The sequence below is a fragment of the Bacillus rossius genome, chromosome 7 (assembly GCF_032445375.1).
Source record: "Bacillus rossius redtenbacheri isolate Brsri chromosome 7, Brsri_v3, whole genome shotgun sequence".
Lineage (NCBI taxonomy): Eukaryota > Metazoa > Arthropoda > Insecta > Phasmatodea > Bacillidae > Bacillus > Bacillus rossius.
Window position 1 is genome coordinate 54,020,568 of NC_086335.1, and position 60,169 is coordinate 54,080,736.

Genomic DNA, 60,169 nt, shown 5'->3' on the forward strand with positions numbered 1-60,169 from the left:
TTGTATGGAAAAGATACCTACACAAAGCGCTTGGCATCTACTAGCAGGACCAAAACATCATGCGAGTTTATACGAGAAGTTTTTTTTATCCCAAATTTGATGGCCTAAAATATGGGTGCGACAATTATGCGATAAAAGAGGGAACATATAAAGTTCCCATCCAACACAAAAAATAAATTCATAATACAGAGCGTCCACAAATACCTGGTGAAGCCATTTTGGAACTTTTTCAGGACCTTTCAGTTAAATTTTCTTTGCAACTTTTAAAGTGAAACTTCTTTGCGTTTTCGTGAAACATTGTTGTGAAACTATTTCTGACACTTAAAAGACGGAGAATAGGTTGCGGACGGTGCAGAGAACCATCAGGCCTCGTTCCCTTGAGCGGGCTCCACGTGGCGGTGTGCGGCTCAGGTTGAACCCTGCCATGCTGCAGGGATATGCTTTCTTCTATACATAATGACATAATGAGTGTTCTTGTGTCGTTTGAGTTTAACTGTTGTTTATAAAATTAAATACACTTCTTACCACAACTCTTATGATCTGATATAACTTTTATACAATGTGCAGCGTTGACGTTAGAAAGATCATTTTTTTTTTTATTAATGTTTTGTTTACCAACTAGAACAATACTGTAAAACAAGGTGAATAGGATCAGAAGGGTGAATAGGTTAAATATTTTAAATATTTTTAATATTTTTAACCTTATACATATCTTGAAACATAACATAGCAGAAAAAAATTATAAATTTTTCTAATTATGCTAATGCTAGTTCCAATACATAGTTGTTATAATTATTTTCTGTTATATTATGTTTCAAAATATAATATTATAAACTTAAGATTCTATTCACATTGTTTTACGGTACCTATTGAATTTACCTTCTTACCCTCTAGCTTGTTTGTTTTCTTGTGTGTTGATAATTCTTTGTTAGGGCTAAGAAAAGTGATCTTAAGTTTTTTCATAGTTTGAAAAGGCTTTTTTAAGGGGGGAATTTTTCATACCTTATTTACAAATACCAGAACTAGTTGTCTTAACAAAAAAAAAATTTTTAGGAACATATTTATACATTTTTTTAATGTATCTTTGAAAATACACATTTTCAAAACAATTAATTCTGTAACAAAATGGTTAAACAAGGATACATCAGTTCTGTAGATACGCTATGTATTTGATCTAGGAAGACTTAAAACAACTTAAGCAGCAAACAGTATCATTCTACAAAGACTATTATTGTTTTTAAAAAAAGTCTAGAAAAAAATTATTTTGGAATCCTTCGTTTTTAATTAACACAGAAAATAGTTAATATTATGAATGTATTATAAGTATACTAGTATGTACATGCATGTAGTACTGTACACTACATTACAAAACCAATGATTTTTTTCTAAATAATGAAACATGCTAATATTTAAAAGAAACTACAAAGAATATCAAGAGAAAAAGTATAAAAATAGCTTCCAATTTTATAATTCACCTTAATCACAATGGCCATCAGTCCATGACTAATTACATGATCACAAAATATAATGTGAAGATTGGTGTAGCGAGTAGGCTATTGTGTAGCATATTTCCATTTCACAATCGCTCCTGATAATGCGAGTTCTTTCAAAGCCACAGTAACTACATAGTATGCTGCTAGCAGCCATTTGACTGGACTGGTTTATTCTCACAAGCATCCACCAAACCTGAAACAAAAAGTTAAAGGTACACATAACACTTTATGCTCGGCGGTTATGCACAGAGGTTTGTGATAGGGCATCCAATATGAAAGTGGTCTCTGGTACAATTAAGTATGACTTGGAGCTCATAAACTAAGTCATGCCAGAAGTTAACTAAGCCACTGGCACATACCACAGGAACATGACTTCTCAGAAATTATGTCTACAAAAGACCAGGTTGGGAAACATTGGTTCACACCACTTGCACTTACAAAAACCGCTCTAGAAGAGCTCTCTCAAAAACCTAGTAAATTTTCTATGATTGTTAACAACTAGAACAACTACCTAGTTCACCGTTTTACCTACACGCTTGTTTACTTTCTTGTGTGTTGATAATTTTTGGTTTAGGGCTACGAAAAGTGATGTTACGTGAGTTCACTGCTTGAAAAGATTTCGTAATGGGAGAATTTTTCACACATTAATTACTAGTTGTCTTGACGTTAGGAAAAAAATCAAGAAAGACGTCGTTTCTGCAATGCATTACAAAACTCTCATTTCTATATTTGTCCCTCATACTTGTGTTTATCAGGTTCCACTGTAATTACAATTTTTCTTCTTTCACACATCAGTAGTAAATAACATATTTGGAACCAATTTACCAGTTTTTGTTCTAGGCTAGACTTTAATAATTCTTTGTTTATTTCACTCCAATATAAAATATTAAATTTTAATTACAAATTTATAAATAACAAAATTCAAAATAGTTCAAAATTCAATTTTTTATCCCAAATAAAAATGGGACATTGATCCCATATATTGCTATCAACATCGCTGTAACATCTAACGATTAATCATCACATCACCGCAACAAGACTGCTCCAAGACGCACGTGAGCACAAACCTTGGAGGATGTTCTTCAGCGCAGCAGCGACCGGGGAGTCGGGGTGATCTGCCACCATGCTCTTCCCCTCGTCGCAACTTCGAGCCAGGCGAGGGTCGAGGGGGCACTGCCCCAGGAACGGCACCCCGAGATCCTCGCACATCTTCCGCGCTCCGCCCGTATTAGCCGGGAAGATGGCAGACTGCGTCTGGAAGAAACGGCACGCAGGTACACATCATTACTTACGTACCTTGGGCAAAACTACAAGAAAACCGGCTTATGATGTTCTCACGCAAGTAATGTTTACGAACCTCATAAGTAAACAACTACACTTTCTATCATGGAAATATTATTTTATTTCATAAGTTAACATGTTCAGAGAACTTTAACTAACTATGTAAACACTGCCACTAAGTATATTGCAAGTAGCAAATTAACTTGAAAGACAATTTCATGATTTGTAAAATCAGACATATCTCAACCTTTGAAATGTATTCTCTGTAAAAAAAAAATTAGCATTCAATAAAAAAAAGTGTACAAGACACTAATGGATGTCCATACTGATCCCTGAACATGAAGAGGATCTTTAAATGGAATAATTTATTTGAAAGTGCCATGTTTGTTCCATTTGCGCTTCTATGATGACACCAAGCAACAGAGTGTGGCTAGGCCTTGTGGCAGTGAAGACATCAATCCCACATCACCCACACTATTCTGAAGCCTCTTAACACTACCAGAGATTAAATAAAATTTCAAACTTCTATTAATTTTAAAACACATAATCACAAATATGTAACATATTTTAGCTATCAAGTAACTTGCCGAAAATACAGATGGAAGCAGCAGCAGCATTGACCACAGCACTGTTAGTGAGCTTACATAGAACTAAAACTAGTCTAAAATTTCACTTCCAAAGCACGTGGCGGCCACACACCCATGAATTTTTTTTTTCCTTCGGGCTGTCCAAACAAATCGCTAATATAATCAATCCCCCTGACAATTCCCTAACTTTCCACAATGAAAATTACTAATTTCCATGACTATTTTTTTTTTTAACTTTCCTACTTGGCAAAATTTCTGAAAGAGATAACGACAATCCACCCTCCAACATTGCGGTAGCTGGCCATCTCCCGATATGGTCCGAGTGTACACAAGTAGAAAGATTCTGAGGAGAAAAATGTCATCAGTTGATGAAATGTAAGCATACGCTAAATACTGGCATAATTATTAACACATAGTTAAGTCTCCTCTCAAATCATAAAAAAATATGCTTGTACGAGAGAAACAATCAAGCCCCAATGGATAACTTACTCTGCTAAAAAAATCTTTCGGCCATTTTGCCACAGGAGTATAAAAAACAGCATGTAGAACGTGATGTTTTACATTAGGCGTACGTGAACTAACTGAAGACCTGGCCGGCAGATCAGTCATCTCCCATACGCATCAGTTCCACCTGACAGTCCCGATGATCTGCCGGGCCGGTAGCCCCTTCCACGTTAAGTTCTGATCGGAAGGGCCGAACTTGCCGCTCCGACGGCCTCTCGGCCGACAAGAGATGTTGAGCGCAAGTCAAAAGAAGCGTGCGTTACCTTGCACTTGGGGCAGACGAAGGAGCTCATGTTCTCGACCACGCCCAGGACGCGGACGCCGACCTTGCGGCAGAAGTCGATCTCTTTGCGGACGTCCAGGAGCGCCACCTCCTGGGGCGTGGTGACGACGACCGCGCCCGTCAGCCCCGCCCCCTGCAGGTACTGGGCCGCCGACAGGTGTTCGTCGGATGTGCCGGGGGGCGTGTCCACGAGCAGGTAGTCCAGGTCGCCCCAGTCCACGTCGCTCAGGAACTGCCGGATCATTCCTGCCCAAACGTGTCCAAACTCAGCTCCTGTCTGCGCTGGACTGCCACTTTCTCTTGGAAACAAACCGAAAATAGGATAATTTTTAACATTTTAAAAATTTGTTTTAAAAAAATCAACAAAATTTCCAGTAAATGCAATAAAACGTAGTAACTTCTAGGTGATGTTACAACTGGGTTTGTTTGAAAAATTAAAATTAATACTACTTCTTAAGAAAATTCAAATTTTCTCTAAACATTTATTTATTTAGTGTAAATTTTTCTCCTGCAAAACATTTTCTTAAAATGGACTTTTTTTTTAGTGCATTAATAGATTAGATTTCAAATAGCTCAGATGGTTGCTGCTAACCTCCCGTCTCTCGGGTCCATGGTCCACTCGAGTGTCCCGTTGAGCCAAGGTTGAGATGGTGCTGGACATTCGTCACTGATGATCAGGAGGAGGTATTTCTCAGAGTATTTGTGTCTACACCTATGTCTTTATTCCACCACTCCTCTAGTACCCTTCCTCCCCTCCCTTCATCTCCAACCAACAAACCTCACCCATTCTTCTGACTGGCAAAAAGTGACGCATGTCTTCCACTCTGACAATGGCTACCTCTCCTATAGAGACAAGATATTGGTTTTATATTAATTTTTAATAAATTAAAATGTTAAAACATGTTATAGTGTATTTGTTTATAATTTTATATGTTCTGTTTACAGATGGTGTGTTATCAAAAAATATTACAGTAAAATGTTTCTTAAGACTTATTTTAAAAAAAAAAAATACAAAGGTAATGTAGTTCTGATAGACTTGCACAGCATTTTTGCAATAAAATTAATATAATAGTATGTCTAGAACCAATTTTCTCAAAACAAAAAAAAAATCATTCAAAATATACAAGTGTGTCTGAAAATGTTCCAACATGAGAATGTAAAACAAAAGAGATAGTACACAATCACATAAGAGCAAAAATTATGTCCGATCCACTTGGTACATGCATTTTGGTGAAAAAGTAAATTCTAAAAATAACATTCACTAAATTTATAACATTCCATTTTTGTTACTTGAGTTCAGACTTGTCTAAACATTTGCTTAATTTCACAAATAACTTGTGTTTAAGTGCTATGTAGAGTTTAAACTTGCATTTCAGTCTTATTTTGTTTTATTGCAATTCACCACAAAATATAGTTCCTACCAATAAAACTTAATGAAAAGGAAAATTAATTGCTTATATCTTGAATCATTAAGTGAGTTAACTCAATTTAAAAAAAAAATCACAAAACTCTATCACCTACTAGTGAATACCTAAATTTCATGTTCAAACACAGAGGATCTAATCACTCAGAACCAAACATTTTCCTGCCAATCAAAAAACTTATTATATACTTGCATAACACAATTCTTTCCTTGCTTCACTTGCTCAAACTCGAAAATTAAATTCTGCATTTTTTTATTTTCTCCCACGAGACAGTAAGATGATGTAACTCTAAGGGTATGGACGTGAAAACGTACATTCGCTCATTACAGTGATAGTCAGTCAGACTTTGTTGTGTGACAAAATACCATCAGATTTGAATCACTAATAACTTCGAAACTAATAATGTGCATGCAATGGTTGAGCCCAGGACAGATAGATCATGTCTGTACATGTTTGTCGCACAGTGTTTGTTTTGCCTGTGACATCATCATACCAGTGTAGGCACATCCAATGATTTTAACAAATTAGCTTTGTGTAAATTTGTAAATTTATAAATTGGTGTAGCATGGAAACACATTTAGCTCATTGATTCGGGTGTCATTGTTAAGAACTTGCGGGGCACTTCTAGGACCCAAAGTGAGACGATAAAAATATTCACCAGAATATAAGTGAAAATCAGTATTAAAATTAAAATTATACAATAATTAAAGATGTCTCATGTGACTCGTAAATATGCTTGGAATAATAGAAAACGCAAGTCAGAAGAAAGCTCACATCATAAGGAATCCAAAAACCTTAAAAAGTCCAGTGCTGAGTGAATTTTTCACGAAAAATCTATGGCACAGACCCAAACTTTGCCTTCCTCTTTTTTCCTTTAGTTATACATCTTGTTAACAAGATCATTATATACATATGCATACATCACAATACAAAAAAAAATATGGAAAGGAATCGGCAATGACCCGTGGTAAGGAAGCATCCTAGCATTTACTTGGAAAGGTTTCAAGAATCATGAAAAACAAAACCAAGAGACCAACTGTTGATTAAAGAAAAGGTAGATCTAAATTCATCTAAAATGCATGCCAACAGCATTGTCTCTTGATTCACCAGAATAATTATGATGCAAATAACAATGATTTTTTTCAAAACATACTATTTATTTGTTTACAATATACATTTTTTAATCGGATGCAGTTCATAGTTTAGAATTTAAAAAAAAAACTTAAAGACAGAATAAATACAAAAATATAACCTAATGAAATGGGTCACATGCAGATTCGGTTACATGTTTTGACAGTTTTTATCACAAATGAGACATCGATGGTGGAACCAAAAATAATTTGTTTCTGTACACCCTCTCGCATGATAACTCTGTGGGACAGATCGGTGAAACGAAGATGGGCGATAAAATGGGAGTTCCCAAAAAAAAAGATCCCTGTCACACTACAAAAATTATAATCCTGTTCACAGTCCTAATGATTATCTACATAGCTGAACACAGTTATAAACATATAAACTACATTTATTTTAAAAATTTATACATTCTTTGAATGATTCTTGCAATGGGAAGATTGATTTTAATCATTAATTTTGATATACGCCATCAATTGCTTGCACTGTGTGTCACAGAGAAAACCAGAAGAATGGAAAAATAAAGACGAATACACACACACAGAAAACAAGCCAATATCAGCCTGTCACGTGGTAAATGTAGAGACAGCATAGAGAATTCTGTACAGGAATCATTCTGAACAACATCACAGCACAAACACAGTGGGCCGACAATGACGAACGAGACTGTCTCGTTTTTTCTGCTTGTTTTGTGATTTTGTGTAGTCATCTTACTTTGTCCGTTCTTCTGGTTTTATCTATGTCATACAGTGCGAGCTAGCAATGCCGTATGTCCAAAATAATGATTTAAATTTAAAAAAAATTATGGGCTTAGTTTAAGATTATTTTAAAATTTAATTTGTGACATTAATAAATCAACATTCAAAAATCACCATTTTTCTTCGGGCCCCTCCAAATTATGGCATCGTCAGGACTCCCGAGAAGAAAACCAACTGACATCACCGACAGATTGTCTTCCACGTACTAAAAGGAGAACACACAAGCTCAGCAAAGACACCCTAATGCATTACACTTGCCTACCAAATACAAAGATAGTGCAGTGTATAAGCAGCAGAACCTTCAATGAAACAACATATTTACCTGAATATAATGCTATGATTTTTGCCAAAACGGTGGAGACTAAAAGTGGGGGTCACATTACAATAGCACACTTGTATCTTACCATTGGGAATGGCTTTAGCTGAAAAACTGCAGGTTCTGCCTCTTAAATGTGTCACTTAAGCCACTTTAGACCGCTGTTAATTACCACCTGCTGAACCTTCACTTAGTTGAAAAACTACACACTCTGCCCGTAAACTGCATTACTTATGCCATTTGGAAGTAAATTAAAAAATCAGGCTTCCGAAGGCAAGCAACTGCGGTATGCTCAGCTCGCACACTGAATATGCAATGGAATTTTTTTCTTTCAAACGTAACTTTGTAGTTGCAATATTTGCACATTTGTGTAACGGTATCAGATGAAATGTTATTTACACAGCCTGTATTAAAACCGCAAGAAGGCAGTTAAAAAAAAAATAGTTTGGTCACTGTAGCATAAAAGATGTCGCTCGGGAAGCAAACATATAAACAGTGGTAAAAAATGTGGGGGATAGAAGAGAGTGGCCGCCTTCAGAGCAGTAAGAAAAGAGAGGAGAGGAAAGAATGATCCTGTGACAGCTCCATTAACACACTACCCGTCCCCCCCTTGCTCTATGCATTTTTCGCTTTTCAAGGAAATTCTGAAATTCCAAAGTGTTACCCTGTGTCATTCGTCACACCCAAGACGACAACATTTCAAAGGCAGTAAGGGGGGGGGGGGGGGGGGGGGGGGGGAGAGTCAAAAAGGCATTAAGTAATGCAATTTACGTGCAAAGTGCGTAGTTTTGAAACCAAGCTGTTCCAGCCCTCGGCCTGGCATGTGACGATACGGCGATGGTTCTTGGTGTTGGGGCGAAGAGGTACAAAACACCAGCACAGTGGGTTGTGTGGAAATTTGTCAATAAAATTAATACGGTTAGAGATACAAAAAATTTAGCGTAAAACTTTTTTTTTTGTTCCAAAATAAATTTCAAGCAAATTTATTCTATGCATATTTTCCTCTACAATGCACCGTTTTCATGATATGTTTGATAGAAAAAACATGAAAACGTAACATTCATTCATTTGTGTAGAAATTCATGAAATAGACAGAAAAAATTATGAATTCACGTTTTAACTGCCAAACATCACAATATGAGTTATTTTTCGAGTTAATCACGATAGCGATTTTTTCAGGTCCCTACCTTTTAATACATACAAATTTACCCTTTTAATAAGTTTTCCTTGCTAATAAGTCAACATTTTTAAGTACCTTGAGAATTTTCTTCTTGCTGATTACCTTTTGAATAATAAACTAATAAGGCTGCCAGTCACTGCCATAACAAACTATGTTCACCATAATAATGGAAGAAATAAAAAGTGAAGGAAATTTTAATAATGCTGACTAAACGTTAACAACAAATTTTAATTCAAATATTGCAGTACCTTAGATTAAAATTAACATTATAACAAATAAAATTATCCTCAGTTTGTTGTTATGCTAACAAATTTCTTCCTTGATTAGATAGAATATACTATGTACAGTTTAAGTTTGACTGTCCTTCGAGGGTTGCACTGAAAAGTGCAAGATATAACTTACCACCGGTGACCATCCAGATCCACTTTGATGAACCTAAAAAATACCAAAAGCACAAGAAATTGTTAAACTTCACTACCTATCAATAAGCAATAATGTTAAAAAAAAAATGTAAATAACATGACATACACTAAGTAGCAACACAACCATTTCAGCCTTGCATAAAGGACCTAAACATTACAATTGTAATGTTTAGAAACTACCTATTATACTGACTGATATTATTATTTACTGTTGCCAAAACAGTACTTTATACAAACTGTGGAATAAGCATCAATACTTATCACATTAATTAATAAAAAAAAACTGAAACACTCTGGAAAAAAAACCATACAGTGGTGTTTCCCAACCTACAGGACACGACCAGACATTAAAACATAATTAAGCTGCAAAAAAAACGTAATATTTTCTTGTTTCTTTCAAACACTGGGCAACCAGTTGTTTTTGATACCAAGCAAATTAGTATTTTAATAAATCATGTTTCTTCATTAAACTATTTTATCATCTGTGTTTTTTTATATATTTACTTTATTTAGTAGGCCTTAAAAATTTTATTGATGTGCCATATTAGGATATCAAGGTTGGTAATCACTGCTCTGAAGCACCCTTATTGTCTGCAACCCTACCTCACCAGGATTTATATCTGAAAAATTCTCAAGTAGCTATCTCAGCAGTGGGGGGCTAGTAATAAGTACTGAGCCAAACTGGGTCTGATCTTTAAAATTACTGTGTGATTTACTAACATTTAATTCCTGTGAAAATTAACATGCACCAAACTACTGCAAATTAAGCATTGTGCTAAACTGGTATTATGTGTGTCTGCTACAAAACAAAACAAAAAAAGACATCTTCATTCGTACACCAATAAGTTATACCAAAAACTTACGAAATAAAGTAAATGACTAATTCTTAAGTTTGCGTACCTGTTCACCAAGGACGCCCATAACTCTTGGTATAGAAGGACCACATATGTCAATGTCCAAGACTGCTACCTGTAAAGAATCATTCACAATTAAGTCTGAGCACAGATTATTACATAAATCAGTTTTGTTGCTCTCATGATATACCGAATGAAATTTTTCACTTGCCAGAAAAAATATAAAATATGATATTTAATTATTACACTTTGACATATACAAAAACCATATTTAAGACCATAAAAAATTGCTTAGAACAGAAATGAAATTTATAAGCAATATTAATCAGACTCTTGTTCCAAATTCAGTTCAGCTCTTCTTTCACTTAAGTTATGTTATAATACTTTATAAATTTTTGAGGCTCCAGTTGATGTGAATTTAGTTTTCAATTGTTAGCCTAAACTGTTTTCCTATTAAAATAAGTTAAAGATTCTGCTCCTAAGATGTAACTGTAAATCAGGAGCAACTGAGATATAACCAAACGTGTGATATCTGATACTCAAAAAGTCAATCAACAGAAAAAGGTTAAAAGTAACATGTTAAGACTTGGAACAGTGAATAAATATATCAAAAAATACATTTAACTTCTAATGATGCACTCACAAAGTTCTTACCATCTCTAAATAATATAAAACAAAGTCGCTATCCACGTATTAAAGATAATAGAGAAATATTGATGTTTTGTAATCATCACGTCGTAAAAAGACGCTTTTAGGGTGCTTACATGGCTTATGCTGACATACATGACTACTAAAACAAATGAATGTATTACAGAATTGTAGGTCTTAAAAAGGAATAGAGTGGAGCATTGTGTCCTTTTAACATAGACAGCTGTATATAGCAATTTTGTGTGTAACTTCTAAACAAAATCTGTTTATTTTGTCTCATGAGAAAAACATTTTCAACATTCTTTACAAAGAAATTCTTTAGTTATGGGCAGTACGTGTTAGAAGGTGTATAATTTTTAACAATACCGGACACTTACGAGAACTTGATACTTATAAGTAATTACTAATTAAATCTAAATTATGGCACATTAGTAGTTCGCATACGTGCGAAGTTTGGGCGGGTCACTAGTTGTAAAATAATAAGAGAATCTTAGAAATTATAGCTAAGCGAACCACATACACAAATAACTACACATAAAATAGCATACAAATTACAAAAACCTTACACCTAAAAAAGCTTTATAAACACAAATTTGTATTTTTTGTAAGGGAAAACTGCATTATCTGAAGTTGATGTGATGGCATCGGAGCTATTTGACTCACATAATCGAAAAAGTGTGCACAGGTAAAGACAAATGGCCAAACAAATACATACATATACATAACCAAAAGTTCCAATATTTTTCCCTCACAAACCAAAAAATAAATATTTTATAGCCCACTGCATCCACTAGTATTTAAATTTTGTGAATTTAACTATAAAAATGGACGAGGGAGAAAATAACTAGAGCAACCAGGGCAGCCCACAGGGGATACATGGCATGAACTGAGCCATTGAAAAAAATCTTTGGGGAGAGGGCAGAGGGAATTTAAAACACTTGGAAGGGCAAAGAAAAAGAAATAAACATAAAAAAAAAAATTATTAGGTAACATTAATTGCATTCTAAGTACAATTTTTCACTTCATATTTTATTGTTATATTTGCCTTAAATTGATAAACTAATTTTCAAAAATTTTTTGAATTAGGACCCCCGGATCAATTGGTTGGCCACTATCAAATTCAAAGTCCAAGGTAATTTTTTTTTTCTTTAGCCGGAAGGGGGGGGGGGGGAGTTGCAACATCATCATTGGGGGAGAGGTTAAGCATACCTGAAAACAACCTTAAATAACCCACATGGTGTGTACTTTCCACCACAATAATCACTAAACAATCTGTCCCCAGTTTAAACACGGAACATTAACTAATTTCTAGGAGTAAAAAAAAAAAAAAATAAGGCAGAGATCACAAACTAGAGGATTTTGTAAGGCTGTCCGTTGGCAACTGTCAATGAGATCACTGTAGTTGAAGTCATTTTTTAAAATGATTGAGTTTTTGAACCCTGATGATTTCACAGGTATACATTTTTATTGAAGCCAATACCTGTCAATTTCAAACAATTCCCCTAACTGCATATTTATTATTCCTCAATGGAGGTCAAATTTTTATCACTAGATGGGAGTAATTTTTAATGAATAATAAAAAAATCTAATTCACCAAGTTATGTCTATTCACATCAAATAAGGATAAACTAAAAGCTGAAACACTTATGTATTAAATAAATTTTTCATTGTAATGTATCATTTTGTGAATTGTAATGAGTAAATTACACCTGAAACCCACAAATGGAGGTGCTTTATAATGAGTTCCACTGTCATTTCAGCCTAAATAATTAAGACGACTTCTTTTCTCTTAAAATATTTTTTTTTTTTAATTTTCCCTTCACATTGTGAACTTCTACTGCGTGTTTCCAAAAGTTTTCGAATCTAACACAGGCCCGCACTTCTGGTCACCGGCACGGGTCGGCACGGATCGGCACGGCCATCGGAGGAGCAACAGGTGACGGCGCACGCGAGACGGTAATCCCGCGTGACACGGGGGTGAAACTAGGCCTCTGTGCCAGGAGTAGACCGCTTCCACCCCCTCCCACAACCCCCTTATTGATCGCAGTCACGCACGTCTCGCCCGCGGGGCCTGAGTTCCGGCACTTCTGCTCAGCCCGCAGTCGCTCCGGACGCACTGGGGGACTCCTCGTCCGGTCGCCAGAGTTCTGGGGAGAAGCCTCACTGCTGCCAACAACGGCTAGCTGGGTGAGTTGGCTCCACTGTGCGTGGCCTCCACTCTAGCTAGTCACCTGTCAGCTTCACTTTGCTGCACGGTTCACAGTCAGACATCACTCACTCACAACAATGTTTTTTTTTAGTTTTTTTTTTTTTTTTAGCAGTTTTAATCAAACATGATACAGACCACAGCCAAAAATTTTGAACAGCTGATGTTTGTTTCAAAGTGCAGTAAAATTCTTTTGAGAAGTTTCTCAACGTACTTCAAAATTTATACTTCTCAACGGGGAAAACTTACTATGCATAAGAAAAAAAATTTTAGGTGGGATTTATTTTAAGAGGGTTTTACTATGCATCTGAAGTCAATATGTGTAAAATATATTCCTGCTAAGCGGTATTCAAAAAATACTTTTCTTTGAATTTTCATAACTTTCAAAAAAATGCTATGATCAGATATCTTTTTTTGTGACAAAGACCCCTGCTTATGTACAAAGCACAGCTTCAAATGTCTCCAAGTCATAAACAATGAATAAATAAATTTTCTCAGTTTTTTTTTAACTCACTGACTTCAAATTTTCAGCATGTTTCACATCTATGCATACAATGTACCAGAAATATCAAAAATCATGTCAATTTGAGTACAGCACCAGTACATATTCGTAGCTAGTTTGGTTTCATGTTTTTTTTTAAATCTAAAATAGTATTCATATTTCAAGAGCACATCAGAATAAAAATTTTTAATAATTACACTAAAGCAACCACTGAAAACTAATGTAGGTCAAAGCACTGCCTAAAATTGACTTATTATGTCCCAACCAGAAATTTTATACTTATAGAAAATACAGAAACATTTTTTTATGTGTATTTCAGTGATTGAAATGGAATAGTAAAATTTTTTTTTTTCAAAACATTATTGTTTGAACAGATGCAGTAGAACCCCTTACGGAAATCCACCCACTTTAGACCATAAATGTTATGTTACTGCTAACACAGCTTATATGTATGTACATTGTTTATTTTCCTCTTTGTACACATTCCTGCATTTATAACTTTTTCTCCTAATCCTGTATTAAATGTAATTCAGGAATTTCACTCTTTATCTAGGAACAAATAAATAAATAAAAAAGTGGTATACCATATAATTAATTATTATTTGAATATTACATCACATAAAAAGTAATTATTAATTCTGCATGTATAATAAATGTTTCAAAGTGTCCAAGAGAGTTCAATATATCAACTGCAGCACCTGCAAATGATTAAAAAGCCACACTGGTAATTGAAATAAATTCTCAAATCCAGTTGACTCACAAACTTTGTATCATGATGTACGTATAGCTGGGAAAAAAAAAAATCTCTGTGACCAGACACAAAGAGAAAAGCGATGCCCAAAGACAAGAAGTGTGTCAACAGAGCAAGTGAGTTGCATTCCACACGTTTTCATCAGTCAACTGTCAGCTGTCTGCCGCTACCCAAACAAGTTTGCTGGCGGAGGAAGGACAAGATGGGGGGAGGGGGGGGGGAGGGACCATGGAAACAAGGAGAGTGCACAGATCAATACATTCGGAGGCAGTTACCACCAGATACTGCAGGGCAACGAACCTTCAGGCACGTGGCTGGCACCAGCCCAAAAATAACAGTGGATCAATAACAGTTGACAAGGGTGGGGAACGTCTCCGACAGTGCCACTTGGAGACAGCAATGCCCAAACATGCATACTTGCAAGTAAAACATAACATAATACATCACAAAACACTGCCCCATAAAAAAAAATCCTTTTCAGAACAGCCGACAGGGGTAGGTAGATTTCGAAGTACCTATTTCTCCTGGAAATGTTTTGGAAACTTCGATAAACTCCTGGAACATTTTAAGAACTTACGTCATCTATATTATGTTCAAAGTTCTAAAATGATTGATTACATATTTTCTCATATTCAATGCAGCGAAAATATTTTGAATGTTTTTAACTCAATGATTTCTGCATTAAATAACTTAGACCAAATTTCACATTATGCCTACTAAGGTAGATACAGTATACATATATTTTTTTCCCCTTCAAATATTATTTTTCATCACTTGTTCTAATATGTGGTTGTATAAAAATTTTCTTTGAACCAAGGTTAAGCTAATACTAAGATGTTTTTACATAAATTCAAACAATATTGTTACTAAAGAAATTTTTAATTTTTTTTTTATTTAACCCCCTGCTTATAGTTCATTTCATCAAAAATTGTTTCAGTGAAAGTTCTAATATAATATTTAGGATTTTTACAATAAAATGTTAGTAAATGATTTGTTAGTAATTACTTTTTTGTCTTTCAAGCCTTGTTATTTCCACCTCTTGCAGTAATGGTAATGTTTTGTTTGTCAAAAGTATAATAGACAATATTTAAAAAGTTAAACAAAAATAAGAATGTATTCGAAAGTGTACATGGTAGGGAAGTTTTATTTATTTTCTTATTTAAACCCCAGGTTAATTCAGCCCCTTGCAGTTATAGTCTGTACTATCAAAAATATTTTCAGCAGAGTTTTAGATAAAAATTATAAGATTTACAAACAATTGAATGGATTTGATGGTATGCCTACTGAAGGAGTTATTTTCGTTTTGTATTTTAAACCCTCTTCAAACACCCTTGGTTTTATCAAAAATTGTTTCAGAAAAAAGTTTTAATAATATTTATAAGATTTACAAACAATTTGAACGTATTTGATAGTGTGCCTACTAAGAGAGTTACGTACAAATTTGTTCAGTTCCATCCCTCTATTTTTTCAACCCCTCGCAGCAAAGATTCAGCTTATCAAAAATTGTTTCAAATAAAAGTTGTAGATAAAAGTTACAAGATTAATAACCAATTTGGAATGATTCGATGGTGTGCCTACAAAGGGAGTTATGAATGTTTGTCCTCAAACCCTTGTTTTTTCCACCCCTTGCAGTTATGGTTGGTTGTATTAAAAATGTATTTACACAAAAGTTTTTGGTATTACTCCTACGAGTTATAATAAGTTAAATCGGATGTGATATTCGTCACATTATGAGAGTTATGGTGATTTTTTTTTCTTGAAAAAACCTTCCCCATTTCCACCTCTTTGGTCGAATGTTGTTCATTAACGACTCAACCTAGATTTTCCACTTCTTTCTATATTTTTGTATCTCTTTGGAAGTGATGTGAAAAATTACAGCAGTTGTGTCTACAAAAATGTGATTTATATATATATAAATTTTTTGAGTTAATTGCTTTGATATGTATGGATCATGACACAAAAAACTACATAAAAATTTTCTGCACGTCGCACCAAGGTATAGTCGCCGCACGATAAGTTCATACTTTTAGGAAGCCCTGCTTCAAGCTGGGATCTATTTTCAAGGTGACTATGTATCCTTCCGCCAAATATCAACAATAACATTGCCATGTGGAAAACCATGTGACTACCACATGGCAATGTTTTGGTTGGGTAACTGTCAAATAGGGATGTAATTAATGGATAATAAAATTACACTGCAATTTTTATAATTGGTTAAATGTCAGTAGAAAATGTCATAACACCATGTTTAATAATTCAAATATTAAATATAAAAAAATCTAAGCAAATTTTTATAGTTTAGAGTTTAAACCCAGCGTGGTGCTGTGTCTTCACATAATATCTATAAAAATTGATGTTAAGTTTTACAAAAGAAATTTTGCTGCTTCGAGATTACTATATCACAAAGTGCTATGGTTGAAAGCATGAAAATTATGTCAGTATCATTTATGAAGAATTTAACTTTAAGAAATTATTCAGTATGAGGTAGCTATGTAAACTGTTAGTTTCCTAAAGCCGTGAGTGCCAGGCACATCACTGCCATTACATCGAGAGGTCATTTGTGAATAGAAAATAACAGGTTAGGGTAAATATGTAGTTGGGCGGTATTTGCGAAAAAAAATGTTAAAAATCCGAAAATACCTTTATTGTATGCTCTTCAACTTCCTCTTTTCATTAAAAGCGGCGGAGGTAAGAAATTCCAAATACTTTAGAAGATATCGAATTTTTAAATTTCATCACAATACCAGTGCATTAATGTGGCGATTATAATTGTTTCTTGTTTACGTACGAGTATCTACTTTTTTTTATTGGATAATGATGTCACGTGATTGTTCGTGATAGGCCAGAATTCAAACGAACCAATACGTGATTATTTAGTTCATTTATTGTTTAAAACGTTGTTTAATTACCGCCTCCAACTTAGGTGAGTTTTTAACGTTTCTAATTTTAAAGTCTTATTTGTTATTTTGATATTGTTGCGCAAGTAATAAGTAACAAAAAAAAAATACGTGAGTTATTACTGTGCATCCTTTGTTACGAGTTGTTATGTAAGGTCAGTTACATTATAAATAATTTAAAACTAAAGAATAATTAAAATTAATTCACATTATTTTTAATGTCGGCTTAGTTTGAAAGTATTAATAATGTAACTGACCTGACCTAATCAACCATTTTATTAATTACGCATTGACGATTCGCGTATTCACGAACACACAGCAAAATAACAAAAATGGCGTCGCTCGAATGGTTCCACAGGTCTTGTATTGCAAAATTAAAAAATTCTATATCTCCTAAAGTATTTGGAATTTCTTATCTCCGCCGCTTTTAATGAAAAGAGGACGTTGAAGAGCATAAAATAAAAGTATTTTCGGATTTTTAACATTTTTTTTCGCAAATACCGCCCAACTACATATTTACCCAAGTTAGTAACACTTTTCTGGCACTACGAACCGAGTCAAGTATCGGTTAAAGGTTATGGTTAACCAACATGTGTTTTGTAATTAGAGGCATTATTTTCTATCAAGCAGAATAAATTTTAAATTCAAATTCTAAGTTATACATTAAACATTTCTGTAAGTGTGTATTTTTATGTGTATGTGGTTTGTCTCATATAAAAACTATATCACTTAAGTATGTACAATGCAGAAAAGAAATTGTTGCCATAAAAAACTTAACTTAAGAATCTGTAATAAAATAAATATATTAAATAAATCGAAACTGAGCAATAAATTATCACTACCATCAATATTATGTTATATCCTGTAATGAAACTAATGTTTAAGAATCACATATAAACACAGCAGAGAAATTACATATCACTAAACACGTTATCCAGAACACCTGTAATTAAAAAGCATACATTAGCACATTTACCCTGAGCATATATTCAAATGCTGTATTTTTTTATGGTTACAGGTGTTAACAAAAAGTCATGACAACAACCTACGTAGAGTTGAATTTCTACTTAAGTTTTTTAAAATGCATTCTAATTATTGACAATTATGTTTCCTAACCTAATCAAAATTTACCAAACCTAATTTCATGTAAACAAACCTCATTTGGGTTGGGTTAGGTTACATTATGTTGGTTGAGGATAGGTTATGTTAGGTTAGTATCTGTGTACATGCCCTTACATTTAATATGTTTTGCTTGTGGGACATTACTTAATATATAAACGAAAATATAAGAACGTGTCTGTTTGTAATATGCCCGACATTCGAAACAAGAAAGCTGCGAGGAAGGTACTTTTACACTATTTTACAAACACACCCCAACCTAACGGAACGTTTTCACGCACATACTTTCATAACGTGTTAATTAGTCACTCACTTTTTCACGGTCGTGACGCCCAGATCTAGAAGAAATGCTGTCATTTCTGCGACATCACCCTGTTCCAGTTGACCTGTATTTATTAACATCGTAACTCTTCGTGCCACGTCGATAATATCGTGCTGTCTCCTTCTTTACATTCATTTTAATAACCTAACAAACCGTAATAACTAACACAAAGTTACACTGTAAAAGCAATAGTTCACTACAAGCAACAATTAAGACAACCCTTTAAAATTAGAAAATTAATTAGTACACAAATACACTGGATGTTTTCGGAAAATCAGAAGTCGTTTTGAGCAAACAAAAAAAAGCGTTCAACATGGCTCGGGCCGACACACAGTTACGTAGGTGATTCATCCGCAACAGCTTGCAACGTCATCTGTAAACAAAATAACTTAACTTTCGTATATATTAAACAATATTACTCCAGGATCTGGAAGTAAACATATGTGAAACATTTTCAGCAATATTTATCGTTATTTCAGCTGTTCAAAATTACATACTAAGGAACTATTTCTTCAAGTGTGTAGCCAACATACCGATAAATATCGTTGCCACGCGTGTTTAAAAACTTACATATAAAATTAACAAATACAAATTATTTCAGTATTCATAGACACGTACGGAAACGTAATAGCTTGATAAATTATGTCGTCCTATTATGTTTATTTATTTGTCAAACAAATTGCACAATAGTAAACCAAATATTCTTAGTTCCATTTTTCAACAGTTCTTCCCAAAAGTACGAACTTACCGTGCGGCGACTATAACCGCTACAATAGGTTGTATTTCTTTGAAATCTACCGAAAAACAGCACTATGTAAATTCAGGGTGTCTGCAAATACCTGGGCAACTAATGTCGGATCAACAGAATTTTTTTTTTTTTTTTTTCCACATTTTTGTGTCATATTTTCAATACAAATTATTATTAGGGTCACTACTCACTAGTACTAAATATTAATGGTATTCGAACCACTAAAAAAAAACTTCTGCAAAGAACATTTTAAGACAAAGAAGGCTAAGGTAGAGTAATTTTCCACATACCCTATTTTGAATGTTTTTAACTCAATGAATTCTGCATTAAATAACTTAGAACAAATTTCATATTATGCCTACTAAGGTAGATACAGTAAACATTTTTTTTTTTTTCCTTCAAACATTATTTTTCATCCCTTGCTCTAATATGTGGTTGTATAAAAATTTTCTTTGAACCAAGGTTAAGATGTTTTTACATAAATTCCTTGCAAACCGCCGGGGACGAGTAAAGAAAAAATAAAACCAAAAAAGAGAACAAGAGAGCCTGTGCGGCGATGAAGCAGGTCGGGAAACCTTACATTCCTGTTGGGGTCCTCGGCGGCCAGGCCGCGCGCCAGGAGAGAAGTGAAGGTGCTCTTCCCCACGCCGCCCTTCCCGGAGAGCACCAGCACTTTGTGCTTCACAGGGGTGAGGCGAGCCTTCACCAGCGCAATGCCTGTACCCCCCAAAAAAAAAATAATTATATATTACTTGCTTTGTAAAGATGAACCAGGATTTTGTGCATTCATTCGTGTGTGCATGTGCATGTGTGTGTGTACATACATATATACAGGGGTGCAACAACTAAAATTCCAAAGGGGGGGGGGGGGGGGGGGGGGGGCAATATACCTTTTTATAAAGAATCATCGATCCCCCTATTGAAGCGGGGGGTCCTGGGGTCCTCCCCCGGGGAAATTTGTATTTCAAGGTGGAAAATGGTGCTATTTAAGCAGTTTTATTATCTAAAAATTGATTACACAGCACTTTCTTTGCCCCCGTTTGCCCCCACTTCAAGGTTTCAGAAGGAAGGGGGGGGGGGGGGGGGGCAAAATACCCTAGTCCCCCCCCCCCCTTGTTGTTGCACCCCTGCATAGGCTATATATATATATATATATATATATATATATATAATATATATATATATATTATATATATATATAAACACATATATATGTGTATTTTACACCTATTATATTTGCATACATAATTTTATCTGTAGGTTTAAATAAATTTTTTTTCAAGTGCATTTATATAAGTGAGGTTATGTTCCCATATGTATAATTTATTTGCATTATAAATTACTACATTATTTATTATTAAAAAATCAAAATTAATTTTTAAGAAAAAAACATTCTGCTGATTCATTGATTTTCATTACTAATCAAAATTCATCTCAATTATTTTACTACATTAAATACATGTGTTTATGTTAATATTCAATACTAAGTATTTACTTAAAAAAAATTTTATTTGATTGAATTCATACTTTACCAACCATATTTATAACATCACTGCAGTCCTTTTATTTTAATTCTATTAATTTTTGCATGCAAAATTAAAGTTAGTTTTATTTTTATTCATGCCAAGTAAGTATAACTTCTAATGTGCGTGCATAAGTAAACGCACCAAATTTTTTTACGACCCTGCTGGGAGTCAGAACCGGGACCTCTGTATCACTATTGAGAAGTCCTGACTTACGGGGCTGGATGGGCAATTTTTAATTTTTCTGAGATTAATTATTATATTAGTGTAACTATGTGATAGCTTGGTACTCAATTGATAAAACAGGCCTTCACAAAATGTCCAGTTTTTTCTTCAGGTGAATAAATTATTTTTTTCAAGTTATTTAATAAATACTTATTACTGCTTTTACTTAAGAGGAATTTGTCCCCACCATCTAGATTTTATCCTATTTTGACATGATTTTTTTTTGTTACCTATTTATCCAAATTACTGGCCAGACATACCTACCTGTTTTACAATGTTAGATGCCTGGCACTAAACGTGGGAAAAACTGATTATTTTAAGTTATATTCATCTGCCATGGATGTTAACATCAAAAAAAATCCAAAGACATTTAACATGGTTCTTTAAGGGGGATTAGTGCTCGCCATCTTGCAATTTCACGTGTTTTGATCTCTCCCTTGCAATAAAGCTGCTGTACTAAATTTTATGTTTTGACATGGCATAGGTCTTAGTTTTGGCTACTCGTTGACTTGTGAACTGGTATAATTATTATGATAGCTATAGTCGCCCGTTGTTGAAATAAAACGTTACTTAGTAGAAATAATATGATATTTCCTTACAGCTCTTATAGACAAGATCCTGTTCATAAATTTATATTTGCAACAAGGTATATAAGGTCAGGGATATATGATTTATGCCTTTTTCGACATGTCAAAAATTGGGATAAATAGATCAAAATTGACTTATAATAAAAACATGTAAAAATCTAAGATGACAGGGCAGGGGCGTAGCCCGGGGGGGGGGGGGGGGGGGTTAGGGGTTCAACCCCCCCCCCCCCCCCCAGCCCCAAATCTTTAATTAAGGTAAGTGCCCCGGTACTCGTCACTGCTCCAATGGTCGTCACTAGCAACTTCAAATGTAAATAATAGTGAAGTAGCTCAATATATCGCCAACTTAAATATTGACAAAAATTTGGTCGACGTTCTAGCTGAAATTACCACAATAGTTTTCGGAACAAACACTATTTTCAATCAAAAAAAGTCAGTGCATCAAAAGTTCGTAGAGCAGTGAAGATAAATAGGGGAATTCCTATACTAAAACACTAAGGACGTTAGTGCACATTTTTACTTCTAATTCTGTAATTTTTCATGTTTATTCGTGATGTTTTGTGCTGAATGTGTTAGTTAAATGTTCTTGAAGAGGTGAAAGTGTTTATTTAAAAAAATTCGTTTTCTTTGTATGATTTAGTTAGGGTGACGAAAACTGGATCAATAAAAACCTTGTATTGCTAGTGTTCGTCATACCTGACGAGCACTGGTACATTTAATATTTTATTTAAAGTTGTGCTAAGTTACACCCTAAAGTTCTTAAATAATATTGGTTCTTTGTTGTTAATAGACAAAGTACGTTATTACGATCAGATCCAGTAGTCGTCACCTATGACGACTTCCGATGCATGTGTATGACGACTTCTGGGTCGGAAATTACTTTACTTTATTGATTGCAAAAATTGTGTAGGCATTGTTGTTTACATTAATTTAGGTGTCATTCGATATATATTTTGACATTAATAAGTAAACTAAACATTGTAATGTGTCTCGTTCTTTAATTACAGGGCAAAATGCCAAAACGGAAAATACTGTTGTATGAAGAGTCAGCCATGGAAGCTGCTCTTAAAGATGTAGCGAATGGTATGAGTATAAAATGAGCAGCGGAAAAAAATAGTGTGCCAAGGAACACATTGTCCGATAAACACAAAGGCAAATCGCCCTTGGGTAGGAAGATGGGCGGGCCCTGATTCATTTTTATATTTTACTTGTGATACCGCATAACATGCTATGTTATGTTGCAGCAACGAATTGAGTCGTATTGCGTACGCGTACAGTATGACGTCGCGTAAATAATAATAAATAGAATATAAACAATTAACAATATTTGATAATTAAACAGTTTTTGTTAACCAAGAAACAATTAAATCTCATTAGAGCGGCTTTATTATATCTCTTTTAAGATAAGAACAAAAAAAAACGTGAAAATACGCGATAGTGAAAAACAAAAACATACATATTTCTAATTTGTAAAAAAATACTTTGTTACGTTGTTTCTGTTCCAATCTCAAACTTTGTCTACACACATAATACCTTTAATAAACAGTAAAAAAACTTAGACGAGGAATTTCCAAATTATACTTTATTAATAAACAAACATCGTTCTTTGTATCGTAAATTCATTGAATATGCGCGCGCATGCGTAAAATATACGAGAAATGCGAGTAATAAAATGCAGCCGTGTGTAACGTTTCGTTACTCGTTACTAGACGGCACACCCGTAACTCAGTAACGAATACATTCGGTTTGCTACAGCTCTATGTGCTGTCCCTCTTTGTTCCGTGAGTGCTGTAAGTAAATTCAAAATTTAATGAGGATTATTCATTATATTACTGAACGATCTTTATGAAATGCCATTTTGATGTTTAAAATATAGTACCAAATAAAATTTGAAGCCCAAATAGTACAATACTATCATTCTGGATCCATGAATTAAAACTAATGCAGCCGAAATCGCACATGACGACTACTGGCACAAACATGTGACGAACACTGGCAAACACGAAAATTTGCATGACGACTACTGGCTCGAAATCACACTTTTTTCAAAATTATAAATCTACAAAAATAATTTGTGTTTATCGAAGAGTGTTGGATAGCATTGTAGAGTAAATTTTGAGGTTAAAAACAAACATGTAGGGGCAGTAATACACCTACAAGGTTATGTACACAATTTTTTTTTTATAAAACTCTTCTTCGCATGACGACTACTGGTACATCTACCTTAATTTCTTATTCATCACTCAAACAAATTTCATATTAAAATTAATAAAATTTAACCCATTACAATATTTAAATTTAAGAACCGAAAACTGCTAAAATAGCACTATTTTACACCTTAAAATCCAAATTTCCCAGGGGGGGGGGGGGGCATGCTTCTTAACACCCCCCATACACAAATCCTGGCTACGCCACTGTGACAGGGACTAAAAGCCATACAACAAAAAATAATTATGCACTGCAAGCGGTGGCTGTTATTTAAAAAAAAAACCCTGAGGACCAGTGCGCCAGCAGCTGTGACCCCACCTGGGTCGGGAGCCCTCGCTGCACCGGACGAGCATATCTGCTGGTTCGGGCAGCCCTGGCACGCAGACACCTTGCCGGCATCCTCGCTCTCCGTCCCGGGGCAATCTGCCGGCACAACCGCGGAGCGCAGGCGCTCGTATCAGGGCAGATGCCCAAGATGGACGCGTTCGACACAACACGGCACGCAGCCAGGGGGGGGTGGGTCCGACCATTTATGAAGATGAGTAAAGGGCTAAAATATAGGTATATAGTTAACACAGTTTGTAAAGGAACATTTTTATCAGCCCACTTCATAAATGACTCGAGGAGACAGGGTAAGTTAGCTTCGAAGCTCAGCTTCAAATCTAAAAATGTACCGTAATTATTGTACCTGACATTACAAAGTTTCAGCCTGGTGCACGTTAGGTACGATAATTATAGTACGGTTTTATATTCAAAGCTAACTTACCCTAAGTGAAAAACATTACAGAATAAAATAACGGTTTCAAGAGGTAAACAAAAAATAAGGAACATTTATTTGCATTACTTTTGCTTTACACAATAATAATAAACATTATTGAACAACCACAAATTTTACAAGTTAACTCAATATTGAAAACTTAGCTGCGTACACATTTACAAAACATGAAATAATAAACAAAAACAATCAAAAAGAGTTTTTTTTTTTTGATGCTCTGTGTTTATTGAAGACTTTAGGAGGCGTCCAATTATTATGCAAGGCGATTTAGGCTATTTTTCAACCTCCTCCCCCTTTGGTGAGATGTCGGGAGATTTGGCTAGACCCAATAAACCCCCCCCCCCCCTTCCCAAACAAACGTGAGATTTTTCAAAATGTGTATTTGTAGTGTAAATATGTTAATCTGTGCTTGATTGCATTGGATTTATTTAAAATAAAAAACATAATTTGCTTGATTATTTTTATTTAAGACTAGTATTAAAGACACACATAGTCTAGAATCACAGTGAGAAAATCAAACAATAAAATACTTAAATATGAACTACAAAAATTTTTAAAAGAATATTCTTTCTAATTCAGTCCACGGGGACGTGTGTGTGGTCTCAAGAGTAGCTTTGTGGCGTTCGCATAACCGCAATATAATATTATGGTGTAGGATTTAGGAATACTTTAGTGGAGGAACATGTTTTACTTAATTTAACACAGTGTTTCCTCGCAATGTTACACTGTTTCTTGTAGAAAAAAAAAATTACGTGATATTTTCCGACACCTCCTCGATTGGGTGATATTCGACTCGTAACCTCCCCCCCCCCCCCCTCTTACGGGCCTCACGTAATTAATGGACGCGACGCCCCTTCAGAAATCAGTACAGTCGGACAGTGATTCGAACATCGGACAACGCAATTGTAGACAAGGCTGTTTTCCATGCGACAATGTGACGTCATTCACATTAGGATAAGGACACGGACAACCCACAGGGTCAGACTATTGTTAGACGGGCCCTTTTCCACGCACATCTCGGGCTTGCGTGGGCCTACGATCTAGGTTATGTCATGCTAAGAAAGACACATCGCTAATTATAATCACATGTTCATACTTTAGGGCGAAATAAGACTTGCAAATGCTATTTTTTTTTCATTTAGGCATTTACAATCTTCTGTCAAAACCAAAACCAGAACAAAACTCTTATCTCTGGTTAAAACTACTCACGCTCAGGAACGTCAGAAGACGCATCCGCCATGTTTATTTACAATTATAAACAACTGCACATCGAATCATCATGGCTACCGCGTGATCGTAGTGAAAAGGCGCGAGTGTTTAAATATAAAGTAACAATTAAAAACCAATGCAGATATATTCACTGACGTGCAACGCTGTTTCCCTCTTGACATTTGAGACCTCCGTGTAGCATCGCCACCCAATGCATTTGTCTGTAATAGGATAAAGGGACACGGACTAAAGTATATTTTTTTAAGGGTTTAACTGTATATTTGTAAGTTCATAAGGGTATTTTCAAGTTTATAAATGCGTTTGTATTATGAAGGGCAGTAGTATTATATAAAGAGAGCGTACTGCCAAGGTAGGTGCTGGCATCATTCACTCTGCATAGATATTAATTTTTCATCTCTATGATTTAGTCAAATTTGTAATGTGGATTGTGTAAAACCTTTATATTTTTAACATTATGTCTAATAATTAATATTCCACCTATCTTCTGTGATTAAATAATATTTAGAGTTAAAATTTCCTGCATAATTTTTTTTATCCCATACTTCCTATTTTCTTTTTTTTTTCTTTTTTTTGTTGTGTGAAGCAGACAATTTATAACAGAAGGTTGGTATAAACAAGTTAATTGCTTTGTTGTCCTTTTATGGCAATACTATCACAATTTTTACCTAATAACTATCTTTCAGGCTTTTCTATAGAAAACAAATATAATTTATTCAGTAAAATTTAATTCTTTTAACCTAGAACAATGTCTGCGAAAGTCATGTACTCAGTAAGTAAAGAAGAATAGGTACATTAGTAACATAGAATTATATAAGGCATGACCCACTGTTGGATATTTTGTGCATTAAAGTTGGTGCAGAAATTATAAGAGAAGAGTGTGAAGTCAAATATAATACTCTTAGAATAGCAAATGCATTGATGTTTATTGCCATTTTTTTTTTCCTTTGTGATGGTTTAGCAACTACAGCCATGGAGCACGGTGGGTGCTCCTCCGTTGATGGAGCAGGTGTCTGGCCCACCGGTTCCCAGCCGCGTTGGCAACTGCTACCAGACACCCAAGGCACACCCTTGGAGACCCACCATGGGCTACGAAAATGTGGAACTGATCCCGTTGTGAGTTTTCTGTTAGATAAAAGCTTTTAAAATTCTACGTGTACAAAAAAAAAAACTTTTTTTAATTTCTCTTAGTAATTGTAGATACAAATATTAGATGCTTATTTTTTTTTAAAGATTTATATATTATTTTATATATCAATTAACTTAGACATATTTGCAGGTGCTTATTTACTAATTGGCCAACTGGGCATTTGCCCAGAGCAACAGTTTTTAAGTGGCAGTAGAGTTTGAGGTGCAAAAAAAAAATAACACATAAAATTTCAGGGACAGGAAAAATAAGTTTTTTAGCATACAGTAATGATTTGATTTTCAAAAATACATGTCAAATCCTACAATTTAAAGCACAACTGAAATACGTGTAATATACTCCGCACTTGCCATAAGAAAAACTGAAGAGGAAGGGACAGGGACGTCGGAACAGGGGGGGGCAGCAGGGGCGAGTCTCCCCGTGCTGTTATGCATGGGGGGGCGAGAGTAGCATTTCGCCCCCCTCCTTTTCCCACAATAAATGTTTGGTCCTAGTAGTATTTTTCTCAACCAGTAGTTACAAACGTTGCATTGGTGATCACATTGATTAGAAAATCATATTTATTGACATTAAATTCCAAGACCGAATCTAAGGGGTAGATCACATTGGTTAGGTTATTTGTCACCCACTACCCACAATTTTTTAATCCATATTTAATACATACTACATCATCAAATTCTTGGAATGGTATATTTAATATTTTGGTTCGGAAACTCATTAAATAGCACAATTTTGCATCTAAAATTCCAAATTTTTCCGGGACCCCTCGCTCTAGGACTGAGGTAAGTGTGATACATCTTTTCGCCCCCCCCCCCTCCCCCCCCCCCCCAAATCATGAAAACGTTCCGACGTCCCTGGGAAGGGAAGATGCCTTATCTGCTCAGGGCACTAGCTGCCTGAAATTGGGGTCTGCATGTTTGGTACGCATCAGACCTTTTTCCAAGTTTTATAAAAATCAAAACGTGAAAAACAGTTCCAACAATGAAATTGATACAGCAAGTCACATTAATTTGCACAGGCAGCACAATGGTACAATGGTATCCCTTTCCTGTATGACTTCTAAACATAATCTGTGTGTGTCGTCTCTGGAAAAAAAAAACTCTCAACATTGTTTACAAAGAAATTCTTTACTTATGAGCAGTACGTGTTAGTATGTACATAATTTTTTTAAAACACCGGATACTTACCAGAACTTGACTCTTTCAAGTACCTACCTATTAAATCTAGATGATGCCGTATTAGTACTACATTGCATCCGTGCGAAGCCGGGGCGGGTAGAAAATAAAATTGAATTTAGATACCTAAGAAATTTTTGAAAAAATTGGATATTAACTTTTTTTGTTATTTTAAAAGTAGATATTTGAACAGAAACTATTTTTTTATATTGTTGTATAATTGAACAATTTATTAGCATGTAATTTATTCCTAAACACGTGATTTTTTTTTTTTAATCTTATGTTGACCCAGTAAGGCAGGCTCACGAGTTCCTCTTCAAGATGCCGCAGGGGACAGCCCCCTTCACGGCCCCGACGGTCAGTGGCGGAAGCAGAGGGTTGGAATGGGGGAAAATTGGTGTAAAACACTTTGTCCAACGTACACAGCTGCAGGGGCGCCTGTGTCCTGTACCGCTCCTGAGTCGTCCCGGGGGGTTCCCGCAGGCCGAGCCAGCCGGCGACCAACGCCCTGGTCGACCCGTGCTACACGCCGGCCGGCATGGCCACGGAGCCGCTGCGCTTCCCCAACCTGGTGACGGGCTTCGAGCGCAACCCGGGGCACGCCGCCCGCGCCGCCCTCTACACGCGCTACACGCCGTACGAGTGGATGCAGAGCAACATCAGCCACTTCAATGAGGCGGACACCAACAGGAACTACGCTGAGAGGCTGCGCGGGGACGCAGTGCGCGTCATGAGGTGAGCACCGTTGATCAACGGCACACGAAGGAAGGAGAAGAGATATATATATATATATATATATATATATATATATATATATATATATATATATATATATATATATATTCCCCCCCCCCCCCCTTTTCCACCCCGGTTGCAAAATCCCAAACAATCTGTCATTCCCATCAACAAAATGAAAGAATTTTAAAGCACACAGCAGACAAAGAAGTTCTATCCCCCAACCCCCTCTCACGAAATGAAATTCTTAATACGCTCCTGCCGTTTATGTTGCCTTCCTTCAGAGTCAAAGAACTATACACACAGTAAAGGCTCTTAAATCTTGCATACACAGTTCAATAACACATTTAAAACAAGTAGTAAGCATATTTATGGTAAGGAAAAATAATACAAATGAGCGTTACTGTTGAAAAAAAAAAATGGCTCTGAAATCAAGTTTCAGCTCAGCAGTTAATTTTAACAGATGCCGAAAACCAACTGAAAAAATCTGAACGCAAGCTGATTGTTCGGTGCCAGATCACAGAATTTACCACGCCCAACAATGTTGAATTGAGGGCCCCACCTACCTGGGCACACATACGTTGTGCATAACTACAGAAGAATCCGCACGGGAAGTGCTGTACCATCCACCATACTCCCCAGACTTAAGCTAGCTTGTGACTTTGACTTGATTCCTAAGATGAAGGAACCACTTCTTGGCATTCGCTTCAGAACTGTTCCAGAGATTCTTTACGCAGTAGACCGCTCTATTCGAACTATCAACACAACAAGCGCTGCTAAAGGTATCCTACAACTTCCACGTAGCTGGCAGCAGGTTGCACACAATGCTGGTGACTACATTGAAGGACGGTAAAACTTGGTAACATGTACCTCTTTTGTATCAGTTGTAAATAAATAATTGCCACTATTATATTTCCAACCCACAAATTTATTTACGTTTTACTTCTTTTTACAGTTTTGTTTATAGCGACAGATAAGAAGGTAATCACTCAAGGCAAATACTGGGGTGGTTCTGTATCAAAAGTTGTAGCAATTCCTTTGCCATATTCCCTTAATATAATAGTAGTGCACCTAAATCTGTAATGACCTGGCTGTCAACAAGATATGAACTATAATAATTGATGCCACACGCTTGTGACTGCGCACAGAGAGACGGACGAGAAGACGGCCACAGCCCAGCGGGAGTCAGGCCGCCGCCTCGGCGAGCGCATCACCGACCTCATGTTCTGGAGGAACGAGCTGGCCACGGAGCTGGAGCGGCTGGTGGCGGAGACCAACCTGCAGCAGGACAAGCGGCGCGACCTCGAGAAGGCCATCCAGGACATAGAGGCCCCGCTCAACATCGTGCAGGAGTGCCTGTACCACCGCGAGAACCGGCTCGGCAAGTTGCGCCCGCTCCCGACTGGCTGAGGGTCCCAGCCCATCATCAGCTCCGTGTGTCGTTAGAGACGGAGACGGTGAAGGCTGGTGAGATTAGAATGCTTTGAATGGCTGTGGGGGGGGGAACGGGAGTACCCTGAGAAAATCCCTCTGGCACACCTGCAACGCTTCCTACTTGCAGGAAATCAGTGTTCCGATTCCACCAGAAATCTAACCTGGGTTGAACTGCATCGTTCGACTTACCTCGAATGCACTAAATATTGCTCGAGTCACGCGAACTTTGTCGAATGGGGTGTTTTCCTATGCTGTGATGCATGTCTGAGATCGAACTACAGTTTTTATTTGGTGGTGCCATTTGTGAAATTGATACTTTGAGGTGGTGTCTCCCTTTTTTTGCACCATAAAAACATTTATTTACGTATTATGTGTTGTTTTTCTGTGTTGCTAATTTTACCAGCAATCCTCGACTGCTCGGCGCTGACTGTTACACTTTTTACCAGTAAACATTGTGTTTTCTTTTTTTTTTCCGCAGCTTAAGTCCTTACGTAAATTTACAAAGTGTTCAGAGCTTGTCTTGTCGGGCAAACGTCCCCACACACACAGTGGCGGGCGCAAGGGGAGGAGGATAGAGGGGTGATGTATCTAACTCCCCCACGAGTTTTGAAGAAAAAAAAATTCGCAAAATATCAGTGAAGACAGTATGTTACCACGTGAGCAGCCACACGTCGCCTACCGCTACTACTGCACGCCCATATGTCAGTATGTTAGTGTTAATATGTATAGTAATGTAATAGTGTCTATATGAATATTTATGTTCCAATTACAAAAAAAGTTTTCAGTGCACACACACACACACACACACACACACACACACACACACACACACACAAATAACAGTCAATTAACGGAATTTCCCACAAAGAGTTTTTCGTAATTTACGCCCGGTTGCAACATTAGATATCCGTGTTTCGTTGTAAACAAGTTGAACATTCACGTAGAAGACAAAATAATGTTTTTGCTGAAGATTCATTTGTTTAGTTATGTTTTTTATATATTTAAATTATTATCGTTGATTCTTTTTAATGTACTTTTACATGTATTACTAGGGACAGGCATTTTTCGCGAAAAGATCTGAATACTTATTGTTATTAGACTGCAACACGGTATACCCGCACCTGTGGTTCCTTCCTTGTGATTGGCGGCCTTCTACGAGAGAAATCGTTGCCTTATTTGACCGAGCCACTCAGGACGCGTTTGCTACCACACTGAATCACTGTGATTGGTGTTGTTGCAATCGATATGCACCTGGGAGAAACTCACCCAATCACGAAACACAGATGATGCTATAGTTATTTAACTTTCACCTGGTCTCGAAATCAATTCGCGAAATCTGCAGGCCCCTATGTATTACATGTAACCAAATATTATATGTTTTATGTTTTTTTTCTCCTCTCAAAATCCCCCTCCCCCGAACCCACCTCCCCCCCCCCCAAAAAAAAAAAGAAAAAAAAAAAGGAACTATTCCCTGTATTTGCCGCTGCCCACAATGTCAGTTCCCGTGTGTCGCAGGCATCGACCTGGTCCATGACCAAGTGGAGCAGGCGCTGCTCCGGGAGGCGGAGGTGCTTCGCTGCTGCCAGGACCGCCTGAAGAAGCAGCGTGAGAGCGCTGTCGCCCAGGTTCGCAGTCCCCCGGCGCCACTCCAGGAGGAGGCCCGGTTCCAACCACCTTCCTGTGCGCCGATCTCCGCGCACAGGAGCAAACACAGGAGTCTATTTCACAGTGGCTTTGTCTTCCAAACGCTCGTAACTAGAGACCGGAAAAAAATCCGCGAGTTCAGTGACCTCCAGGATAGACTCCACGATCCTCTGCCTACTTGGAATAACGGCGCCGGGCCATTGGGTGCTGAATTTTGAGGCGTCTCAAGTTGGTTAACTTGTGATTGGATCACTTTTTTTTGATCGGTTGTCTCTAATTGGCCAAGAGTCCTGCATATTTACAGTGAACCAATAGCAGAAGCAGCACAACGGTATAATTATTTGAATTTTAGCACATCACGAAATGAACCCGCGAATTTTTCCCGGTCTCTACTCATAATTATGTTGCAATTTGACAGCCTGGAAGTTTTACTCTACAAATTATCCAAGACATCATATAAGCACGTATTAAGAAGTGGGACTGGAAAAAGCACATCCGGCACAGAACTTCAGGCTGGAATATAGCCACGTATTCTTCCCTCTGGTTACAACCCTACCTATCGATGTAGGGAATGCTTCCCATGTATGCATTTTAAATTGCATTAAGGAAGGGGTGGGAGATGGAAAGAGACAGCTAGAAAATCAATTGTTAGAGACCTGCAAAATTCGCGGTTTTGATGGCCTTCAGGATAGACTGCACATACCCCTGTACACTCGGGCAAATAACACAAGTTCATTAGCTGGCGACTTGTGAGTCGTCTCAGCTGGTTTGTCTGTGATTCAATCCTTCTTTGGTTGAGGGTTTATAACTGGTTGAGATTCATCCAGATGAACAGTAAGCCAATAGCAAAATTATCTAAGAGGTATATGTGTTTGAATTCTAGCCTATCACCGAATGAATCCGCGAATTTTGCAGGTCTCTAGCAATTGTATTAGGGTGTCACCATTTTCATTTCCAGATATCATTGCGTGAGGACAGCTTTTCACTTTATTTTCGAGACCCAAAATCTGAGTTTGGTTGTAAACAAGAGTGGTGTCAATTCTATTTTACACATTATGAATTCTTAGTAACATAAAAAGGTTGTGATCGAAGATTTCATCAGGTATTCATTTATAGAAATAGCCCTAGGCAGCTGGTGTCTCACCTGATTAGCTTTTTTTGGTGTCATTCCTCCATCAGACCTTGCAAGTCTCCATGCCACTCACAGGCCAGACAGTCCAGACACCCACCTTTGTCAAAGATTCCGGGTATTTCATCATTTCATCTCCATAGCCAAAACATTAGAAATAGCACAAACCGACACAATTGTGAGCTTCGATGTTCAAAGCATTTTCACCAATGTGCCTGCACCAGAAACACTTACTGTAATGAAGGCTAAATTGGCAAACAACAGCACCCTAAATGAAAGAACCGACATACCCATCCCATCACCTCATGGGACTTATCACAACCTATTTTCAGTTCAAAGACAAATTCTACACACAAACAGATGGGATCACAATATGCTCTTCACTTTATCCTTTCATGTCTGAAATTTTCATTGAGAGTTTTCAGCAGGGGGCACTGAACATAAACCGACACCCCACCTACAATTTGACTTCATTACGTTGACAAATCCTTTCTTGTCTGGCAATATGGACATGAAAAGTTAGAGTAGTTTGCAAATTTCCTCAATTCTCTCAGGCCATCTATACAGTTTACATACAAAATCGAAAAAAATGGGAGCCTTCCTTTCCTAGATGTTGGTGTCTCCAAGGAAAAGTGAAAAACCACCACCAAAGTATACAGGAAACTGATACATACAGGCTAATACCTACATTTCAGTTCCAACTATCCAAGCACCAAAACTGGCATTATTCACACTTTAATTAACCAAGCTAAAACTATTTTTTGTGACAAGAAATCAGTTTCTGATGAACATAAACACTAAAAAAGATGAACTCCTAGCAAATGGTTACCCATGTGAAATCCATAATAAGCACAAGATATTCAACAAATCTCACATAACTCAACAAAAAAACAGCCAAAACACCAAGTTGTACAATAGTTATCCCATACGTCCGTGGCCTCTTTGAAAAAATAAAATGGTTGGGTAGAAAACACAGAATAAGAACTGTTTTCAAATCAAATGCATGATCACCAGAGTAAGAACAATATAAATAAGGATGAAAATCAAAATTCTAGTCTTGCTGAACATGCCTGGGGAAAGCAACTCCACTCATAAAGATAGAACACTCAATTAAAAGCAATAAAAATGTAATCAGTTAACAGAGTATTGAATTTAAAAATATATATTTAGATACTTTTAATTTAAATATAAACTAATTCACCACAAAAACAACTGCAAACAAACAAGCTTTGCAATCACAGTTCGTGAAACAACCATTATGAATGTTTCAAACTTTCAACACCATAGTTAATTATTTTTATTTCTTGTAAATAATTTTATTTTTGACACTAGGCACCTAGATTATTATTCGATGGTTATATTCGAGATAGTCTCTAGAATTCTGATTCAAGATTCGGATTCAAAAAATTTGGATTCGACCCATTACTAATACTTTTCAAACAGCAATGACTTTACTTTATGCTTGTGTAAAAGTCTACTGGTATCTTATAACAGGTGCACTGGGTTCACAGTACATTCAGGATCAAAATCACATTGTTTACCCACAACTACTGGCTTATCTGAATTTGGACCTCTGTTCTTGGTTGTATGTTCCGTTCCAGGTCATTATTTTACTTTTACGTTTCACATGGTTAAACTGACTTTTTGAGTGGCTTAACTTTCAAATAATTATTTATTTCATTATAAATTTATATATAATATATATAAGTAGTATACATTGGTTCCTCTGCAGAGTGGGTTTTGGGTGAGGAGCTGGAGCCGGTGACCGCCATCTTGGATTGTGGCATCATGGCGGCCATCCGGATGACCTTGACCTTTAACCTTGACTTTGACCCCTGCCGCCATCTTGGATCATGTCACGGACGCCATACTGAAATCGAACGTCCCACTCCCCGAATGTGTTGCACTTCCGTCATCTTGAATTCTGACATCTTGTCTGCCATCTTGTTTTTAAAAACAACCATGTCCATACTCTAATACGTTGGCACGATCAAATATGTTTCAGTTACGCAATAACCGGGCTTCACAGCACGAACTGGAGCGTGATTTGAAGTCCAAAGAAGCTACCCTTGGCATCGACAACATGTGCCATCAGCTAAACAACTTCTCGCGTGGAATCAACTACTATGGAGGCATCGAGAAGTTTGATAACACGTATGTTGCGATGAAACTACAATATGTATGTTTTCAAACATTTTAATGGACGTGAGTATTTAGCCACCCATTAGTAATACCAGTGTGCAGTGGATTTGTCAGTATAACAACCAACATAATTATATAAAATTTTTGATATTATGAAAATAGCCCAGTCATAATTGAAATAGGTATAAAACAATGGCATAGGTTTAATAAAAATAATGAAATTTTTATTCCTTACATATTAATCATTTACAAAACCAAGGTGGAATTTTATTTAACAATGGAGAATATTAAAAATTAATATGTGTTTATTATGTTACCATTACATTGTTTAAAAGTGTACATCATCTTTCTGATTATTATAGCAATAATGTGTTTCACTCACTATAACTCAATACAGGGTTTTTATCTTTAAGGTTAAACTAAAAACAATCATGCACAAATTGTTAGCAGTTTCAAAGGAAAAATATTTTCTAATCAAGCTCTTCACTCACTTTTGACAGCCCCGGAAAATGGCATAATCCAGGTTGTCAAATGCCCAGGCCACTGAACAGCGCACTGGGTTCCTTCCGTAAGCTATCAAACACCTATCCTGATCATTGAAAGGCATCAGAACAATGAGCATTAAAAAAATTTTGAAGAGTCTGTATACACATTTATTTATTTCATTTTGTTTCCAGTGTGTAATTTTTTTACACTGGAGTAATGTAAAATGGGTGTTTTAGAATACATTTAATTTCTGTAAAAAAAAAAAGGGCGGCAAAAAATATTTCAAGTGGCACACACATTGCCGTTCAGAGTTCACATTATTATTACACTGAAAAATGACAGGGTCATCACACTTACAAAGACGCATGTTCTAAACAAAAATACTGCCCATTGGATGAATATTCTGCATAGCAGGTGCCGCGGTGGTCGGGCGGCCAGATCCCCCCCCCCCCCCCCTCCCGGACCAATGTGACCTAGGTTCCATCCATTCCACGTGAGATCAAACCTGGGTTTTTCAGAAGTAGGAAATAGGGTTCTGTAAACACTGTTGTTTTTTTTATTTGAATCATGAACATTACACATGCACGCGCGCACATACATATGTACGTATTCCCTTCCCCTCTTTCACGTGCTCTCTCTCTCTTTCTAGCTGGTTTATTTTTAGATTCTCCCTTTTGCCGATCACCACAGCCCGGTGGCAGACAAACACGTCATTTACTGGCGCCGGCTGGGTAGCCACATGACAGGCGCGGCATTTGTGGCTTAACGACGCAGTTCGTTTACACTTACACACACTGCCGAGCTATTTTAACTAACAATTTATATTTACACGCGACATATTTACTAAAACCAAACACAGGCTAGTTATTTAAAAAAAAACATAACCAACCACAAAAATGCAATGTTAATTTTTTTTAGCCTAAAATGGAAATTTTGCACATGGGATGCTGTACATTTAATTAAACAAAAATTCGGCATAAAATCTGCAACCCGTACGCGGGTAAATACGGTAGTGTGAAATTTAACCTACTGTAATACAGGAAACGGAGCTGGAACGAAAACCTAAACTAACACTGAACTCTTAACAAACTTTAAAAAAACTAACAGCGCAGCAATGCGACACGGTAGCCGAGGTCAAAAGCCCGGATCCACCCACCTGGAAAAAAATATGAACCCGAGCAGCTTGATTTGTATCGGATTAATAGAATGTGCTGAATTCGAAGGCTGTGCCGACAATCGACCTGTAAACGTCGCCCTGCAGGATGAGCGTGCCGGAATCATGGGCAGAGAACACCAATCGCGTTATCCAGCGGTCGCAGAACGAGCGCGCCAAGTCCGCCCAGCTGCGCTCCGACGCCGACAACCTGATCAACAGCTGCGCCAACGAGATCTGGGACGCCTGGAACACCACCAACAGCGCCCTGTCGCGCCGCTCGTCCGAGACCCTCGAAGCCAAGAGCAAGCTGCAGATGCACCTTCACAAGGTACAATTTCCCCAAGTGTCTCTCCTAGGTGTTCGTGTCTCCAAGGAAAAGTTAAAAACCACCAATAAAGTATACAGGAAACTTGTACATACAGGCCAATACCTATATTTCAATTCCAACTATCCAACAAGCACCAAAACTGGCGTTATTCACACTTTAATTTACCAAAGCTAAAACTATTTGTTCTGACACGAAATCAGTTGCTGATGAACACAAACACTAAAAAGATGAACTCCTAGCAAATGGTTACCCACGTGAAATCCATAAACCATCATACAATATGCAACAAATCTTCTTGGGTTCCCAAAGTTCTTGAAATACTTTAGTTGAAGTCATGGACATAGATCCCGGGAGGGCCAAAAGGGCCCAGGCCCCCCGTGGAATATAAAAAAAAAACGCCACTCTGAGGGGGCCCGCTTGCGCTTGCAAAATCTTAACTCTGAAAATGGGAATGATAAAGGTTATCTCCTTGTGGTACACAAATAACTACAAACTGGATGAAAACAAACCCACTGCTTGAAAATATTTCCTCTTTCCCCCCTGCCGCAAGAATTGAAATTTTGCATATGCTCCCGCCAGGGAATACATATAGTTATCCATGAAAATGCTGGGTTATGTTGTTTCATGTTTCTAAAGTGATGTTAGCGAAATTTCATTTTCAGGCACTTGCTCCGCCTCGACCAGGGGCACAACAACAAGGGGTCAAGGGTATTTTGCCCCCCCTCTGAAACCCTGAAGTGGGGGCAAACGGGGGCAAAGAAAAAGCTGTGTAATCAATTTTTAGATAATAAAACTGCTTAAATAGCACTATTTTCCACCTTGAGATACAAATTATCCCGGGGGAGGTCCCCCCTACCCCCCGCTTCAATAGGGGGGGGGGGGGGGATTGATGATTCTTTATAAAAAGGTATATCCCCCCCCCCCCCCCCCCCTTTGGAAATTTTGTTGTTGCGCCCCTGGCCTCGACCAACATTGCATTTAAACCCTGCTTGTGTGCACTTGTCACATTCTACGAGTTACTTTTTCAGTTTCACCCGAGAATCTCACCGATTTGGTTCACTTCATCTCTCGACACACAACAGTCAATTATTTTTTTGTTTTGTTGCTGGAAGGGGACACAAAAAGGGGAATGACGTTGGCGTTGTCGCGGCAGGTGCAGCAAGAGCTCTTCGACGTGGAGAAGAGCATGGAGCTGCTGCGCAAGGCGATCATGGACAAGAGCAACCCCATGAAGGTTGCGCACACCCGCCTCGAGGCGCGCACACACCGTCGCGAGATCGAGCTGTGCCGCGACCCCGCGTTCGACAGGTCAGTCTTCTGGAAGTTCAAAATCAGCGCAGCCATGCGGGCACGTATCCGTGAGCGAACGTAATTCAATGCACGGTAAGTGCAAATGGATATTGGTGACCCCTCTTAAAAAATTTACATCTCGACCCTAAAAACTTAAAAAATCTCGCCACTTCATTCAAGTAAACTTACGATGTACCTTGCCAATTATCTTGACGTTTAAACACAACACTTATCAAGAGATGTTGGGAAAACCGAAATCAGAATGTCTGAACCAAAATTTTAAACCTGGGTTATCTGGAATGTGAGTCCATTGTTCAACACTGCGTGACTTCGCTCCATGGTTCAACTTAAACAAAGCCCATCTCACACAATGATCCAAATGACAGCATATGAGAGCAAGTAGTTTTGATATTATTAATGCCTTCTTGGCAGAAAAATAAAAACCCCCTGAAAATATGCCAAATTACTCAGATTAGCTGGAATCCAAAGTATGTACAATGAAATCTGTTACACGTTATGTACCTGAAAAAGATAAGAACCCAACATTTTTGATGCTTAATGGTACTTTATACCTAAGTGTTGCTAAATAACAGATTATATAGGCATCTGAAAATACATATTTTAAATGTGAGAAATCCTACCCAGTGAAATACTTTGTTACAAGGTTATGTTAGCATGATACTGAAACTGGGTACCCTAACCCTTAACGAGTGGCAGGATCCACCCCTAGCTCAACTTTGACCGAGGCAGTGACAAGCTGTGCGCTGTGATCAATACTGGCCTTGACTGATTTGTGATTGGCTGTGACTGTGGCCAGTACTGACCATGACTGACTGGTGACTAGCTGTGGCCACTACTGGCCATGACTGTTGTAGTGGCAAGTAATGGTGGTGGCATGACAGATACTAGCAGTGACTGAAATGTGACTGGGGCAGTGACTGACTGTGGCTAATACTGACTTTGACGGACTTGTGCCTGCCTGTGGCTTATACTGACTATGAATGACTTGTGATTATGTCCGTGACTAGCTGTGGTGTGGCCAATACTGTGACTGGCTTGTGACTAACCATGACTGGTTGTGGCCAGTATTGGCCATGGCTGTGACCAACACTGACTGTGAGTGACTTGTAACTGTTGGCCAATACTGGTTGTGACTGACTTGTGACTGCAGCTGTGGCCAGTACAAACCATGACTTGACACGTGACTGACTTGTGACTGTGTCCATGACTGGCAGTGGCCAGTACTAACCGTGACTTAACTTGTGACTGGCCATGGCCAATACCGGACGCGGTTGACTTGAGACTGTGGCCAGCACCGTCCGTGACTGCGGCGGTGGTCGGTAACGACGGTGACCGACCCGTGACTGCAGGCTGGTGAAGGAGGTGCACGAGATCGGGGACAGCGTGGAGCACCTGCACCGCAAGCTGCTCGAGGCGGAGGCCCAGCACCAGCAGCTGCTCAAGACCAAGAGCAACCTCGAGTCGGAACTGCAGGTCAAGGTCAACTCCCTGTTCATCGACCGCGAGAAGTGCCTGGGCATGCGGCGCAGCTTCCCCATCACCGCCACCATCAAGTACTGAGCCTGCCTACGCCACCTTCCCCGTCTCTAGCACACCGTACTTGTACATCATGTTAAAAATTACGAGTTCTTGAAGAGTTACTTATATTAATGTTGACTTATATTGTATTTATGTGACAAGAGGCAAATATATACCACACTGGCCTGACAGTGTAAAACTCTCTATTTATACACTAAATTTTTCCATTATGAATGTGCAAATGTTGACCTTAAAAATAGTTAGTCATGCAACAAGTCAAACTAGATCTTTCTAAATACTCTAAACCTTCGGTAACAATTTAAACCTTCAGCGCTGGTCATCCGCGACAAATGACGAGACTGTATTGCGAGCGAGAGAGGCGAATGAAGTCTGCTGCAGGGCTTCTCCCCCCTCTATGGCTTCTCGGATTACTTTTTTCTTCAAGCAGGCAAACAAACTGTTATGCGATGCCTTAGATTCATTTAACGATAATACGAGTCACATCACAGAAAAAACAACTAACATTTGGCCAGACACAAGTAAAAAACTGAAGGGTACTCATACGCAAAATACAAAACCTTAAAATACATCTCACTCTGAAGAAACCAAACTTGTGAGCGATGAGGTGACGCTTCTTTAATAGTGTTTTCCATTTTATGTCATGCTGAAAACCAAAGTCTGTGGCTTCTTCACTGTGTCAGACTAGCTCCTGTGAACGAGTCGCATTGGACTCATGATTGGAAAGTCTGCGTGCCAGTCAAACAAACATTATAGCAGGTAACCCATGCACTGTGCGTGAGCATGTGTGTGTATGCATTTGGAAACAAATGTGCACTTTGTACATGGTTATAATTAGTGGATGGGCCAAATATCAATTTTCTCAAATCCCAATCTTGAATTTGAATCCCAAAGAGTACCTCAAATATTTATATCCTCGAATCCAAATCTAGATACCAAGGGTCAAAAATAAAATAATGCACAAGAAATAAAAATTTTATTCATGGTGTTGACACATTCGACCCTTTAAATGTTTTTCACAAACTACGTTTCCAGGACCAATACATTCTGTAATTTTATTTATATCATTACATGTTACATTACAATATCTTGGGGAAAAGTAGAAGGATAGGTATGAAGAAAAATATTGATCTAGTAAATTTCTGAGGTTATCACTGTTGATTTTTTTTTTTTTTTTTTTTTTTTTTTTTTTTTTTTAAAAACCTTAATTTCCTTTGATTTTTTCTTCAAATTTTTTCCCCTCAAATTTTGAATCCTTCGAATACTAAATATTTGATGGTATCTGAGAATTTGACTGACCCATCCCTAATGATGATGCTAAACTCTTCTTTCCAAATAAAAAAAAAAAAAAAAAAAGTTACACCAAAATGTTCTGTTGGACAGAAATTTCATGAACAAGCACTAGATAACCAGAGTAAAACCATACAAAATATTTAGAAACTATTAGTTTTAATCACGTCGTAAGGAACTATGTACAAACAGTTGGTGGAGCAAACACTCAGTGTCTCGCAAACGAAGGGACCGGCAGCTTCAACCCTTCCTTCGCCTCAAAGAAAGTGTACGAGAGCATGATGTCATCCACTGACTCCATCTTTGGATCCTCTGCAAATTCAGGATCGATGTAAAAGAACACTGGCATATCTACCTGCAATGACACAAAAAAAAACCCACAATAACTCACTGACACAAAAAAAAACTTTAAAAGCAAATTTAAAAGTAGGCTACAATTACAAACAAGTTCATTACCAAAATAGTATGTGCTTTTTGAGATTTTTTTATACTATAATCAATAAAAAAATTTTTTTTCACAGCTCTACAATTACAAGGATCTCAGATTTTAGTTAAAATTTAGCCTTTTACATTAGCAGCAATGGTTATGTGGTGTTCCCAGTGTAAAAAAAAATCTCAATGAACACAAATTTTACTACTGCATCATAAACACATGGAAGTACAAAAATGAACCACGCAAAAATGTTTACAGTACGTCCCATGCCGTGATGTCCCTTTCTTCCATCAGCATTTCATGAAGATAATATGCCAAAAACCTTTCCAAGCCTAGTCTCACTACACAAAAGAATGAGTCAATCTATTTTTATAACGGAGATTTAAGAGACTTGAAGCAGGTAGGTTAATGAATATTATACAGTAGCTTTCCTGGGACCCTCACCTGGTCCCTCCATCCCTAATTCTTCACCACCAATTAAAAACGTTTGGCCAGTTAACCTAACCAACCCAGTGACCAATTACGTATCTGGTTGGAAAACAGTCCACTTAACAAAAAACTAAGAGGAATGAAAAATCTGACATGAGTAATACGCTGGAATCACATTAACTCGAATGACCATGACAGAAATTTACCACAGCCAATAAGAATAAACAAGGTCAATGTGACGACTGCCGAACAGAAAATAAGTTCCTATTCTGTACTGGGTGTCACATTGGACTGCAACAAATTATATTCACATTTAAAACTATTTACTTAAAATAAATACACTTTTACTGAACTTCCAATTCGTATACATTTTGCATAAAATATATATTTTTTAAGACAAAGTAATTTTTAAAATGTAAAAATGAAGAAATATGCATCCATTGTCGAAGCTTTGCACAGGCTTACTAATGACCCTGATGAGACGCTAGACGCCAAATCACCCGTTCACGACGATACCTGCTCTGCTGGGTTCAGGAGCTGCTCTTCGAAGCAAAAGCACTGTATCTTGTTGAAGTACTGGCCCGCCTCAAAGGGAATTACGTTGTACGTGCTGATGCCTATGACCGGCAGGTCCGTCGGATTCTCTGCTGTGTAGAACGCCAGCGCCGTCTCTCCTGGGGTCACCTGCAAGCAACAAGCATTTCCAGCTCACGTACTGTTGAAATGCCTCCACAGCTACTGCAGAGATGCATTGCTATTTAATAGTACCTCCAACTTAAATAAAACAAAATGTTATTTCAAATGATTTAAAAAAAAAACTTGCTTGGCATACCCAACACAGAATACACAGCAATAGTGTGAAGGTTGAAACACTTTAATCACTGAACTATACCTAATTTATGTTTTCAAAATTACTATGTTTTATTTTGTTTTTTAAGTATTTATCCTCTTTATGTTTCGCTAGATGATCAATTCATTATGGCTTACCTTAAATGCATGTTTATCTTTGCTTGAATGATTTTAATTGGCAACCAATAAGAAGTCTCGTTTCATTTGTGTCATTATTGAAAAACAAGTAATTTGGATTCTTCAAGCGTTGTATCAGAAACTAAACCACAAAATTTTGGTTTTATTTTGTATGTAACCAGATGGATAAGTTGTGTAAAAAAACTTGTTAATTTTGCAATTTATATGTAAAATTTTCAAATTCATACTAAACTAATGAGAACTATGATTGGTCAGCATATCAAAGGAAGTTTGCATGTAGACGATCAACTGCTTTATGTGATGTGCATACTTTCGTTATCCAGCAGAATCAACAACCAAACATTCAAATGAAACATTAAAACGTGAAAGCTACAGCATGTAAATGTTCGACAATTTAGATTGTGGACTAAAACATCATTGAAAATATTAATATTGGTTTCAGAATTGCAACGCAATATTGAAGATATAGCAATATATATTTTAGATGGAATTAACAAAAAAGATTTATCATATTTATCTAACTTACATTCCAGAAGAATATAAAGATAACGTCTACCAATGGATTTACTGCAAATGTTTAGAATATTTGTTTGTTCTTGCAATTGGTGGAAAATATACCACACCAAAATGGCTTAGAAGAAACTCTATAGTTATGAAGTCGGAAATCGTAGGAGGTACAATTCGAAGAACATTTACCAGAAGCTATTTTGTAATGTCGAAGAAGTTCTGGCCACATAACCTCTACGTGTATGGGAGTTCCTGGATGCAGTGCATGAGTTCGAGAGTCAACAAGATCTACAGGCAGAGTTCAACTTATGGTCCACTATGCGGACGAATGAGGGTTCCTGTACTAGTCGCTGTCTACCCCATCATCACGGTCTACAAGACTATTCAGTCACAAGGATTTATCCAGGAAGTCAAATTTTGTTTCCCATGTAAGAAAGTGATATTGCATGAAAAACTATCACGTTAACATTGATTTACCAAATAACTCGTTACTGTTCCACATTGATAGTATACTTGTGTACTTAACTTGGTGGTGGTTAAATCACGTTAACTGATGTAGATTGAGGATCCAAATTCAAATTCAAAAAAATTATATACTTAGTTGGTATCTGATTTGCAATGGTTGTTGTTCCTTGGCTAAACAGTAATTGGATTTTTCACTATTGACTTATTTTAAATGTACTTTTATGAAATCCAGAGTTCTACCTCTACCCACGCTGAGACTAGTTTTGAACAATTTATCATCATTTTATCGACTCATTCTACTATACATGTAGTTATTTTAATATCAGTTTGATCTTACCGGATGAATTGTACTAAATATAAATAGTTTCTCACAACTGATTTAGTCTGCGCAACCATTTGAAACCATCGTGGATACCTTCAACGTAACTATTGACTCAAAAAGGGTTGTGAAATCATTAAATTGATTATAAAGATTGAATATGTAGATTAAGATGTTGATGGAATAATTCTTAGTAAATGGTGAAAGTTACCTTTGGTTCTTTGTATGATAATTAACAGTTCAGTCCAGTCTATCTGGCGCCCATTTCAGAAATATCAGTTTACTAACTTAACTGCAGTGGTGGTTAAGTACTCAAATACCTACATTAGATGCATATCGCTACAGTTTGCATAACAATTACATGCTAGTTGCAACGCATATTTGCCAACCATTTACCAGTTATGAATACTGTCTCAGGTATACTAACAAGCATAATAGGTAAAATTCTAAACATACATGTTATCACAACTTATTTTCTGCTCTGAATTTCAAAGGGAAGACGGCAGGAAAAATATTTTTCTAACAGCATCTACCTCATTGCATTTGAAAATTTTCCTACAAATAATGTCCCGTCACAAATATATGATTTCCATATCCCAATTTCATGAAATTTTTGTAAATTGTTGAGCATTTTCTAAACTGCACACACCAGTTACATCCATCCACGCCTCCCTTGATTCGGCAACGATCCAAGGCCTGGGGAAGCTTCACCTTTATCTCCGTCTGCATGGGCTTGAAGTTCCAGCGCATGCTGGCGGACCGGTCGGCGTTGAACCTGACGGTGATGAGCCTGTCCTTCCTCTTGGTCATCGACTCCACTTTGTCGGCGTCGTGCCCCACACTCGTAGTGCCCCCATAGCTGTACGCCTGCAGGGAGAAACACAGGACCAGGGTTGGACCGGGGCTCCCTAGAAGGACACAAGCCTCGAGTTTTCATACAGAACGCGTAAAACTACCATAATGAAACCAATCAACTTCATTACCCCGAAACAAGTGCACAACACAACAAAATCATTAAGTTTACATGAAAAACTTGAGCCATAAAATATTTTTTTTTTTTTTAATAATTCTATTAATTCTTACATATTCTTCAAACTGTCTCGTGTGTAACTTCGTTTTACGTGATTCACATCTCCCTTTAACTTTGCTATTCAAATATTGAGTAGTATGTATTTTTTTCCAAAAACCTGACCCAAGGGCTCACAAAGTCATGTACTCGAGGAAGCACTGGACTTCCGGCCATTGGTCCAGTCCAAGCCTGAACAGGAAGAACCAGCACTGTATCTTATTATTGCGTTGCGAGCACTAACCTTTCAGCAGCTGCGCGCTAAATAATTTGGCCTAATCCAGCATAAATTCGTGACTGGACGCCGTCAATTTAATCTGCAATGACGCCGCTGGATCTGAGGAACATCCTTAATTTTTTTGCGAGACTTGGGTTACAACCAGAACATAGGTACATTTTCAAAATGTCCACCAAACGAGGTGGTATAGTGTAAAATGTTCTGGGTGTGAATTCCAGTTCAGCCACTTAGATAACAGTTTCTCAAAATCACTCCAGAAAAATGCGGGAATAAGTTGTGGATTGTCTACAAGCATTAATCTAATTGTTAATGATAAGTTTAACATAAACAAATAAAATAAATGTGTAGATCATAATACATGACTCCCAACTTCTCCCAAAAAATGTTTCTAAATTTATAGCAGTCTAATGTTCTCATATTTGATTTCCTCCAATATGAGGCAGGTAATCTGTAATCAAATTAGACCATTTAGATTATTCACACCTTAGTTGTATCCATGAGTTTTTTGAACAGTTTTTATTATATGAAACGTCATACCTTATCTTAAACATATTCAATGATTAATGACAATATTACATGGTGAATTGAAATAAAACCAAAATAACACTGAAAAATAGGCCAGTTACAATATAACACTGAAATTAGGCTTCTGCGAGCAGAAGATTTTCACTTCGAGTCGAGCTCGAGCGAGTTTGCTAAAATACTCGCGAGTATCGAGTCGAGTTCGAGTTTTTTTTCTTCAGTTTATTGCACATAAATAAATTTACTGTGATGGAGTAATAAAATGTGAGAACTTTTGAGAAAAATATGGAAATAAAAAAAGAAACCATTATCATTGTTAGCCTACTAAATAGATAGACCTACATTAGAGGTCTGCGAGCCTAAGAATTTTACTTTGAGCCAAGCTCGAGCGAGCCTACTTGAAAGTTCTCGAAGCTTGAGCTTTTGTGATACAGTTACACTTTTGGGAAATTATTTTTACCTTAAACTTAGTAGGTATAATGTTTGAATAAAGTATTAAAATGAAGTGGGCTTATTAATTTTGGGTAACTATTTACAGAGTGCTTTTATAATTTGCACTGCTAGGAAAAAAAACATGTTTTCCATTGAATCTAACCTGTTTCCATTGGTTCATTAGTAACTGATATCATCCAACTAACATAACCACAGTTTACAAGTACGTATATGTTTGTGTAAATGTAACATAACTTTGGAATAATTTCATCCTTGTCAATTTTTCTGGAGTCCTTACTGAGCTTCAACTAACTGAGCACCAAAAATCATGTTGTTTGAAAAGTACATTCACATTGTTTCAACATTTCCACTTTTCGGCACAAAAATTCTGAGAGAGATTGTCATAGAGTATTAAATTCTGTTCTTCAATCTATCATGCAGAAAAATAATTTGTTCTGCACGTTCAGGAGTTAAATTAGCTCTACGATTGGAGATGGTGTTTACAGCAGATGAGAAGCATCTCTCGCTGGCAACCTGTGTGGCTGGAATGCTTTAGTAAAATTGTTGGTAAATATGTAGAGTCGCGGTATATGCGGAAAAAAAATGCTAAAATTCCGAAAATACTTTTATTCTATGCTCTTTCACTTCCTCTTTTCAAATCAACCGGCGGAGATAAGAAATTCCAAATACTTTAGGAATATCGAATTTTTTAATTTTCATCACAATACCTGGGTATTCATGCGGCGATCACCATTGTTTCTGGTTTACGAGTATCTATTATGTTTCTTATTGGATAATTTTGTCACGTGACAGTTCCGTGATTGGCCAGTATTCAAATGAACCAATACGTGATTATTTATTTATTTATTAATCCGTCGGAGGTATCGCGACGTAGGTGAACGACTACATCATTTCCTTCTAATGGCAAAGGAAATGTACCCGCCTCCAACTTAGGTGGGTTTTTAACGTTTCTAATTTTAAAGTCTTATTTTTTATTTGGATATTGTCCGGGTTTGTTAGGTCAGGTCAGTTACATTATAAATACTTTAAAACTAAAGAAGACGAACCATTGAAATTAATTCACATTATTTTTTATGTCCGCTTAGTTTGAAAGTATTAATAATGTAACTGACCTGACCTAATCGACCATTTTATTTATTACGCATTCACGAACACACGGCAAAATAACAAAAATTGCGTCGGTCTAATAGTTGTACAGGTGTTGTATTGCAAAATTAAAAAATTCTATATCTCCTAAAGTATTTGGAATTTCTTATCTCCGCCGGTTGATTTGAAAAGAGGAAGTGAAAGAGCATAGAATAAAAGTATTTTCGGTTTTTTAGCATTTTTTTTTCGCATATACCGTTACTCTACATATTTACCAAATTGTTTAACCTCAAAATTAGTGTCAAATATCTGTAACTTGTCATTAAGTTTAATCAATTTAAAGTAATAAAAATAGAAGCATTTTACTTAATTCAATTTACACTTGCAAAAAAAACTTACGCGCAATAAACCTACATGGAAATTAAAGTCTTTTTCAATGTCCTGTAGTCTGAAATATGTTTACTCATGTCATCAAATGTAGAGCTGTACTGAAGAAGCCGATTTTGCCAATATTTAGTTGAATCGGCATTTCTGCCAACTTCCAATACTCTTGTTAATTTTCGGCCGATATTACTGAAAAACGAAAGAGACTGCCATAACCTAAAAATCCACGAGTACCCTTTTCACTTTTCGTAGTAGTACTGCATTCTTTCAGATCGCATTATTTCTTAGCAACATGTGCCAACCGTACATATCAAGATTTAACATCCTTTTTTTTTAATATGTCCTAAATAAATACATTACCATCACGGTAAATACACATCTCGGTTATTACGGCAACTATAGTGCAAATGTGGTAACTATCATGCTTCTGCAGTAGTTATGGTATCCACAAAGAATCTTTAGTTCTTTTTATGGTAATTATCTTAAGATAACTATTGGAATTGTACTGTAGTTATGGTACATCATCCATATTTCTTCGTAAGTTGTTGTTCATTTGTCTTTTCTTCATATTTATATTTACGTGCGCCATTACTGGCAGGAACTTTCATAAAAATTTTAAACGGGACTTTATATCACACATTTTATGGCGTAAATGATGAGACCCCGGACAATTTAAACGCTTTTTACAGTAAAATGCGGGAAATGTTTCCGCATAAAGTGGGAAATACTTCCGCATAAAGCAGGAAAGTGATACATTAAAACTATGCGGAAAATTATAGAAGTAAAAAAAATTCATCACGGAAATTCGTAAATCCCGGGTACGTAAAAATGATGTGTTCATGTATACGGTCGATCATGTTACATTATAAAGTAAAGGATAATAGTGTTGTAAGACTTTTATTCCCTTATAATGAGAGTCTTTTTTTTTCTATAGGTAGAGTGCAAGAAAAGCTCGCTCGAATTTCGAGTTGTTGAAAAGCCACGAGCTCGAGTTCGAGTATTACTAAAAAACTCGACTCGAAACTCGAATTTCGAGTACTCGCAGGTGTCTAACTGAAATGAAAGTTCATACAACATAAATCACTGAATACATCTAAAATCATGAAATTCATCAGCATTAAAACAAAAACTTAACTCAAATTACAAAATTGTAGCTCCTTAAATTAATACATTAAATTCAATGAATGTAATTTATTCAGCATGAAGTACGAACCATTAAGTATAATCTAAATAGATTAGGAATTATTAGTTATAATTTTTTCAAAAGCTTGCATCTTGTAATGGTAACTAAGTTTTACATTCCTGATATTTCTACAATTTTCACACACACAAACACTTGGCAATTTATTTTTGTTCCCAAACATTCAGGTTCTGTCGTATTCATGATTATTACAAACAATTTATTGTAAAATAGGATTATATATCGGTCAAAATAGCATTATTTTAATTAAATAAGCAACATGAAGAATGTATTTTAGTGCCATATTTTTTGAGTTACACACTATTTTAAAGAATACTAATAAAAAAACAATAACATCTTCCCCATGTTTTGAAAACTAAATTGGCTTAAAAATAAAATTGTTAAATGTTATCTCTTTTTATAATTTTTTTGTCATTGTTTACAGGAAAATGTAAAAGTAAGTTAACACGATATTTTGGACACTTAATCAAAAGTAATAACATTTTTGAAAATAATTTTATCTGCACAGATGTCGCATGCATTGTGTGCAGTGCCAATGCTGGGTGATGGTGAGTTCGAAAACAGATGACGACCCCAACATGCTACGTTGGAAAGCGCAGTAACGTAAGGCGGACCGGCAAAGAGCACCTGGCAGAAGATGCTGTAGAGGGGGACCGCAGCGTAGCTGAGCCCGACCGTCAGCACGGCCGTGGCCGCAACGTAGTACACCGTGGAGCGAGCCCCTTTCTTCGCACTGCCTCCCGGGCTCTGCCCCCACTTCTGCGAGCTGGTGTGGAGCTGGAACCCCCGCAGGGACGAGCCTTGCTTCGTCAGCGCGGACGACAGGCGATTCAGCCAACAGCTCGAGAGCCACATCGCCTGGGGCAAACAAGCTGGAAATAATACCACCAAACATTTACAACCCACAAGAATAATAAAAGCACTCATTTCTAGCAGACCCACTCAAATTAAAATAAGTAAAAAAATACCAACTTCTTTGGGTGTGACCAGAGTAAAATTTCAAGGCCGAATTTTAATACATTTTCACGAAAAATTGTTGTGAAACGTTTCTGATGCAAAAAGGACAGAGAATAGGTACTTGGCCAAAGAGAGATAAAAAGAGCACTATGTTATATACGTTGCTGGGCTCGTTTTTGTTCTCCTCTTTGTGCGATGATTCATCCCCCCACCCAAAAAAAAAATACAATCAAGAGAGATATATGAACAAAAGAATAAGACAAGAGTGTGTGCGAGTATGTGCTTGTTTCAGAAAATAGGTAGAATATTTATGTAGGCTATCCTATGCTGTCAGCTGTGAATGCCTTGCATTTTATATTTGCAGAACGCTCGCATTTATCCTTATTCTACCAGCAGCATGGAAAGCGCTGTTGAGACAGGCCCAGCATTTCCAGCATAGATAGCATTACCTGTTATGAATTTCATATTTCGTTCAGGGATTTGTTCCCCACAGTTTTTCTTTATGGTGTATTTCAACAGTGAGTAATATTTACTGTTAATTAATCATTACTGATTAATAATTATTGATATTCTGAGCAGTTATTTTGAAGTATTCATTTTGTTAATTCATGGGTTTTATTTTAATCAAATATATAATACAAACAAAAAGGTTTATGATTCTTAAATACTTGAAAAATAAATCAAAGCAAAAAAACACCTGCACTGTTTTATCTTTTTCTAATCATTGTGTAAAATGGTATTTCAATGTTTTAAGTATTTTACCAATAATAATTAACAGTTTATTTTATTTATTTGGTTAGGTTATGTTAGGTTAGTGACACTTAAAACACTATAGATTTGTAAAAACTATCAGGTTAGTTTAGCTACGTTTAAAATATTTTAAACAATATACTATGTATCTCTCATATTTTATCTACCATAGAGCTATAATATTAACATTAGAGTAAATATTAAGGAAATAAATTCAAATATTCAACTGATATTTAGGCTATATTTTTATTTTGATCTTTTTAATACTTTTCTTAAATTCTATTAATACTATGAGTTTTTTTTTAATTATCATCATTCTCTCTCTCTCTCTCTCTCTCTCTCTGTCATTTTACCCCTTACAATCTACTTACAAGTTGAGGTTTGAAATGCCAAAGAAGTGTCACTTCTATCATGTATTCAGAGTTATGCATGCTCGTTTTTTTCTTATATACAATAATATGAAAGACTTTAATCCAACATCCCATGGTTTGGCACATTCTGTAATTCAGGAAAAATTTAGCTGCTCATATTCAGATTTCTGGTGGATTCCGGCTGTTGACCATGGCCACCTCATCACTTTACTGCTCTACCTGCATTCATAGTTTGCTCGAGTTTAGTGTTTGTATTGTTTTCATTTCAGTAGAGTGTTTCCCATTTTCTAGCGGGATATATATATGTAGTGATTTATTTGAAAAAGAAATAAGAATGTATTACGGATGCAAATTTTGGTAAATATGTACAGTCGCGGTAGATGCCAAAAAAAATGCTAAAAATCTGAAAATACTTTTATTCTGTGCCCTTTCACTTCCTCTTTTCAAATCAACCAGCGGAGGTAAGAAATTCCAAATACTTTAGGAGATATCGAATTTTTAAATTTCATCATATGTAGAGTCGCGGTAGATGCCAAAAAAAATGCTAAAAATATGAAAATACTTTTATTCTGTGCTCTTTCACTTTCTCTTTTCAAATCAACCGGCGGAGGTAAGAAATTCCAAATACTTTAGGAGATATCGAATTTTTTAATTTTCATCACAATACCTGCGTAGTATGCGGCGATCACCATTGAATCTTGTCATAGATAATAAGGTTTCTTGTTTACGAGTATCATGTTTCTTATTGGACAATTTTGTCACGTGACTGTTCCGTGATTGGCCAGTATTCAAATGAACCAATAGGTGATTATTTATTCCGTGATTGGTCAGTATTCAAATGAACCAATACGTGATTATTTATTCATTTATTGTTCAATACGATGTTTAATTAATCGGTCAACTTCTGCCGTGAACGACTACATCATTTCCTTATAGTGGCAAAGGAAATGTACCCGCCTCCGACTTAGGTGAGTTTTTAACGTTTCTAATTTTAAAGTATTATTTTTTTATTTGGATATTGTTGCGCAAGTAATAAGTAAAAAAAAATTACGTGAGTTGTTAATGTTCATCATTTGTCCGGGTTTTGTTAGGTCAGGTCAGTTACATTATAAATAATTTAAAACTAAAGAACCATTAAATTAAATTCACATTATTTTTAATGTCCGCTTAGTTTGAAAGTATTTATAATGTAACTGACCTGACCTAATCGACCATTTTATTTATTACGCATTCACTAACACACGTCAAAATAAAAAATGGCGACGTTCGAAGGGTTAAACGGGCGTTGTATTGCTAAATTAAAAAATTCGATATCTCATAAAGTATTTGGAATTTCTTATCTCCGCCGGTTGATTTGAAAAGAGGATGTGAAAGAGCATAGAATAAAAGTATTTTCGGATTGTTAGCATTTTTTTCCGCATGAATACGCAGGTATTGTGATGAAAATTAAAAAATTCGATATCTCCGAAAGTAGTTGAAATTTCTTATCTCCGCCGGTTGATTTGAAAAGAGGAAGTGAAAGAGCACAGAATAAAAGTGTTTTCGGATTTTTAGCATTTTTTTTGGCATCTACCGCGACTGTACATATTTACCCAAATTTTTAAGCAGTAACGCACGTCTGAATTTATTCTTAGTATAGAAAAGCTTATTACATCATGTTTCAAATACCATTGTACTGAATATTAATTTTTGATTGATTGATTGATTGATTGTTACACTTGCTTCTGCCCGGTGGCAAGGAGTTCCCCCCCCCCCCCCCCCCCAAACTCACCCAATTTCTGAAGCCTCTTCCTTGAGTCCTTTCCTCTTTGAGAAATAAAAGCTAGGTTATCATGGCTGCTTGTCAAAAGAAAGGCTAAAGTTAAGTCCTAAATTAATATAGATGCATTTCAAAAATGAGCTGTCTTAATGAACAAAAGACAGATAAATTTACTGTACAATTATAAATAATAGAAATCATTAGTGTAGATTTTTTTTCCCTAACATAACTAAAAAACTATGTGTATTTGGGAGGGGTCTGGGTTAGGGAGAAGACTAAGTGTGTCTCAGGCCGAAGCCTATAAACTTTACTCATGCTGGGTTTAAGCCATGCAGGAAGGGTAACATGCATCATGTGCTAGGAGAGGATTGTACAGCCATGGCAGCAATTGGCACCATGACTAACTCCCCTCACTTCTAACTCTAGACTAAAAACTAGATAAGTTGGGGTCAGGTAAAACCAGCATAGACTGGGTACTTACATGCGGGATGCAAAATGTCATGCATTAATTTCACGCTGGTTGGTTACAGGAAACAGTGGGATGGTTCAGGAAGAAGTGTTGGACAGAGTAGAAAGAGTCTACCATGCGGGGGTCGGGCGCTTGGACAAAATTTTTTTTGAAATTATGTTAAAAATATTTAAATAAAACCTACACAACACTCACTGTGTTATTATTTATATATGTTCAATTCCAAACAGCAAACTCTTAAAATATTTACATAGGTGCACGTAAAAGAATCCACAAATTTTCGAGATTTTTCATTGGGATGAAGCTTAAATTACATTATATAACTCTTTTTTTTATTTTTATTTTTTAGACCACTGCCGCCTTTTAATTTTGATACACAAAGCAACTGTAAACAACAGAAGGTAAGCCTAAGATATACACAAAGTTATGGCCTGTAGCGATTACCGAAAGTGCCTGAAGAGTTCAGCTTCGGCCAACTTCGGGTTTTGTTTATTTATTTATTTATTGTCGACCGAGGTCAACACGGCAAAGTTTTATTTATCAAAAAAACATAATTAAATGTTATGGTAAGAACTTAATTTCCAATTTTTTGGGGAGAAATATTTAATGGTTAATACCCATTTGGTTGAATCAGCACTGAAGTGTTCGCCATTGAACTTTGTATGGAGATAGAATCGTCGGTAATATTCGCCGGTCGTCTCTCGGGGCGTGCGCATCTCTCTCGCGGGTTGTTGGCTGGGAATTCCCTGCGCCCTATTGGGTAACCGAAGGCTGGCAGTGCGTGCGGGATTTGTGTGCGTACGGGAGGCGGCCTAGGTGGCGGATACGGGAGCCCAGCTCGAGAGTTGCAATCTCGCTGGGGTGGCTGTGAATAACCAATAGCAGTCCGCGGACCAATGGCCGGCCTGTGGAGTCGTTATCACGGCTGTCGGGGAGAAAAGTAGCCTGAATGTAGCTCGGCGCGCGGCAGAAAGCAGTTCCGTCGGCGAAGGCACCGCAGGGGAGCTCGATGTGCCCTGGATGCGAAATGAAGACGAACTGCGGGCTGGAACTTGCGGAGCTGTGGACTGCCGCGCGCGCAACGGAACTGAACAGCATCGGAATTCTGAAGGAAGAGATGGTGGCGCCTTCAAGTTGGGGCCCTGTTGGAGCCAGTGGTAGCCTGGGCAGCACGACCTTCAACCGACCTGGGAATTTGGGGGGCAAGAGGGTCCGACTCGCAAGATACTTCATTCGCCTGAACGACTCACCCCCACCCTGGCTTAAAAGGTCGTTGGCTGTTGACTGGAAGAAGGAATATGAAGATGGCGCAATGTCAGGCTGCCTTTCGCTCCGAGAGCCAGCAGTTCGAGCCGGTTTACTGGCTCGTCTGCCCACTTCTGTTTTAACTGTGGCTGCCTGGGCAGCTGTGACTAGGCTGACGCATGAAGTTGCCCGCCCCTGGGGGTGCATGCGCCCCTGGTTAATAATAACCCAGGAGCTCCCAACTTTAAATGCGGGCCGCAAGGCCCAAGCACCCAACTCCAGCATTGTTGATTTTGCAGCCCCTCCAACTCTTCTTACCTGGACCCTTCTTCCCTCTTGTCCAGTAGTTACCTGCTTGCTTAATGCATGTTATTTGATCCCCGCATGAACCGGCCCAGGGTTTTCCCTGTGTCTATGCAGGTTTTACCTGGGTCACATTAGCTAGCTTTTAAGCTAGGCAACCAATGGGGCGTCAGTCATGGTGCCAATCGCAGCCATGGCTGGCCAGTAAACCCCAATAAGCACACGATGCACGCGCCCTTGTCCCGCATGGTTTAAAACCCGCATGGTAGAGTGTATAGGCTTCGGCCTGGCACACACTTAGGTCCTCCCCTAATCTGGACCCTCCCCTACACACTTAGAATTAACTTAGGCTAGGGGGAAAAAATCGGTAATATTCGCCTTTGTTTAGTGTTTCAATTCCACCCTGATTTTAAATTGTTAAATTTTGTGTTTTAAATTCAGCAGTAGGTAAGCTTTTATTAAATTCAGGAGTAGCTAATCTGTTTTAAACATTTTAGAATTTAAAATTCAGAAGTAACTAAACTATTTATTAAATTGTATATGTTTGCAAATGATTAGGTTGATGAAATTATTTTACTTTTTAACTCCCCGTGCAGTAGCGGATCCAGAGGGGGGGCTAAGGGGCTCAAGGCCCCCCCCCCCCAAAAGCATCTGGGTTCACTATTGTTTTAGTGTTTGCCTTGATAAAGCATAGCCTCAGCTGGGTCAAGCCCCTCCCAAACCAAAATCCTGGATCCCCCACTGTCCCCGTGCATCCCCGGGTCATTTTGCGGTGCTGGGCCTATCCTGCCCTCCTTAAACTCCATCTTGTCGCATGACTTTGCCGCCACGGGGTTAACGCCTTACTGGATTGGCCGCCTCTAATCACAAATCCCCTCCCCCAAATAGACTGCCACTAAGGAAATTGTCGTGTACTGCATTTGGCCTTGGCCCCCTTATGCGAGTGCTACATGCTCATCCCTGAAACAAACATGGTTGCCCCGATACCACAGGGTATTTTTTACCTAATCTCTATGCCTAAGCTAGTTATCCTGTAAGATGGTGATACACCTGACGCCGACAGATGGCGCCTGCTGCAGAATGTAAATAAGTGGGATTCATTAGGGAAAAAGCGGGCTTCCACTCGTGTTGGGAGCATCCCGAGTAAGATATTAGCAAATGATCAGGAAAGTCAGTGACATCTTATAGAACATGCTGCAAAGGCTAAATCTGTAAATATTGACTGTAATGATAATGTAACCGACTTGTATATAAGCTTGGCTTGTACTGCTCTAGTCAGTGATCATGGGAGTGAAATTCTAATTACCGAGACTGAGACCTAGTTGTTTTGAAGTAGTTATGGGCGCATCCGCTAGATAATAGTTTTCATAATATATTACTGACATAACTACATTATTTCATGAGGAGAAGTAATGTATAAGTTATCAGGCAAACAAACCTATTTAGGTAGCCACTAATATTGTGGTGTGTAATTCACGTACAATGAGGTTTTGCACACAAGAGTCTAGCGACAGCAATGCTACCATCCTGCAACTGGCAGCAAATGCCGATCCTCTCCGAAGTTGGCCGATCGGGAGCGCCTACCCCCTGGATGTTTGATTTCCAAGTATCTTTAATGTAACTATCCTAACCAAATCAACCGTCCACAAAGTTTTAAAGTATTTATAATGTAGCTAACCTAACCTAATTGACCATTAGTTATCATGTCCTTATCTGAAAATTACAATTTAATTAATAAATTTACTTTTATTTGCATTCATTATTCAAATATATTTATTACTTTTGAAATTATACGTGCTCGTATTTATTTTTACAAGTACAAAAAAAATTCGCACCTGCCGGGATTCGAACCGGCAACCTTACGATTAGATGATAGCGCCGCTAAGCGCTCAGCCACGAGGCCATATTTGACGAATAGAAGTTTCAGATGACATATAAGATCGTGCCGCCGGCCCCGGAACGAGCGTGAGCGATGCGGCAGCCGGCCCCGGAACGAGCGTAAGCGGTGCCGCAGTTGCAGGAAGGTAGTTGCTGTCGCTAGACTCTTCTGTTTTGCACCTCCTACTCCTTAATTTATTACATGACGGTTTATTACAAAACAGCATTAAGTTTTTTCGCATCGATTAAATTAGTTTTGCGCCGCCAAGGAGAAAACTTAATACAACAAAAAAATAAACTAAAAATAAATTGTACTGTCGCGGCCTCGTCTCTGATGATGTGGAGACGGGGTGGACGTCGCTCGGTCGTCGTGATGTTTGCCCGGCGCTAGCTCTTGGGTAGAGCAGCCTCACACTCTGAGGCAGGAGTGGACCGTTCGGCCCAGTGCAGCTGACCGAGGACGTGCTGACAAGGAGTAGCTAGCAGGAAGATTGGGAGTAGAAGAGAGGGATGCCCGCGGTCTCACGAAGAGTCGCTAGCGGAAAGGATGGCTGTTGGAGAGAGGGATGCCCGCGGTCTCACGAAGAGTCGCTAGCAGAGGATTGCCCGCGGTCTCACAAAGAGTCGCTAGCGGATGGGTAGGCAGAGAGAGGTAGAATGAGAGAGAAGGAAGCCCGCGGTCTCACTAGGAGTCGCTAGCTGAGGAGAAGGAGAGAGAGGAAGGCAAGCCAATAATACAACTTTTGGCTGTGTCAGTATTTATTCTCCCAGATTGGCTGGAAGAGAGGAGAGCTTATAATGGTGTTTCTTCTCCCAGATTGGCTGGGAGGAGAGCTGTCTAGGCTTGTTAGCCCGCACAATTTATACACGTTTCTTCTACAATCATTTGTGTTAGAATTTTACATATTCTGATCCCTTTGGATCTTTTGCATTTACAATATTATTTACACGTCTACAAAACCTACTTTCAATACATACTTAATCTTCATAAATATTTTCAATAATAACATCTATAACATAACTATAATACATTGTCTCTTTATATTTACAACTGCCATCTGGTGACGAGTGGTGGCACTACCAGGACCATGGCTGGAATATTGTGTCGTGGACAGGGCTGTGACCCGGGTTTTTGTTTAAATAAAGAGGAGGTACAACGTCAGTACAAGAACATCTATTCCAAGTTTTTATTTGCTGGTAGTTATGGGCCCACCCAACAGATAGCGACACATGTCGCGTGAAACATGGTTTCAGTTTACACTGTAAGAGTTGCACTTCAATATTTCCCTCCTTGTTCTGTGTCAGTGATCCTTACTCCAAAAAAATCTGAAGAAATACAGCAATAATCTATAATCTTCTGTTATTCCTACTCTCTCCCTCTCCATGCTCTGGAATGGCTTTCGGGACTAGGTTTTGCAAACCTTTAATAGTGGCATTCGAGTATCGCTCTAGCATCAAAAGTTAACGGGTGCAGGGGGGGGGGGGGGGGGGGGGGCTCTATGAGCGGACTCCTAAGTTCGTAGAAACACTTAAGTGAGTACAGCCGGCAGGCATGTGCACGGCGTCCTTAATTAAAAATACTCTCGCTGGAGTCGGCCAGTACCGTAAGTTCCGTGATACGATACGCAGTGCGGTATCACAATGAAGACGGTCGGGATAGGCCCGGTTCCGCAAAATACGCGCCGAGTCGAAGTGGGCAGCGGTGAATTAATAGAAGGATTTAAATTTGAAGGTGTAGTGCAGAGTAAAAATAATCAATGAAACTAACTTGAATGCTGCCCACGGACACACGTCTGTTCCCGGTGTCATTCCGGCTGGGCTAGGGTGCGCTCCGAAAACGGGATACGGTACTGGCGGTGCGGAGCACAGGCTTAAAGGCCATGGTCAGTACGACGTCACAGTATCTTACAATTCTTGAGTTCATATTCTAAAAAGTAGTAAATAAATTTAGTCCAAAACCATTAATTACAAGAATTTTTTTCACTCCTTTGGCATTCATACCATTACACAATAATTTTATTTACAAATGCACCAACCCTTTGTAGTTTAACATATCTGCTCTTTACTTGAAAAAAAATAAATGATCATATTAATCCTATACTTGTTATGAGACTCCCTCTTAACATAACCAGTAAAGTTTCAAAAATTATTTTAGGAAAAGGGTAATGAGCAGTGCAATGAGAAAAGTTATATTAATCAAACCCGTGTAAATACTAATTTATGGAATGCGTTTTTCCTACGACAGCCCTGAAGACAGCAAGATTCTAGAATGAAGTGTGTGTGTGTGCATGTGAAAAAATATGAAATGCATTTGAAAAACATGACATCATATGGTATGGGAGAACTTGGTCTACATATTAAATCACATTGTCATTCAAGCTTAAACAAACAAGTGAAATAGTTTAAAAAATATATATTCAAATCAAACAAATCTCTTTGTATGTCGTACATGAGGAGTGTGTGAACTATCTTCTCGAATGACAATGCTAGGTAACAAAAAATTCAAGACAAGAGTGATGGTTATACATTGGTTTAAAGTTAAAGAAAACTTTCAAATCAAATATGATTTACTCATCACTATAGTAGAACTATGGGCAAAAAAAAAATACTCCCATTGTTTTTCTTAATTATTGTCCTTTTCTCCTTAACGCAGCTTTGAAACACAGCTTTCACTTACACTACGGTTTGCATTGCATCATGAAGAAATTATATTTTTACTGCATGGAGCCAAACGGTACAATGAACAACAGATGTGAAGTTTCTCAGTTATTTTACTTCCAACAATATCTTACAATTTTCAAATTAAAAAAAATTACATTTCAAAACAGAAATTTGCTATTAGTACATTAACGAAATACGCTGT

General features: G+C 37.3%; 3 protein-coding genes across 8 annotated transcripts; 1 reads left to right on the plus strand and 2 right to left on the minus strand.

Moving 5' to 3' along the window:
• Positions 1–903: 903 nt before the first annotated feature.
• On the minus strand, positions 904–26,019 carry LOC134534039 (cytosolic Fe-S cluster assembly factor nubp1). The gene is made up of 9 exons (XM_063371996.1): positions 25,954–26,019; positions 24,288–24,392; positions 20,007–20,143; positions 10,280–10,348; positions 9,360–9,392; positions 7,576–7,666; positions 4,129–4,394; positions 2,561–2,747; positions 904–1,686 (listed from the first exon to the last, which is right to left on the minus strand). The coding sequence occupies exons 1-9, from the start codon at positions 25,982–25,984 to the stop codon at positions 1,637–1,639; spliced, it is 969 nt and encodes a 322-aa protein (XP_063228066.1). The 5' UTR covers positions 25,985–26,019; the 3' UTR covers positions 904–1,636.
• LOC134534038 (tektin-3-like) lies at positions 12,971–40,380 on the plus strand. Of its 2 annotated transcripts, none has more exons than XM_063371995.1 (9): positions 12,971–13,068; positions 26,933–27,087; positions 28,777–29,028; positions 30,177–30,409; positions 31,978–32,087; positions 35,241–35,389; positions 37,125–37,347; positions 38,501–38,655; positions 40,008–40,380. In XM_063371995.1, exons 2-9 carry the CDS (start codon positions 26,972–26,974, stop codon positions 40,216–40,218), a joined length of 1,449 nt encoding a protein of 482 aa, XP_063228065.1. In that variant the 5' UTR covers positions 12,971–13,068; positions 26,933–26,971; the 3' UTR covers positions 40,219–40,380. The 2 variants fall into 2 exon arrangements, with proteins under 2 accessions (XP_063228065.1, XP_063228064.1); XM_063371994.1 differs by lacking the exon at positions 12,971–13,068 and adding an exon at positions 26,561–26,743.
• A 1,244-nt stretch (positions 40,381–41,624) lies between these two features.
• LOC134534043 (cytochrome c oxidase assembly protein COX11, mitochondrial) lies at positions 41,625–54,300 on the minus strand. 5 transcript variants are annotated; one of them, XM_063372005.1, is made up of 5 exons: positions 54,076–54,300; positions 50,202–50,432; positions 45,336–45,491; positions 42,863–43,030; positions 41,625–41,839 (listed from the first exon to the last, which is right to left on the minus strand). In XM_063372005.1, the coding sequence occupies exons 2-5, from the start codon at positions 50,427–50,429 to the stop codon at positions 41,693–41,695; spliced, it is 699 nt and encodes a 232-aa protein (XP_063228075.1). In that variant the 5' UTR covers positions 50,430–50,432; positions 54,076–54,300; the 3' UTR covers positions 41,625–41,692. The 5 variants fall into 5 exon arrangements, with proteins under 5 accessions (XP_063228075.1, XP_063228074.1, XP_063228072.1 ...); XM_063372004.1 differs by having other exon boundaries at positions 50,202–50,446; XM_063372002.1 differs by having other exon boundaries at positions 50,202–50,446; positions 54,131–54,271.
• Between the last annotated feature and the right edge of the window lie 5,869 nt (positions 54,301–60,169).

Coding starts and splice junctions, on each gene's coding strand:
- LOC134534038 (XM_063371994.1), top strand. CDS start 26,720: ATGTCTGCGAAAGTCATGTACTCA. Junction 30,410..31,977: donor CCACCGCGAGAACCGGCTCG/GCAAGTTGCGCC, acceptor CGTGTGTCGCAG/GCATCGACCTGGTCCATGAC. Junction 35,390..37,124: donor ATCGAGAAGTTTGATAACAC/GTATGTTGCGAT, acceptor GTCGCCCTGCAG/GATGAGCGTGCCGGAATCAT.
- LOC134534039 (XM_063371996.1), bottom strand. CDS start 25,984: ATGGCGGATGCGTCTTCTGACGTTCCTGAGC. Junction 24,393..25,953: donor GTCTTCTGACGTTCCTGAGC/GTGAGTAGTTTT, acceptor TTGTGCCGGCAG/ATTGCCCCGGGACGGAGAGC. Junction 4,395..7,575: donor GAGGGGCCCGAAGAAAAATG/GTGATTTTTGAA, acceptor ACGTTTGGGCAG/GAATGATCCGGCAGTTCCTG.
- LOC134534043 (XM_063372005.1), bottom strand. CDS start 50,429: ATGTGGCTCTCGAGCTGTTGGCTGAATCGCCTGTCGTCCGCGCTGACG. Junction 43,031..45,335: donor CCATGCAGACGGAGATAAAG/GTGAAGCTTCCC, acceptor TGTTGCTTGCAG/GTGACCCCAGGAGAGACGGC. Junction 41,840..42,862: donor TCCTGAACCCAGCAGAGCAG/GTATCGTCGTGA, acceptor GTGTCATTGCAG/GTAGATATGCCAGTGTTCTT.